The 72,089-nt window shown below is 37.6% G+C and overlaps 3 protein-coding genes across 20 annotated transcripts; 1 reads left to right on the top strand and 2 right to left on the bottom strand.

Annotated features, from left to right (window-relative positions):
* Positions 1-38,902: 38,902 nt before the first annotated feature.
* LOC107791432 (proline-rich receptor-like protein kinase PERK9) lies at positions 38,903-49,198 on the bottom strand. 16 transcript variants are annotated; one of them, XM_075237316.1, is made up of 9 exons: positions 48,910-49,191; positions 47,994-48,225; positions 47,778-47,919; positions 47,567-47,687; positions 47,389-47,470; positions 45,502-46,672; positions 45,251-45,376; positions 40,711-40,784; positions 38,903-39,446 (listed from the first exon to the last, which is right to left on the bottom strand). In XM_075237316.1, exons 1-4 carry the CDS (start codon positions 49,020-49,022, stop codon positions 47,575-47,577), a joined length of 600 nt encoding a protein of 199 aa, XP_075093417.1. In that variant the 5' UTR covers positions 49,023-49,191; the 3' UTR covers positions 38,903-39,446; positions 40,711-40,784; positions 45,251-45,376; positions 45,502-46,672; positions 47,389-47,470; positions 47,567-47,574. The 16 variants fall into 16 exon arrangements, with proteins under 16 accessions (XP_075093417.1, XP_075093418.1, XP_075093427.1 ...); XM_075237317.1 differs by having other exon boundaries at positions 45,251-46,494; positions 46,615-46,672; XM_075237326.1 differs by lacking the exon at positions 45,251-45,376 and having other exon boundaries at positions 46,395-46,494; positions 46,615-46,672.
* On the bottom strand, positions 42,271-44,316 carry LOC142161652 (uncharacterized). Its single transcript, XM_075236391.1, has one exon. It carries the CDS (start codon positions 44,314-44,316, stop codon positions 42,271-42,273), a length of 2,046 nt encoding a protein of 681 aa, XP_075092492.1.
* A 984-nt stretch (positions 49,199-50,182) lies between the features above and the next one.
* On the top strand, positions 50,183-63,913 carry LOC107791433 (DNA repair protein RAD51 homolog 2). 3 transcript variants are annotated; one of them, XR_012702318.1, is made up of 13 exons: positions 50,183-50,378; positions 56,839-56,952; positions 57,037-57,189; positions 57,560-57,663; positions 57,943-58,006; positions 58,505-58,560; positions 59,507-59,587; positions 60,351-60,410; positions 60,528-60,619; positions 61,343-61,445; positions 61,713-61,832; positions 62,745-62,888; positions 63,365-63,913. XR_012702318.1 is itself a non-coding variant. In XM_016613496.2 (12 exons), exons 1-12 carry the CDS (start codon positions 50,295-50,297, stop codon positions 63,406-63,408), a joined length of 1,050 nt encoding a protein of 349 aa, XP_016468982.1. In that variant the 5' UTR covers positions 50,185-50,294; the 3' UTR covers positions 63,409-63,913. The 3 variants fall into 3 exon arrangements, 2 of the variants coding, with proteins under 2 accessions (XP_016468982.1, XP_016468981.1); XM_016613496.2 differs by lacking the exon at positions 61,343-61,445 and having other exon boundaries at positions 50,185-50,378; positions 61,779-61,832; XM_016613495.2 differs by lacking the exon at positions 61,343-61,445 and having other exon boundaries at positions 50,186-50,378.
* The last annotated feature ends 8,176 nt before the right edge of the window (positions 63,914-72,089 follow it).

The raw sequence follows: 72,089 nt of genomic DNA, 5'->3' as shown, positions 1-72,089 counted from the left end.
TTTGTATGGGTGAACTCGTAGCGGAATGGGTATTCGGTTTTTGTAAATTTTGTCGGGTTCTGAGGTGCGGGCCCGGGGAGTTGACTTTTGTTGACTTTTTGCAAATTGTATAAGAATCATAGTTTTGTTAATTGAAATTATTTTCTCTTGCATTGTTTGATGTATTCAATTTGTTTTTGGCTAGACTGAGCCGAGCGTTGATGAATTGGTAAAGGAAAAGCTAAATTGAGTATTGAATTGGCCGGATTGAGGTAAGTATCTTGCCTAACCTTGTGTGGGGGACTTTTCCTAGGATTGGAGTCCTTTATGCTAATTGTAGTCTGTGCACGCGAGGTGACGAGTGTGTGCTCGGACTTATTTGTGGGAAAGTTGCCTTTAGGATTCTTAGGTCCCTTCTGTTCATTAAGTGAGAGGTTGTCCAATATGATTGGGTTTCTTAATTGCTTGTTTTACCTCTATATGCTAAATACGATTGTCACAACCCAGATTTTCCACCCTCGGAAATCGTGATGACGCCTACTAGTGAAAGCTAGGCAAGCCAACCATTTTAATTATTTACCTTTTTCCCATTTTAAATCCTTTAACAATTATGAACTAACATTATATAAACAACGGAATTTAATAAGCGGAAGAACAAAATATAACCATTTAAATATTACCAATACAATTCCTTAAACATAGACTTCCTAGAACTGGTGTCACAATTTCACAGACAGTCTAGGAATACTACAAACAAGGGTCCGAAAAATAAATACAATGCTGTCTCTGAAATACATAAATGAAACATGATGAAAGGATAGAAGGAAACGCCAAGGCCTGCGGACGCCTGTAGGACTATCTTGGATATCCGAATGGACTGAAGGCAACAACCCAAAGCTAAGGTACGAATACTTCAGTACCGGGATCTGCACACAATGCAGAGTGTAGTATCAGCACAACCGACCCCATGTGCTGGTAAGTGCCTAGCCTAACCTCGGCGAAGTAGTGACGAGGCTAGAACTAGACTACCAAATAAACCTATGTAGTTAAATCATATACAGCGGAAAATAAAAGCAAAACTTTACAATTAAAGCTAGGAAGGGGGGATCATGTTGCGGGGGACAACAAGTAGCAACCGAAACCAACAGTTAAATGAAAAGAATACCATAACTCAATTATCAACAGAAATTAGGAAAAAATCAAAGATAAGTGCACGGCATCACCCTTCGTGCTTTTACTCTCGTCATCACTGTAAGAATCAATATATTCGGCACGACATCACCCTTCGTGATTTTACCTCACATAATCATGGCACGAAATGATCTTTCGTGCATTATCACTCATATAAAGGCACAAAATGGTATATCGTGCGGCATGACATCACCCTTCGTGCATTAACACTATCTCACAAATATCATACACGGCATCACCCTTCGTGCTTTAACACTTTCTCACAAAAATCTTACACGGCATCACCCTTCATGCTTTACCACTCTTCCTCACCCAAACAACAATCACAAAGTAATAAGGGCACGTGAATCAATAAAATCACAATAAAATCCCGGCAAGGGAACAATAGTACTACAATCATATCCCGGCAAGGGAACAATATCAAAATAATAACATCCCGGCAAGGGAGATAACATTAAAACAATAACATCCCAGCAAGGGAAACAATATCATAATCCTCTTTTATTTTTCACAATTTACTTCACAACTCAATTCACAATTTGATCCAATGCTCTATAATGTTCAATTGCCAATTATACTTCCACAAATCATTTTACAACTTGAGCCAACACACTCCAATGTTCAAATACCAATATTACTTTCACAAGCCTTGCTCAACAATAGAATCATCACATAAAGCATGAGCAATACAAACGAAGTCACATTAATCATAGTATAAAACTCACGGGCATGCTTGACACCAACATATAGATACTCGTCACCATGCATACACGTCGTACTCAACAACTAACACATAGCAAATAGGACACAACTCCTAATACCTCAAGATAAGGTTAGACCAAACACTTACCTCGATGCCACAAACACAATTCAAGCCTCAACTACCGCTTTACCTCTTGTTTCCACCACCAATTCGCTTGTATCTAGCCACAATTTACTTAACGATATCAATAAATGCTAAATGAATCAATTCTAATGCATGAAAATAGGTTTTCCACTGATTTCCCCAAAAAGTTAAAAATCGACCCCGGGCCCACATGGTCAAAACCCAAGGTTCAAACCAAAACCCGATTACTCATTCACCCACGAACCCAAATATATAATATGCTTGAAATCGCACCTTAAATCGAGGTCCAAATTCCCATAATTTGAAAAACCTAAGTTCTACCCAAAACACCCAATTTCCCCCATGAAAACCCTTGATTTTGAGTTGAAATAATGTGAAAAGATGTTAAAGATTAAAGAAAACAAGTTAGAAATGACTTACAATCGATTTGGAAGAGTAGTTGTCTTTGAAAAATCGCCCAAAGGTGTTTAGGTTTTGAAAAGGTTTGAAAAATGAAAGATTTTCGGCTAATTTATGATTTTGCAGGTTGCAGATGTCGCAATTGTAAAAACCTGCTAACTTCGCAAATACGAAGTATATGTCGCATTTGCGACCATGGGCAATTCCGGTTACCTTCGCAATTGCGAGGGACCTGTCGCATTTGCGACATCTCAATTGCGAGGAAAGGTCGCATTTGCTGCCAGCCTAGTCTTCGCAAATGCGAATGTTTATTCGCAAATGCGAGCCAGGCTTCGAAATTGCGAAGCCTGCAGACCTGCAACACACAACAATTTTTCCAAGTCCAAATTTCACTCAGTGGCCTATCCAATACTCACCCGAGACCTCGGGGCTCCAAATCAAACATGCACGCAAGTTCAAAAACATCATATGGGCTTGCTCGTGCGATCAAATCATCAAAATAACATCAATAACTATGAATTTAGCATCAAAATCAAAAAAAAATCTCATGAACTTTCAAAGTTTCAAATTTTACAACTAAGGTTCTGAATCACGTCATATGACCTCCGTTTCTTACCAAATTTTACAGGCTCAACTTAAATACCATATAAGACCTGTATCGGGCTCCGGAACCAAAATACGGGCCCGATACCATCAAATTACAATACATTCAAATTTCTAAAAAAACTCTTAAAATTTCAGAAAATAATTTTCTTTAAAAATTCATTTCTCGGGCTTGGAACCTCGGAATTCAATTCTGGGTATTCGCCCAAGTCCCATATTTTCCTACGGACCCTCCGGGACCATCGAATCACATGTCCGGGTCTGTTTACCTAAAATATTGACCAAAGTCAACTCAAATCAATTTTAAAAGCAAAATTTACCATTTTCCACAGATTTTCACATAATAGCTTTTCGGATACACGCCCGGACTGTGCATGCAAATCGAGGTGAGACAAAAAGGAGGTTTTAAGGCCTCGAAACACAGAATTTATTTCTAAAACAAGTGAATTTATTTCTAAAAAAAGGTCATCACATTATCCACCTCTAAAACAACCGTTCGTCCTCGAACGGATATAAGAAGGAAATACCTGAATCGGAGAAAAGACTGGGATAACGGCTCCGCATATTGGACTCGGATTCCCAGGTCGATGCCTCAACAAGCTGACTTCTCCACTGAACACGAATAGAAGGAAAACTCTTCGATCTCAACTGATGAACCTGCCGGTCTAGAATAGCTACCGACTCCTCCTCATAGGACAAGTTCTTGTCCAACTGGATAGTGCTGAAATCTTACACGCGGGATGGATCACCGTGATACTTCCAAAGCACGGACACATGAAACACTGGATACACGATTGATAAGCTCGGCAACAATGCAAGTCTGTAAGCCACCTCTCCCACTCGATCAAGAATCTCAAACAGGCCAATGAACCTAGGTCTAAGCTTGCCCTTCTTTCCAAATCTCACTACGCCCTTCATAGGCGACACCCAAAGTAACACTCGCTCGCCGACCATGAATGCCACATCACGAACCTTACGGTCGGCATAACTCTTTTTTCCTAGACTGAGTTGTACGAAGCCTATCCTGAATGATCCTGACCTTGTCCAAGGCATCCTGTACTAGATCCGTACCCAATAACTGAGCCTCTCACGGCTCAAACCATCCAACCGGCGACTGACACCGCCTACCATATAAATCCTTATAAGGATCCATCTAAATGCTCGACTGATAACTGCTGTTGTAGGCAAACTCCACTAGAGGCAAAAATTGATCCCACGAGCCTCCAAAGTCAATAACACAAGCTCGGAGCATATCCTCCAAAATCTGAATAGTGCGCTCGGATTGCCCGTCCGTCTGAGGATGAAATGTTGTGCTCAACTCGACCCGTGTGCCCAACTCATTCTGAACTGCTCTCTAGAAATGTGAGGTAAATTGTGTACCTCGGTCCGAAATGATAGACATGGGCACACCATGAAGACGAACAATCTCCCGGCTATAGATCTCAGCTAACCTCTCGGAAGAATATGAGACTGCTGGAGGAATGAAATGTGTTAACTTGGTCAGCCTATAAATAATAACCCACAATGTATCGAACTTCCTCTGAGTCTGTGGGAGTCCAACAACAAATTCCATAGTGATACGCTCCCACTTCCACTCAGGAATCTCAATCTTCTGAAACATACCACCAGGTCTCTGATGCTCGTTCTTTACCTGCTGGCAATTCAAACATCGAGCCACATATGCAACAATATCCTTCTTCATCCTCATCCACCAATAATGCTGCCGCAAATCTTGATATATCTTAGCAGCGCCTGGATTAATAGAGTACAGGGAATTATGGGCCACTTCTAAAATCAACTCTCGGAGTCCATCCACATTAGGCACACAAACTTGACCCTGCAGCCTCAAAACTCCATCATCTCCTAATGTAACCTGCTTGGCACCACCGTGCTGCACCATGTCTCTAAGGACACACAAATGAAATCATCATATTGTCGATATCTGATACGCTCCAATAAAGAAGAACGAGTGACTGTGCAAGCTAACATACGGGTGGGCTCAGAAACATCCAATCTCACGAATTGATTGGTCAAAGCCTAAACATCCAAAGTAAGCGGCCTCTTACCAACCGGAATATATGCAAGGCTGCCCATACTAGCTGACTTCCTACTCAAAGTATCGGCCACCACATTGTCCTTTCCCGGATGATATAAGATGGTGATATCATAGTCCTTTAATAACTCCAACACCTTCTCTGCCTCAAATTTAGCTCATTCTTCTTGAACAAGTATTGCAAACTATTGTGATCCATGAACACCTCACATGACACACAATACAGATAATGCCTCCAAATCTTCAACGCGTGAACAATGGCTGCTAACTCCAAATCATGAGCCGGATAGTTCTTTTCATGAATCTTCAACTGACACGAAGCATAAGCAATGACCTTGCCATCCTGCATCAACACCGTACCAAGTCCAATACGAGATGCGTCACAATAAACTGTATATGGCCCTGAGCCTATGGGCAAAACCAACACCGACGCCGTAGTCAAAACTGTCTTGAGCTTCTGAAATCTTGCCTCACACTCGTCCAACCACCTAAACTGGGCACCCTTCTGGGTTAACCTGGTCGTCGGGGCTGCAATAGATGAAAACCTCTCCACAAACCGATGATAATAGCCTGCCAAACTCAAGAAACTCCGGATCTCTATAGCTGATGCAGGTCTAGGACAGTTCTTGACCGCCTCTATCTTCTTCGGATCCATCTAAATACCCTCTGCTGAAAAAACATGGCCTAAGAATGCAACTGAACTCAACCAGAACTCATACTTCGAAAACTTGGCATACAACTGACTATCCCTCAAAGTCTGAAGAACAACTCTCAGATGTTGCTCATGCTCCTCCCGGCTGCGGGAATAGATCAAAATATCATGAATGAAGACTATCACAAATGAATCCAAGTAAGGCTTGAACACTCAGTTCATCAAATCCATAAAAGTTGTTGGGGCATTTGTCAACCCAAATGACATCACCAAGAACTCACAATGCCCGTACCGAGTGTAGAAAGCTATCTTAGGGATATCAGATGCCCTAATCCTCAACTGATGGTAGCCAGATCTCAAGTCAATCTTTTAAAATACCTCGGCACCCTGAAGCTGATCAAACAAATCATCAATCCTCGGCAATGGATACTTGTTCTTGATTTTAACCTTGTTCAACTGCCGGTAATCTATACACATTCTCATCAATTCGTCCTTCTTATTAACAAACAACACCGGCGCACCCCATGGAGAGAACTAGGTCTAATAAAGCCCTTATCAAGCAAGTCTTGCAACTAATCCTTCAACTCTTTCAACTCAGGCGGGGCCATACGATATGGAGGGATAAAAATGGGTTGGGTGCTAGAGCCAAATCAATGCAGAAGTCAATATCCCTGTCGGGTGGCATACACGGTAGGTTAGAAGGAAAAACCTCAGGAAACTCACAAACAATAGGCACAGAATCCATAGAAGGAACCTCGGCTCTAGAATCACGAACATATGCCAAATAGGCCAAACACCCCTTCTCGACCATTCGCGGAGCCTTCATATATGAGATAACACTACGGGTAGAATGATGAGGAGTCTCTTTCCACTCTAAACGAGGTAAACCCGGCAAGGCTAAGGTCACAGTCTTGGCATGACAGTCCAAGATAGCGTGGTAAGGTGATAACCAATCCATCCCTAGTATGACATCAAAATCAACCATGTACAGAAGTAATAAGTCTACTCGGGTCTCAAGACCCCCAATCACCATTATACAAGAACGATGGACATGATCTACCACAATAGAATCACCCACTGATGTAGACACATATACTGGAGCACTCAAAGAATCACTAGGCATGACCAGATACGGTGCAAAATAAGATGACATATAGGAGTATGTAGACCCTGGATCAAATAGAACTGAAGCATCTCTACTACAAACCAGAACAGTACCTGTGATAACTGCATCGGAAGCCTCAGTCTTAGGCCTGCCTGAAAGAGCATAACATCGGGGCTGGGCCCCACCACTCCAAACTACATCTCTGGAACGGCCTCCTGCTGGCTGGCCTCCACCTCTAGCGGCCTGACCTCTACCTCTAATACCTCTACCTCTACCTCTAGCACCTCTACCTCCATCTCTAGCTGGCTGAGAGGGCTGTGGATCACTCAAGTGTCTGAACCATGGCACGGGAACCCTGATGCTATGAGAGCTGCTCGGTGCTCGAGGGCAAAATCTAGCAATATGTCCCATATCACCACAAGTATAACAAGCCCATGGCTGCTGGGATTGCTGACCCTGACGACCTGAATGACCACCCCAAAAACTCTGGAGCAGCGGTGCACTAATAGGAGCTGGTGGTGCAGTATAGGACTGTTGATCGGAATACTGCATATGAGAACCACAACCACCTGAAGCACTGTGAGAAACCTGAAGTGCTGACTAAAAAGGCCTAGGAGGATGGCCTCTACTATACGAATCCCTGCCTTTAGACCACTGAATCTGTCTGAATGACGAGGCCTCTTGTTAGACCCCTGACCACCCCCTATGATAGAACCATCTCAACCCTCGGGGCCACATTGGCCGCATCCTGAAAGGAAATCTCGCTCCTTGTCTCCTTGGCCATTTGAAGCCGAATAGGCTGAATGAGTCCCTCAATGAACCTCCTCACTCTATCTCTTTTTTAGTGGGAAGTATAAAAAGATCATGATGGGCCAAAGCAATAAACCTGGTCTCATACTGAGTAACAGTCATAGAACCCTGCTGGAGATGCTCAAACTGCCTCCGATAGCTCTCCCTCTGAGTGATAGGAAGAAACTTCTCCAGAAATAGTTGAGTAAACTAATCCCAAGTCAAAGCTGGTGACCTAACTGGCCTAGCCAAACAATAATCTCTCCACCAAGTCTTGGCGGAACCAGAAAAATGAAAAGAAGCAAAGTCGACCCCATTGGTCTCCACTATCCCCATGTTCCTGAGAACCTCATGACAACTGTCTAAATAATCATGGGGATCCTTAGAAGATGCACCGCTAAAAGTGGTAGTGAAGATCTTGGTAAACTTGTCCAATCTCTACAAGGCATCAGCAGACATAGCTGCTCCATCACCGGTCTGAGCTACCACACCCGGCTAAACTGCTCCAACTGGCTGAGCTGCTGGAGTCTGAAACTGGGGAGCCATCTGCTTCGGAATGCGGGTAGCGGGAGTCTATGCTCCTCCCCCGACCTGAGAGACGGCTGATGCTATCGGAAGTAAGCCTGCCCGGGTGACACTCTCCATAAGGCCCACTAGGCAGACCAGAGCATCCTGGAGTCCTATAGTATCAATGAACCCCTCTGGGACCTGAGATGGGTCTACCGGAACTGCCTGGGCCGGAACCTCATCATCAAACTCAACCTGAGGCTTCGTCACTGGTGCTGCTGCCCTTGGCTGAGCTCTGCCTCTGCCTCAGCCTCTAGCACGGCCTCGCACTTTACCCCTGCCTCGGCCTCTAGCATGGCCTCGCCCTCTACCCCTCGTGGGAGCTGCTGCTAGGGGCTCGGGCTGCCGATCAGTGGATGAGAAATATCTGTGAGCACGTGATTTTTGCCCTATATATGAATTATTCCCAAAATTCAAACAAAATGATTTTTCTTTCATTATTTGGCAATTTTGTGCATTTTTGTGTTATTTTCGGTTAATTGTTGAATTTTATATGTGCATTATAATTCATATGAAAAACACAAAAATATTCATTTGCATTTAGGATTTAATTTCATAGTTTGGTATTAATTAGGAGATTAATTTGTTTTAGAACGAAATATAAAGAAAATAACAAAATCGTCCGTTTTGCATTTTTAGTTTAAATTTGTATTAGTTTGCATTTTTTTAAGGAATTAATTAAGAAATATATTTTTTAATGTAATTTGATTGTGAGTTTTTATTTCAGCATTTTTGATAAAAATCAGAAAAAATATATAAAATGAAAAAAGGAAATAAATACAAAACAAGGAAAAGAGAAAAAGAAAATAAGTCAAAATAAAAGAAATGAAAACAATGAAAGAGGCCAGCCCAAATCCTTTAATTCCCAATCCGGCCCAAGTCACGCCCCATCAGCCCATAACCCGTTCCCACCCGGTCCAATTTTTTAAACTCCAAACGACGTCATTTCAGGGTTCGATCTCAGCCATTGATTCTTAATCCAACGGACGAGATCATCCCAGGATCCCCCTATATAACTGTTCGAAACATCCCCCTACCCCATCACTCATCATCTTCCTCATCCCTCTCAAACCCTAGCCGCGCCGCCCTGAAACCCCTAAATCGCCGGTGGCAGCGCCGTTGTCCAATGGCGCCCAAATTTACACCACAGATTCCCCATGAACTCCCCTTTCCAACCCTACCGTTGGTTTCCCTCGAATCACAACCAAGGCCGTCGAATATTGATTTTAAATTTTTCGGCTAAGTCATTACTTTGTCCAAACTGGCCCAAAATCACACCACACCATCCCCGGACTTCCCTCAACCCAAGTACATGACCATCTTTCTTCGAATCTCGGTGAAGCGGCTCGAATATCAAATCTAAGAGTTTCCGGCCAAAACCCTAACCCCAAATCTTTGTGATTTTTAACCGTAATATCCTTAACCATGTGTTCTCTTGTGAAAAACACATGGTTAGGGATGTTGCGTGTCAAAAATTTTGAAAGATTCGGACGGCAGTGGCTGACCGGAGTTTTCTTTCCATCGGTGAGTTTCTCCCCAACTTTCTAAGCTCGATTTCCATCAGTGTAGCCTAAATTCCGTATTGATTTTAAGTAACATTAATCCATCCTTGCGTTTCGCTTAAATGTTAGAGTAATTCTTTGTTAGTGTTGAGGTCTGTCTCTTTAATTTTGATTCGATTTTTCCGTCTTGGTTTAACTCTTGTTATATTATAATTAGTCGTGATTCAGTTCACAATTATGTTCTCTTTTTAGTCTCAATCTTGTGTTTAATCCGTGTTTACCAGTTCATGATGTTAGTTTTATAATTTCAGTGTTGTTTGTCAATCGTTAGTTCATTTCTTTCATTTAATTGTTGTTTACTTCAGTCTAATGATAGTACTAATTGAAGCATTTAGGTGAGTTAGGATTGGATTTTAGTTGTGTTGATTGGTTATAGTTGGCTTAGACTCATTAGGATTAACTTCAGTTGTTTTTTAACAGGGGTAAGAGGTTGGTGTAGCTAGCATTGGGCTGAAAATTTCAGACTAGTAGAAGGGCATTTTAGGCATAGAAAAGGGTAGTTGCTTTAAGAATAGTAATTTCAAAGTAAAGGTAGGGGTAGTACAGGTATTTGGTGGGTAGAAGAGCATCCTAGGGTCTTCTAGAATGGTACTTTAGTGTAGATGTTGGCATAATAGAGGGACTGGCTTGTTTGGCAAGTCACAAATAAAGGGACTAAACTGAAAATAAGGGAGGGACTAAAAGAGAAACCTAAAATCTGATTTACCCTCTTGTGTCACCTATAAAAGGGCATCAAGGGCCTTGAGGAAGGGGATTCAACTTTCAGCCCAAAAATCCCCACCAAAAGCTCTCCTCCCTGCTTTCAATTTCAGCTAGCATTTCAATTCCAGTACTCAAAAAATAAAACATCAAAAAATGAAAAAATCAAAAACAGTTTTACTATTTCATTACTAGTGTTAGTGATTCTCAGTCCTTCCTTGGGCATTCTTTATTCCAGCTCGAGGTTCTATTTTTAAAAGTGTTCAGAAGTGATTAACGACTTATTCAGGTGAATTTGGGGCCTATTAGTTTGGATTGCAGTTGGGTTTTAGGTCCAGCAGGATTTCAGAGGCATCTAGGTTCAGCTGTGAGGGCTAGGAGTACATTTCAAATGTGTGTTGAATTGATCTGTTGAGTCTGCTTGTATTTCTGGTTTTCAAAATCATTTCCTGGCCTGTTTTGTGATGCTATACTGCTGAGTTGTGTTACTGTTGCTGTTCAAAGTAGCTGACTTCTTTTCTTCTCATATTTTCCCTTATCCAGGTACACAATTGTACCTCTGATGACTACAAGCTGAAAATGTGCAGAAATGAATTTATGTGAAGAATGAATTTGCTTGAAGAATTGAGTTCTGATTTATTTTATTTCCAGATCTATGTATTCAATATTTAGTTCATGGATATTGTTTAAGTTTTGCTTGTTTTTGTGCTAAATGGACTATATAAACTGTTATGTTTCAGATTCATGTGATTACTATAAGGTGAACACTAGTGTTAGTTAGTTACATAATTTCGTAAATAATTTGTGAATCGTTTCATATCCATGGGAGTAGTAGAATACAATTTCCTGTTTCAGTAGTTAATTCCAATAGTCCAGCTTACCTAGCAATGTTGGCTTAAATTAATTCAAAAATAGTTAGTTTGCTTTGTGTTATTAAAATCGTGTCTCCAGCTTGGTTCTCACCTTAATGATATCTAAGAACTCATTGGAATACCAGTAGATAAACTAGTCTGTGCATGGAACTGGAATTCAATTGACTAATATCTCTTTAATTTGAGTAGATGCGTATTGTTTTCCCTTTGCTATAATTATTGAACACTTAGAATAATTTTGGGGTAATTTCAGTGGGCGTTTGGTTGAACTAAATCGAGGCTTCACTTGGTTCAGTGATAAGCCACCTCAGGCAGTTTGGGCCTTGGTACCCTAATGGGCAGCCCAAGTCCTGTCCTCATTATGTACTCGTTTAGACCTGGGCCTAGGCCTATGACTGGCCTGCCCTTCGTGTGTACCCGAGTTAGGATTTTTCTATGCAGGCTGTGTTCAAGACCCAAAATGGATAAGATTCTGGATTTATTTGAGTTCCTGAAGCCAAGTATAATAACTCTTAAATATGCTAATTAATTAGGACTTCTTTTATTTATTAGAGACAAATTAAACAGAAAATTGTAGTTTGCTATTTAGGGTGCTCTTAAAACAAAATGAGATGAGCCTCGCTAAACAAAATACAAAGGCGAGGCCCTCAATAATTGGTTGTTAAAACTGATTAGAACTTGGGAGGGCCGTTTAGTGAACTTCATGGCTCTCCCCAAAATAATATTACATTGGAACCTTTAGGCGCGATTTAATTAAATTATTTCTTTAAACTCGGGTGCGCATTGATGCGACCCAAATCCAAACCTCGACGAAGTCGAAATATGTTGACGACCATGGGTGCATTGATTGCGACATGGTTTGAAACGTGTTTTCACGACATCGCAATTCTTTTAAAATAAATAATGATAAAAAGCGGTTTAGGAATAAAAGGCACATAAGCTAGTATATATTAAAATCAGATAAAATCAAATACAATAGTTGAGCGACCGTGCTAGAACCACGGAACCCGGGAATGCCTAACGCCTTCTCCCGGGTTAACAGAATTCCTTACTCGGATTTTTGGTTCGCAGATTGTAACAGAGTCATATTTTTCTTCGGTTCGGGATTCAACCGGTGACTTGGGACACCATTAATCTCCCAAGTGGCGACTCTGAATAATTAACAATTAAATCCCGTTCCGATTGTCCTTTAATTGGAAAAACTCCTTTACGCCCTTGCAGGGTGTAGTAAAAAAGAGGTGTGACAGCTCTGGAGACTCTGCTGGGGAACCGAACCCAGAATCTCTGGTTCAGGGTTCAGAATTCGAGCTTAGATAAATTGTTGTATTTGGTTGTAGCTGATTTTCCTACATGTTTTGTGCTGAATGTGCTAAATGTTACCGCTTTGATATTATCTGAACTGTAAATAAACTGCGCCGACACCCTTCTCTCTTCACCTCTGGGGATGTGCTTACTGGTTGAGACTCCCTATTTTGTTAGTGTCATACCTTGAAATAAGAAAGAGGCCGGACAAGTTACGAAGCCGGATGGCCTTTTGGTTCCCGGTATGTTGCCCCCTCCTCGACTTGAGTTGTCTGCTCGGGTACACAGTCTAGAACACCGACTCAGGATTTGAACATAGAAGAACATGACTTCATGCCGTATCCCTAGTAGGAACGGTTATTTGCATCATGCTGCATTTGACTTAGGGGACTCAACACAGGGGTTGGGTCCGTCTAGGGCTAGCAACCTGAAATGAAAGGACCATCCTGATGCATCCTACTTACTCTGTACATATAGTTGTTTCGAACCTGCATGTTGACCGGTTTATGAATCTCGGGAAAGTTGAAAAATCGGGAAAAAAAAAAGAAAAAGAGAGAAATAACAGAAAAACCAAGTACTGTCGAAACTCTGCCGAAATTTTGAGAAAACGAAAAAAAGGAAAATAGGAAAAAGAGTGTTTTATTTTCGGACAGTTGTTTGTTGAAAAAGAAAATGGAAAAGAGTCTTTATTTTAGTTTTGAAAAATAGGTCGTTTTATTGTTTGTTGAAAATAAAAAAAAAGGTCGTCGTTATTTTGTCTTGTTTTCAAAAATCGAAAAGGAAAATAGTTTGTCTTGCCATGAAAAATGAAAATAAAAAAGAGTCTTGTTTTAAAATGGTTCGGTTAATTCGCCCGAACTACGCCGGTTTGATTCTCACAGGGTGTGGGATACGTAGGCAACCCTCATCGGGTCCAACCTTTCCTTTGCAAAAATAGCCAAAAAATGTCAAAATTTTTATTTTCGTCGTAAATAAGTTGGGTGATGCCGTTTTGTCAAAAATAGCCAAATGTGCCCAAACGGAACGCCGGAAGGCTGACCTTGCATAAATAGCCACCTTTGGTCATGTTTTCATTTTTTGACCCTTACAGCCTTAAATTTTCGTCCTCGAGGCGTTGAAAGGCCGTGTTGCAATACCGGGTCTTTTATCTTAATTTTAAAAAAAAACAAGTAAAGAGTTGTAAATAAGTCAAGTAGGGCCGTCTTATCATAAATAACCGAATGTCCCCAAAAGGAACGCTGGAACGCTGGAAGGCTGACTTTGCAAAATGGCCATCTTGGTCAATTTTTGATTTTTGACCGGTTGACTTTCGCAGCCTTAAAATCTTTGTTCTCGAAGTGCTGAAAGGCCGCGTTTGAGAATCGAGTTCTTCATTTTTAAAATCTGAAAATATATAGGTAATTTTATTTTGAGTCGAAAATATAGATAGTTTTTTTCTTAAGTCGAATAATAGTTTTTCTTTTGCTTAAACGCCTTAATAAATGTGCAGGATGAGCACGATGCTAAATGAGCCCTTTTCAATAATTACCAAAATCCCTTTTGAGTTGCGATTATGGTGGAATGATTTAGGCAAAGAAGGGCAAGACGAAGTGAAAAAGTATTTGAAAGATCTCCCGGATTTATTAGACATTCAGTCTCGGGGGGATATTATCAAGGCATTGGTCGCTTATTGGGATTCGACACATAATGTATTTCATTTCTCGGACTTTGAGCTCACCCCGACATTGGAAGAAATAGTGGGGTACATCGGAAGTGATCAAGCTCCGTTGAGGTTCAAATAATTAATTGCTCCCAGGGCCGTTACCGTACACCGGTTTTTGGATTCCTTGAAAATACACTGAACAGTTCACCATCTAGATTTTGCAAAGGGTTTTTGCAGTTTCCGCTTCATATATGATAGATATGGCCATGTGGGCGGGTTCAATAATCCAGACTTTAAGCTATGCAGTAGAAGTAACCAAAAAAATGGGAGGAACACAAACGGTTGGCTTTTATGATAGCCTTTTTGGGCCTCATAGTATTCCCAAGGAAAGATGTAAATATTGATTTGAAAGTAGCTGGGGTCGTCAGTACCTTGCAAACCATGGGAAAAAGCAGTTTAGCACCTATGATCGTGGATGACATCTTCCGGGCTCTCACTGCTTGCAAAGTTAGGGGCAATTTTTTTGAGGGATGTAGCTTGTTGTTACAAATGTGGATGACTGAGCATTTATGCCACCGCTCTCAGCTCTTGAGTTATGGTTCGTTTGAGAAAACTTGTATAGGAGAATTTTACACAAGAATCAAAGGGGCTAGTCTACCTGAAGGAGTCGCGGCTTAGACATCATTATTTCGGACCCTCACTGCCAGCCAGATACAGTGGGTGCTCGGATGGTTGCCTGTCGAAGAAGTCATATATATACCAGCAGCCAGGCCGCATTTTCTGTTGATGGGACTCGAAAGCATCCAGCCCTATGCGCCATATCGGGTTCTGAGGCAACTCGGGAGGTATCAAGTAGTACCGAGAGATGAAGATCTGAGTACCCAAGTGGTCGAAATTAGTCCTGACGGTCGGTTCCCCGAAGAAAAAGTTCGCCAAATCTGGAGTGAGAGTCAACATTTGATGGCTAACACTTGTGTGTCAGACAGGGCTAAAGGGGAAGTTGCCCCGGCGTATCATGATTGGTTCAGAGGTGACGTGGCGTGTGGGAGACCGGCTAAAAGACCTCATCTCGAAGATTTCGCCGAGTCGTCCCAAGAGCAGTGGGACTGGTTAGCAAAGGAAGAAGGCTATCGAGCTGAGATTGGTAAGCTGAAGCAGCAAGTTGAGAGTCTGAAATTCGAGAACAGTGTACAGGTTGCCGCGGATCAAGGTGAGAAGAACAGACTGGCTCGAGAAAACGAGACGTTTAGGGCCCAAATCCGGCAATTAAGAATAACCATCGATAAGCAACCAAGGAGCCGATCAGATGAGTAATTGATAAAAAGGCTGCAAAATGAAGTCGGGGAATGTCGGGATGAGTTAGAAAAATCTAGGAATATCATGGTAGAGCTCAAAGCGCAGCGGGCTACAAGAACAGAGGAGCGTCGCCAGTACTTGAATCAGTTGAAAAGGGACCGTGAGAAAATTGTTGCCAATTTAAAGAGAAAAGTGGTTGCCCTTGAGGGTAAAGCGGTTAGGCAGGCTAGAGATTTTGGAATTGAAAGTGGACATTGTTACGACTTGTTGGCCCAAATGGAGGTAGAAGTGCAGCAATTGCAAGATCAACACCTGCAGGACTCTTGAGCTTTAAAGATGTGCAGCGATCAAATAAGATGCTTGCTTATAGAAAAGAAGCAAACAAAAGACAGGATTAGAGCCATTGCTCATGCCATTTTCAGGAGATGCCGGGTTTGTGAAGACATGACCTATACTACTTTTGTCTCAGCAGTAATGATCTATGTGAAGTGAACCATGAATGAATTAGAGCAGCTTGAAAGGAATTTGGATCCTAGGCCCGCGACGAGGCCGAACAACGCCCCGCGGACACCTAAGTTTGAAGCACTAGAGTATGCATAGTCCGTGTCTGTAGTTTTCTACCTTTTGAGTCTGTCTTTTGTCTGTCCGTTATCTTCTCAGGTCAAGTATGATTGCAGTCTTAGAGTTTGTGTTTGCTTTTAATTTACTTCTCTTAGTTTCATTCCGAAAAGTGTTTAGTTTGTAATAGTTTGTTTTAGTAATGAAAATTGAAAATTTCAAAAAAAAAAAATTCTTATTTACACCCTTTATTTTTGCATTTATTTTCACGAACTACGCTTGGTCTGATTCATGCGGGGTCACGATATGTAGGCAATCTCCATAGGATTCGACCGTAATCGTAAAAAAAAAGAGAAAAAACCAAGAAAAAGAGAAAGAAAGAAAAGAGCGGAAAAACAAAAAGAGAAAGAGAAAGCAAGAAATGAGCGGGAACACAAAAGAGAAAGAAATAGAAGAAAGAAAAGAGCACAAGAGAGGGATAAGGTGATGAAATTTGAAATAAAGGTAAAAAAAATAAGGAACGAAATGTCGGGATGACGTATGCAATCGAGCAAACGCATAATAGAAATGATTAATTGTATAAGTGCATTCATGCCAACGTGCAGTTGTCAAATCTGTTAAAACTTAATCGCTAACAAAGTGGTTGTCTAAATGTGTGAGTCCAGGCAGGTGATTAGTTGATTGGCAGTTCTGGCAACTCACCCGTACAACACCCGATCGAAAGATAAAGTAAATATGACAGGACAGGACTCGGATATCAGTCTCGTGGACCCTTCAAATGAAGTTGAGGTAAAAGATGTGGGTGCTATGAAAGAAGAGATGAGAAAACTAAAAACGCAAATGGCCGAAATGCATCGGGCATGGTCTCAGGGACATCCGACACCACTATACCCCACTAATCCATCTTACATCCCACCTCTGGCTCAGGCTCAGGAGCCCACCACTCCCCACGCATCTTTAGCCTTCCCCTATCACACCCAGGGCTATGGTACTACTTCATATGCTTCTCCATCTCCACCACCCAAACAGAACCCTCCCCCACCCATGGTTCCCGTCTTTGTGGCACCTCCCCCAGCCCCATTACATAGATCGTCCAGTGTGCCGCTATTCCAAGCACACGACACTCAAATTTACCCTCCTGAACCCACTTTTAAAACGCCTGAGCCATATACCTATACTCCCCATTTTGAAATCCCGGGAGAAGTTAAGAAACCAGTTAAGAATGTAGAATAGGAGGAAGTGATTCGTAAAGTCAAAATCCTGGAGCAATCCTTCAGGAACATGCATGGTTTAGGCAACCAAGTCAGCGTTGCATACAAAGATTTGTGCCCTTTCCCCGATGTCCAGTTGCCCGCAGGTTTCAAAATGCCCAAGTTTGATTTGTACGAAGGACATGGCGACCCGGTGGCCCACCTCCAGGGTTTTTGCAGTAAAATGAGAGGAGCTGGGGAGAAGGATGAATTGCTGATAGCCTATTTTGGTCAAAGTCTGAGCGGGTCCGCGCTGGAATGGTACACGAGACAGGACCCCGGCCGATGGTATACATGGGATGATTTGGCACAAGCATTCATTGGCCATTTTCAGTATAACCTTGAGATAGTCCCCGATCGCCTGTCATTGTTGAAGCTGGAAAAGAAGCCCGGGGAAAGTTTTTGAGAGTTTGGTTTCCGCTGGAGGGAACAAGCAGCAAGGGTTGATCCTCCGATGAGGGAGAGTGAGATGGTAGATTACTTCTTGCAAACATTGGAGCCTACCTATTTTGGTCATCTAGTGACATCTGTCGGAAAGTCGTTTAATGAAGTGGTAAAGATGGGAGCCATGATTGAAGAGGGATTGAAGTCTAACAAAATCTTGAGCTACTCGGCATTGAAAGCAACCACCTAGGCCATCCAAAGCGGTACTGGTGGTCTGCTCGGAAAGAAGAAGAAGGAAGAAGTTGCTACGGTTGAAACTAGTACTTGGTCCAGGCCCAATAACCCTCCACCCTACTACAACCAACCCAGACCCCACCATCTAAATTATCTATATACCCCGTATAGCCCACCACAACATTACTACCCACCATCAGAACCACACTTTTCTGTTCATCATGTCCAGACGTATACTCAATCCCCGACGCACCCGCAATGGCGTGCACCGGTTCTCCAAAATACATATCCACCTCCACAAAACACCTATCCACCTCCCAGGGCTAGTAGACTAGGAACTGGCTTTCGCCCAAACCAAGCTTTTAGAAATGAGAAGGCCCCGAAACAAAAAACATTTACTCCGTTGGGAGAATCTTACACCTCTCTTTTCCACAGATTGAAATAGTTGGGAATGTTGACCCCAATTGAGCCCAAAGTACCAAATCCCCTTCCCAGAAACCTGGACCATTCTGTTAGCTGTGAGTATTGCTCAGGGATGCCGGGGCATGATACTGAGAAGTGTTGGAAATTGAAGAACGCGGTGCAGGAACTTATTGATAATCGCCGTATTGAGGTACAGGCTCCGGAGGCGCCAAACATTAACCAAAACCCGTTGCCAGCACATCATGAGACTAACATGATTGAACTGATACATAAGGGAGCAGAGCCTAAAAAGTCCTTGCAGACAGTCATGATGATCCATTTTATTGAAGCCAAGGGAAAGGCAGTTGAGGTAAAGCCAGCAATTCAGCCGGAAGATATAAAAGACGAGCCGGTGGTAGTAATGGGGAAAGGGCCATTTGTCGATGCAGAAAAGCCAGAGCCAACCAAGTTAGTGGTAACAGGGGCATCATCTGCGCCCGTGGTTGTTGTAAAAAGGGCCTACATAGAACTAGTTGTCATAAAGCCGGTAGTCCAATTACCCGTGGCTGATAGCAAAGCCGCGCCGTGGAAATATGACAAGGTAGTGGTGACATACAAAGGAAAGAAAATTGAGGAAGAGAGTTGTGAAACACAAGGATTAACTCGGTCGGGATGTTGTTTTGTGACCGAAGAGTTGAGAAAGGCTAGGGGCGCTAAAGACAATCCAGTGCTAGTCAAGAAGGCAGTGACGGAAGAAGAGGCAGAGGAATTTCTGAAAAAAATAAAAGTGCAAGATTATTCCATTGTTGAACAATGGAGAAAAACACCGGCCCAGATCTCGTTGTTGTCATTATTGATCCATTCTGATGAGCATTGCCATGCTTTGATGAAGATATTGAATGAAGCTCATGTGCCCGACAAAATTTTAGTGAACCATATGGAGACAATTGCCAACAAAATCTTTGAGGTAAACAGGGTAACATTTTCTGATGATGAATTGCCTGTGGAAGGCACATAACACAATAAAGCTCTCTACTTGACGGTCAAGTGTGAAGATTCAATGGTTATTCGGGTGTTGATCGATAACGGGTCAAGTGCTAATATTTGTAAGTTGTCCACATTGAACAAGTTGAAGATTTATTATGATAGAATCCGCAAAAATAGTATTGGTGTTCGAGGGTTCGACGGAGGGGGAACAAACACAGTGGGGGATATTATACTGGAATTGACTATTGGCCCAGTCGTGTTCACTATGGAATTTCAGGTGTTGGATGCTGCAGTGTCCTACAATCTTTTGTTGGGTCGACCATGGATCCACGCGTCCAAAGCAGTGCCTTCCACACTGCACCAAATGGTCAAGTTCGAGTGGGACAGATAAGAAATCGTTTTATATGGGGAAGATCCCACATGCGCCATGAATGATGCCATTGTGCCCTTTATAGAAACTGAAGATGATAAGGGACCATGAGTTTATCAGGTCTTTGACACAGTCCTGGTGAACAGAGTGCCCGAGGGTAAAAGCATTCCATGTCCTAGGGTGGCAGCTGCGACCGTCATGGTAGTATCAGAAATGCTGAGTAATGGGTTCGTGCCAGGAAAAGGTTTGGGGGCTGAGCTTCAGGGCATTGTTCAACCTGTTTCTCTGCCCAAAAATCTGGACACCTTCGGACTGGGGTTCAAACCAACAGTGGCAGATGTTAGAAGGGCTCGTAAATTGAAAAAAAAAGCTTGGGTTCTTCCCAAACCGATTCCACGCTTGTCCAGGTCCTTCGTCAGGCCGGGTGGCAAGAAGCAGTCATTAGAAAAGGTGTCGGGTCCACTGATTGGTGCAGAGGGGAACTTGGATAAGGTGTTCGAGAGGGTATTTGCTGAAGTGAACATGGTTGAGGCCGGGGAAGGGTCAAGCAAAGCAGATATACAGTACATCGGACCACATGCTAACATCAACAATTGGGAAGCTACTCCTCTTCCAATTCGGAGGGAGTCGTGGTAGTGGGTTTTGTTTTCCTTTTGTCACCTGGATTATTCCAGGGTTTGTAATTCAGTTGCTATGTTCCGTCCGCTTGGATGAGTTAAAACCCTGTTATCTTTACATTCAATGAAATGCAATTTTCTTCTTTATTCATTCCTAATTTTGTTTCCATTTTTTCTTTTCTTTTTGTACAGTTCTTTTTATGCTGATATCAATGATATGACTTGCATGAGGAATCTTTGGCCCAGTTTTAAAAGCCAATCTAGCTCAGAAATAATAATACAAGAAATCGAGTGTGATGATGGGGTGGATTGTAACGACGACGAGGCTTATGAGGAAATTAGTAAAGAATTAAGCCACTTTGAAGAAAAACCCAAACCTAACCTAAATGACATAGAAGCAGTTAATCTAGGGGACCAAGACAATGTGCGGGAAACTATAGTAAGTGTTCATCTAGAGCCACAACTCAAGGAGGAGATAATTAAAGTATTGCATGAGTACAAAGATGTTTTTGCATGGTCGCATGATGATATGCCAGGACTAAGCACTTAAGCTGATATCATCTACATACATAGCAAGAAAAATAGTACAGTTCTCTGATCGTCTCACAAACAAAGAATAATCATTTAAAGAATAGATATAACCTCTAGAACAAAGTGCTTGGGACAACTTAGTATACCATTGTCTAGAGGCTTGTCGCAAACCATACAATAATTTTTAAATTTGCATACCATATGAGGAATAGAATCAGTAGCTGTAGTAGAGGAAGAGACAACAAACAACCCTTGGGGAAGTTTCATATATACTTTTTCATTCAAATCACCATGTAAAAAGGCATTGTTAGCATCTAGTTGAAAAGGAGACCTTGTTTTGTTTAATTGCATAAGCGATGAGACATCTAAGAGTGCACATTTACTACAGGGGAGAAAGTCTCTTGAAAATCAATGTCTTATACTTGTGTATCTCCCCTTACAACTAGCGTTGCTTTGTATATTTCTACACTCCCATCAACCTTATATTTGATCTTATACACCCACTTGCAATCAATTGTTTTATTCCCCTTGGGTAATTTAGTAATTTTCCAAGTCTTATTTGCTTGTAATGCCTCAAACTCCTTCCTCATGGCTTCCTGCCAAGCTGGACTAGCAGCAGCCTGAGTATATGAGTGGGGCTCAACTGTAGTTGTTGATGTAGCAAAAGTGGAGGCAGCAGAAGAGCAAGAAATAGAAGGAGGAAGTTGAACCACATAATCTTGAAGGTGGGAAGAAAGTTGATGAGATCTAGTGGATCTCCTTAGTTTAGGGAGAGGAACAGCAGGGAAAAGAACTGATTCTGATGGGAAAAAAATGGGGAAGGATGAAGGATCAAATCCAGAATATAACAAGGAAGAATTGGAGGAAGTAGGGGAAACAAGTGGAAGAAGGGAAAAAGTCCATAGGCTCATTGAAAACAGTGGAAGGAATATGAGATGGAGAGGTAAGAAAGGGAGAGGAATTAAGATGAAGAGGGAATACAGACTCATGAAAAATGACATCCCTAGAAATCGTTGAACTTAAGAATAAAAGCAGCACTATTAGACCATGAAACTAAATTTTTTGAGAAATCGAGAAATGGTTCTTGTTTTCCAAATAAAAGATTAACGATATAGATAAACGTTTTCCAGCGAACAATCTAGCAAATAAAGAGCAAAACATATTTTTCCGAAACTAGTCTAAAGGCTTTTTTACACTATTAGTACAGTTCAACTTATTATGGTAACTTATTATAGTATCCTTTTTAGGTCTTTAAGTTTGACTTTCGTATTATTCTAGGGGAATGCCCCGTAGACTTATGTATTCAAACTTATAACTAGAGGTTCATGACTTTGCTAGTGGGTTCAGTTGCCATGCATGTTAATATTAATATTAGATTTCAGTTTTCAGATAATTATTATTTTAACACTTATTTATGAATTTCTTGAATATTATGTACATCGACTTTCAGTTAGTTAAAACAAGGCTTGCTCGAGGGGTAAGGTAGGTTGAGCGCCATCACATCCTACCCCAGTCTGAGAGCGTGACAACATTATCATTATAGAACTTAAATTCTTTTGGAATAGGAAAAATACATAAGTTCCCCTTAAACTTATCCGGAAAAATCGGTTGCTCACTACTTTATGGGGATTTATTCACCCCCTACTCTTGTTCAAAATGAAATAAATGCCACCCCAAGACTATAATACCAGTCTCACAATGTGAGGTGCTTCACACACGCACCACATCATTGCCACATCAGCGCCACATTAGAGCCATATCAGCGCCGCATTAGAGCCACGCCAGAAATTATCTAAATTATGATTTGTTATCCTTTTCGTTTTTTCCATCTGTTCACATTTTTCTTACTCTTCATTTAATACACTAGTAAATCTCTAATTAATTATTAAATTCCTCTTAATTATATTTTTTCATCGAATTCTCATCCGTAGATACACTACAAATTTAAATCCCTTCAATCTCGGTTTACTCTCCTCTTTTCTGTTTCATTATCTTATCATATTAATTATCTTCAATTTTTTTATTTCAATCTTGAGCATGTACTGTGATTTTTTTGTTCAATTAACCGCAACAGAGAAAATACGAAAAGATGCTAGATTAATTTCTCAATTTTCAGAACACCAAAAATTCATTATCATGTTCTTAATATGCTGAAAATGAATGGAAAAAAGAAGATGAGGCAGATGGCGAGAAAGAAAAAAATTAAAAGAAAAAAGGAAGAAGAAAGAAGATGAGGAGCTCATAGTGGGAAAGGAAAGAACTAGAACAAAAAAGAAAAGAAAGAAGATGAGGAGCAGATAGTGGGAAAGGAAAAAATTAGAACAAAAAAGAAAAGAAAAGAAAGAAGATGAGTAGCAGATAGTGAGAAAGTACAAGCTTGAACCAAAAAGAAGAAGAAAGTAGATGAAGAGCATAGGGCGAATGGAGAGGGGGGAGGAGAAAGAAGGCCGGTGGTGGGTTAAAAATATGAAAGGTGTCACCCCTACCGCGCTTACGACTCTATAACCCTACCCAACTTGCTCGGCCCCGAGGGTCACTTTTTTTTAAAATTTTACACGCTTGTATTTAATTTTCTTTTTCTTTCATATCAGCCTTTAGGGTGACATTTATTTCACTTTAAACAAGAACAAGAATAGGGGGGTCGTCCGTTAAGTTGCAATGTTCAATCGAGTTTTTGGGAGTGGTTTAAGGGGAACTCATGTATTTCCCCTACGATGTCCGATTACTTGTTAAGACTAATATTTGTTCATGGGTATTGCTTTGTCAGTCTCTTGATTAAAACAAGTGAACATGTCTCTGTATATGCATCCAATTTTGGGAAATGAACAGCTGATATAAACTTATATTGTCCTTTTCTGAATAATCTTCGAACTTATTATAATAAGAATAACAATAGTATCATCAATTAGGAGAACACTAGATAAATGTTGAAGTTAATTATACTGTAAACATATTATTTTGCTTCCATTTCTTTCGTATCATAATTAACTTCCTGTAGTCTTTTGACGTCAAACTTTACCTTGAGAAAAATCAATAAATGTCATAAACTTCGTAAAAAAAAACACAGGTGCCCATATAATAAATCAAGTATGATAAATATTTTAGCCTTTGTTCAAGTAATAGGTAAATCCAAATATAGATCTCTTCCATATTTGACAGATCCCTTTCTTGGCGGAAAAGATTATGACCTCTATAATTGAGGATCTCTCGTTCATACAAAGAATTTACAATAACATCCATAAAAGAGTCCTCGATGAGTCTTATTTAAGGGGTGAATTTTTATTCTGAATAAGTTTATTTTTATTTTATGTCAGTATATTGATATAGGTCATTTAATCAAACTATATTAAAGTAAATTATATATTTTTAAAATAATTGCCAAGATTCACTTTATTAGCTTCTGAAAAGTCTATCACAAATTAGAGTTGTACTTTATTACTCTCACTCCACTACTTGATCGTAACAAAATCTATGGTCCATGCATCTTTAAGAAATCAAGATGATACCTTTAAAATTAAAGTGCAATGTGAATTGAGGGGAAAAAAAAGTCAAACTGAAAAGTATGTATGCTTTTGGGCAAGTAAGAAGAAGAAGACCAGACCATTTTCCTGCAAATAAATGAAGTCCAAGATTTGGGAATCAATTTTGACTTGACTAGTAGTGTTATAGGTCTAAATATTCTTGCCCTTCTCGTCTTTACACCTCACGAGTTGTGGTTTTACACTAGTGTATATATTGTATAGAGATATGTAAAAGAAAAATTAAAGAACATATTTCCTCATCCATTTCATATGAAAATTAGTCCATTTCATACACGATAAATTGTTGATTCTACTATGTTTGACTACCCTACAAAACTAGTAGAAAAATAATTACTTAGTTCAAGGTTCAATTCATAAGTATAGGAGTATTGAAGTCAGAGTTATAAGTTTTATTATATTTAACTAGGAGTGAGCTCAAAAGTGGAGCGAGATTAAGTTAATTATTTGACAAAGTTTACATCTTTATAGTTGATGAAAAAGTTGGTCTATTGATACTTCCTTAACTGTAAATATTACAAATTTATTCAACAGTGTAGGAAAAACTATCTGCTTAAAAGAAGCGAATACAATTTTGAGACAACCAAAACTAAAATATAAGAGATGGAATTGTCTTTTAATTTGGGAATAGGGGAAATGAAATCGAAGAGGAGTTGCATTTTATCTTGCATTTCTTCTAATGTACTACAAAAGAGAATTGTTTACCCTTAAAATCGGATAACAATAAAACTTATAAGTGGTTTTACGTATATGTGATTTCACTTGGCACAAACTGATAAATATAAGAATTAATGCTATGAATTAACAGTAAAACAAAGCAAACCAATATGATGAACAATTATGGCCCTTGTGCTAATTGCCCTCGGACCAACTGAACAAGTTATTGAAAGTATGAACTGCACAACAGAGCTTGCAAGAGATAAAAGTGTGATTTATTGTTTTGATATGCGAGGATGAGTCCCTTACAAAATGATTAGGACCCTCTTATATAGTAGAGGAATCCTATTTATGGTATAATTATAATTATAGAAGCAAATCCCATGATAGGCTAAATAACCGGTCCTGATTTGATACGTGCCGAGATTTCCACCACGATTCTTACCCAATCACGAATATCTCGGCCTTCTGTTATTCTACCTAGCTGGCTCCCCTCGATCTCTGTCTTATTTGGTCTCGATCTTGGTCGACCTCGAGCTTAGTCGGTCTCAGGGTCTCGATAACTTAACCCCGCGCCATAGTTTGATATAAATGAGAGCCAAACCTCGACCTATCATGCTCTTACCTCGGTCAGTCGAACAAAAAGGGAAAGTCTGATTTTGACCGTATATAGATACTCCCCTCGTTTCTTGGAGAGTAATGACAAGAAACAACTTGAGCCCTCGATCTTCACCTCTATACATCATGACGTAAACTATTGATTTACATTCTAGTTTAGTATGGTTATTTAGTATAGTTCTTTACCTTTACATTCTAGTTTGATTGGTAGTTTTCTTTTGTTAAGTGTAAGAATCCATTTCGTGTTAAAAATAATATATTTTTAATTGAGTCCTTAAATTATTCATCACTTTTTGATTCAATTATCATCAGTATATCTTGGTAAATAATAGAATTCTTAAAGGGCAATTAATTTGATAGTGTTACGTTGAAAATGTGGTCTCCGGAATATGTGTTTAGTAGTGTATGTCTTATATTTAAGAAAAAATCCACAAATAACCGAAAAACCAAAAAATCGACAAAACCCGACATAAACCGAATCGAGAAAAAACCGACTTAATCGGTTTGGTTTGGTTCTAATATTTGAAAAACCGACTTACTTGGTTTGGTTTCTTTTTAGGGAAAAACCGATCCAAACCGATCCATGAACACCCCTAATTATAAGAACCAGAAAATAGATGAAAAACAATAATAATAACCAATAAATAAAGCTCGACACAATGAAAACGGAGAATAGTGTGAACACAACATTAACCACTAGTGTTCGGAGACAAAATCCTATCAGACCAGCCTCACATTGGTATGAAGTAAAAATAAAATAAAAAAAATCTCAACCACCTACCACCTACTAACCTACAACCCTAATGCGCGACCTCCACACCTTCCTATCAAGAGGCATGTCCTCGAAAATCTGAAGTCACGCCATGTTCTATTTGCTCATCTCTCCCTAATACTTCTTAGGCCGCCATCTACTTCTTCTCGTACCCGCCAAAATCAACCGCTCACACCTCCTTACCGGGGCATTCGGGCTTCTCCTTCGTATGTGCCCGAACCATCTAAGCCTCACTTTTCGCATCATGGCATCCATAGGAGCCACGACCACCTTCTCCCGAATATCTTCATTCTGAATCTTATCCATCCTAGCGTGCTCGTACATCCACCTCAACATCCTTGTTTCTGATACTTTCATCTTCTGGGTATGTGAGTTCTCAACTGACCAACACTTAGCCCCATACAACATGGTTGGTCTCACCATTGCTCTATAGAATTTACCTTTGAGTATCAGTGGTACTTTCTTGTCACACAGGACTCCAGATGGTAATAATCTCTATTTCATCCACCCCACCCTATACGGTGTATAACATCCATATCGATCTCCACATCCCCATGGATAACCGATCCAAGGTACTTATGTAAAAACTCGAATTTAAGTGTAGATAAAAGAAAAACAATCTAGGGCTTGAGAGGTTTTGAGAACGTCCTGGAGAAAGACAATTCTTCTATTACACAAAATGACAAAACTGTAAAATGAGCTTCAAGTCTCCTATTTATACAATGGGCCAAAGTGAAAATGAAACTAAACTAACACACCACTTTCAGGCCCAAATACAAAGATACACATAAATAATTTGCACAATCCCAATACTAATTGTGTTCACTATGTAACTCTGATATCCCCTCAAGTTGGAGGGTGAGCAAACGCCCAACTTGTCAGCTAAAGAATGATGAGGAGCCCCTGTCAAACACTTGGTAAAGATGTCCGCTAATTGCAAAGCAATAGGAAAGTGACTCAAAAATATTAAACCATAAGCTATCTTAGTCTCTATGTGCTTCGTTCTTTCATGAAAAACTGGATTGTGTGCTATATGAATAGCAGCTTGATTGTCACAAAAAATTGGAATAGGTGCAGAGAATGCCAAACCCAAATCTGATAGCAAACGAACCAACCAAGACAATTCAGCAACAACCTTACTTATGGCACGATATTCAGCCTCCGCGGATGATAAGTAAACTATATATTATTTTTCGGACCTCCAACTAGTCAGACTACAAACCAAGGTGACACAAAAACCACTAACCGAACATCATGAATCTGGGCAGGTAGCCCAATCGCCGTCACAATAACCAACTAAAGAAAAATTAACAGAGTTATTCAAGAAAAGTCCAGCCTCAGAAGTCCCTTTTAGGTATCGCAGAACATGTAGAGTTGCAGTCATATGGGGGACTTTAGGAGATTGAAAGAATTGTCTAAGATGTTGAACAACAAAGCAAAGGTCTGGACGAGTGTGTGTAAGAAAATTAAGTTTCCCAATAAGACTCATATACGTATCAGGCCTAGGTAAAGGCTCTCTAACATCATAGTTCAATTTGACTGTTAAATCCAAAGGACATATAATAAAAGAAGCTTCAAAATAACTAAATTCAGCCAAAAGGTCATAAATGAACTTCTTTTTGTGCAGCAGAACACCAGACTGATGATAATGAACCCGTATTCCCAAAAAAATAGTTAAGAAGCCCTAGATCCTTTATTCTGAATTTCTCATCCAGAAAGTCTTTTAATGCAGAAATTTTGGTCAAGTCATTACCAGTTAAGCTGATATCATCTACATACATAGCAAGAAAAATAGTACAGTTCTCTGATCGTCTCACAAACAAAGAATAATCATTTAAAGAATAGATATAACCTCTAGAACAAAGTGCTTGGGACAACTTAGTATACCATTGTCTAGAGGCTTGTCGCAAACCATACAATAATTTTTAAATTTGCATACCATATGAGGAATAGAATCAGTAGCTGTAGTAGAGGAAGAGACAACAAACAACCCTTGGGGAAGTTTCATATATACTTTTTCATTCAAATCACCATGTAAAAAGGCATTGTTAGCATCTAGTTGAAAAGGAGACCTTGTTTTGTTTAATTGCATAAGCGATGAGACATCTAAGAGTGCACATTTACTACAGGGGAGAAGGTCTCTTGAAAATCAATGTCTTATACTTGTGTATCTCCCCTTACAACTAGCGTTGCTTTGTATATTTCTACACTCCCATCAACCTTATATTTGATCTTATACACCCACTTGCAATCAATTGTTTTCTTCCCCTTGGGTAATTTAGTAATTTTCCAAGTCTTATTTGTTAGTAATGCCTCAAACTCCTTCCTCATGGCTTCCTGCCAAGCTGGACTAGCAGCAGCCTGAGTATATGAGTGGGGCTCAACTGTAGCTGTTGATGTAGCAAAAGTGGAGGCAGCAGAAGAGCAAGAAATAGAAGGAGGAAGTTGAACCACATAATCTTGAAGGTGGGAAGAAAGTTGATGAGATCTAGTGGATCTCCTTAGTTCAGGGAGAGGAACAGCAGGGAAAAGAACTGATTCTGATGGGAAAAAAATGGGGAAGGATGAAGGATCAAATCCAGAATATAACAAGGAAGAATTGGAGGAAGTAGGGGAAACAAGTGGAAGAAGGGAAAAAGTCCATAGGCTCATTGAAAACAGTGGAAGGAATATGAGATGGAGAGGTAAGAAAGGGAGAGGAATTAAGATGAAGAGGGAATACAGACTCATGAAAAATGACATCCCTAGAAATCGTTGAACTTAAGAATAAAAGCAGCACTATTAGACCATGAAACTAAATTTTTTGAGAAATCGAGAAATGGTTCTTGTTTTCCAAATAAAAGATTAACGATATAGATAAACGTTTTCCAGCGAACAATCTAGCAAATAAAGAGCAAAACATATTTTTCCGAAACTAGTCTAAAGGCTTTTTTACACTATTAGTACAGTTCAACTTATTATGGTAACTTATTATAGTATCCTTTTTAGGTCTTTAAGTTTGACTTTCGTATTATTCTAGGGGAATGCCCCGTAGACTTATGTATTCAAACTTATAACTAGAGGTTCATGACTTTGCTAGTGGGTTCAGTTGCCATGCATGTTAATATTAATATTAGATTTCAGTTTTCAGATAATTATTATTTTAACACTTATTTATGAATTTCTTGAATATTATGTACATCGACTTTCAGTTAGTTAAAACAAGGCTTGCTCGAGGGGTAAGGTAGGTTGAGCGCCATCACATCCTACCCCAGTCTGAGAGCGTGACAACATTATCATTATAGAACTTAAATTCTTTTGGAATAGGAAAAATACATAAGTTCCCCTTAAACTTATCCGGAAAAATCGGTTGCTCACTACTTTATGGGGATTTATTCACCCCCTACTCTTGTTCAAAATAAAATAAATGTCACCCCAAGACTATAATACCAGTCTCACAATGTGAGGTGCTTCACACACGCACCACATCATTGCCACATCAGCGCCACATTAGAGCCATATCAGCGCCGCATTAGAGCCACGCCAGAAATTATCTAAATTATGATTTGTTATCCTTTTCGTTTTTTCCATCTGTTCACATTTTTCTTACTCTTCATTTAATACACTAGTAAATCTCTAATTAATTATTAAATTCCTCTTAATTATATTTTTTCATCGAATTCTCATCCGTAGATACACTACAAATTTAAATCCCTTCAATCTCGGTTTACTCTCCTCTTTTCTGTTTCATTATCTTATCATATTAATTATCTTCAATTTTTTTATTTCAATCTTGAGCATGTACTATGATTTTTTTGTTCAATTAACCGCAACAGAGAAAATACGAAAAGATGCTAGATTAATTTCTCAATTTTCAGACCACCAAAAATTCATTATCATGTTCTTAATATGCTGAAAATGAATGGAAAAAAGAAGATGAGGCAGATGGCGAGAAAGAAAAAAATTAAAAGAAAAAAGGAAGAAGAAAGAAGATGAGGAGCTCATAGTGGGAAAGGAAAGAACTAGAACAAAAAAGAAAAGAAAGAAGATGAGGAGCAGATAGTGGGAAAGGAAAAAATTAGAACAAAAAAGAAAAGAAAAGAAAGAAGATGAGTAGCAGATAGTGAGAAAGTACAAGCTTGAACCAAAAAGAAGAAGAAAGTAGATGAAGAGCATAGGGCGAATGGAGAGGGGGGAGGAGAAAGAAGGCCGGTGGTGGGTTAAAAATATGAAAGGTGTCACCCCTACCGCGCTTACGACTCTATAACCCTACCCAACTTGCTCGGCCTCGAGGGTCACTTTTTTTTAAAATTTTACACGCTTGTATTTAATTTTCTTTTTCTTTCATATCAGCCTTTAGGGTGACATTTATTTCACTTTAAACAAGAACAAGAATATGGGGGTCGTCCGTTAAGTTGCAATGTTCAATCGAGTTTTTGGGAGTGGTTTAAGGGGAACTCATGTATTTCCCCTACGATGTCCGATTACTTGTTAAGACTAATATTTGTTCATGGGTATTGCTTTGTCAGTCTCTTGACTAAAACAAGTGAACATGTCTCTGTATATGCATCCAATTTTGGGAAATGAACAGCTGATATAAACTTATATTGTCCTTTTCTGAATAATCTTCGAACTTATTATAATAAGAATAACAATAGTATCATCAATTAGGAGAACACTAGATAAATGTTGAAGTTAATTATACTGTAAACATATTATTTTGCTTCCATTTCTTTCGTATCATAATTAACTTCCTGTAATCTTTTGACGTCAAACTTTACCTTGAGAAAAATCAATAAATGTCATAAACTTCGTAAAAAAAAAACACAGGTGCCCATATAATAAATCAAGTATGATAAATATTTTAGCCTTTGTTCAAGTAATAGGTAAATCCAAATATAGATCTCTTCCATATTTGACAGATCCCTTTCTTGGCGGAAAAGATTATGACCTCTATAATTGAGGATCTCTCGTTCATACAAAGAATTTACAATAGCATCCATAAAAGAGTCCTCGATGAGTCTTATTTAAGGGGTGAATTTTTATTCTGGATAAGTTTATTTTTATTTTATGTCAGTATATTGATATAGGTCATTTAATCAAACTATATTAAAGTAAATTATATATTTTTAAAATAATTGCCAAGATTCACTTTATTAGCTTCTGAAAAGTCTCTATCACAAATTAGAGTTGTACTTTATTACTCTCACTCCACTACTTGATCGTAACAAAATCTATGGTCCATGCATCTTTAAGAAATCAAGATGATACCTTTAAAATTAAAGTGCAATGTGAATTGAGGGGAAAAAAAAGTCAAACTGAAAAGTATGTATGCTTTTGGGCAAGTAAGAAGAAGAAGACCAGACCATTTTCCTGCAAATAAATGAAGTCCAAGATTTGGGAATCAATTTTGACTTGACTAGTAGTGTTATAGGTCTAAATATTCTTGCCCTTCTCGTCTTTACACCTCACGAGTTGTGGTTTTACACTAGTGTATATATTGTATAGAGATATGTAAAAGAAAAATTAAAGAACATATTTCCTCATCCATTTCATATGAAAATTAGTCCATTTCATACACGATAAATTGTTGATTCTACTATGTTTGACTACCCTACAAAACTAGTAGAAAAATAATTACTTAGTTCAAGGTTCAATTCATAAGTATAGGAGTATTGAAGTCAGAGTTATAAGTTTTATTATATTTAACTAGGAGTGAGCTCAAAAGTGGAGCGAGATTAAGTTAATTATTTGACAAAGTTTACATCTTTATAGTTGATGAAAAAGTTGATCTATTGATACTTCCTTAACTGTAAATATTACAAATTTATTCAACAGTGTAGGAAAAACTATCTGCTTAAAATAAGCGAATACAATTTTGAGACAACCAAAACTAAAATATAAGAGATGGAATTGTCTTTTAATTTGGGAATAGGGGAAATGAAACCGAAGAGGAGTTGCATTTTATCTTGCATTTCTTCTAATGTACTACAAAAGAGAATTGTTTACCCTTAAAATCGGATAACAATAAAACTTATAAGTGGTTTTACGTATATGTGATTTCACTTGGCACAAACTGATAAATATAAGAATTAATGCTATGAATTAACAGTAAAACAAAGCAAACCAATATGATGAACAATTATGGCCCTTGTGCTAATTGCCCTCGGACCAACTGAACAAGTTATTGAAAGTATGAACTGCACAACAGAGCTTGCAAGAGATAAAAGTGTGATTTATTGCTTTGATATGCGAGGATGAGTCCCTTACAAAATGATTAGGACCCTCTTATATAGTAGAGGAATCCTATTTATGGTATAATTATAATTATAGAAGCAAATCCCATGATAGGCTAAATAACCGGTCCTGATTTGATACGTGCCGAGATTTCCACCACGATTCTTACCCAATCACGAATATCTCGGCCTTCTGTTATTCTACCTAGCTGGCTCCCCTCGATCTCTGTCTTATTTGGTCTCGATCTTGGTCGACCTCGAGCTTAGTCGGTCTCAGGGTCTCGATAACTTAACCCCGCGCCATAGTTTGATATAAATGAGAGCCAAACCTCGACCTATCATGCTCTTACCTCGGTCAGTCGAACAAAAAGGGAAAGTCTGATTTTGACCGTATATAGATACTCCCCTCGTTTCTTGGAGAGTAATGACAAGAAACAACTTGAGCCCTCGATCTTCACCTCTATACATCATGACGTAAACTATTGATTTAACCCAAACGTCTTGTTGGTACAGTTTCCCAGGCATTTAATGCATACCAGTCGTCGGTCGGCCATTACCGGCAACGAACCATCGCTGAAAAATTATAAATACCCCCTCCTTCTATGGCTTCTGAACTTGTTTCCTTTTTGTTAATCTACGTAAGGGTCAAAGAGCCATAGTATAAAATTATGAAGTTGTATTCGAAGGTCCAAGGTTCGAGATGGTGAGGACCGATAGAAAATACTGTCCTTGACCGTTTCTGATCGGTAATCCTTAAGTGAATGTTCGAACTTGAATTAGAGTAGCCCTTAGGCTTTATGGTCGAGTGAGGACTTGCTCGAACTCGAAGTAAAAGTAGCCCTTAGGCTTTATGGTCGAGTGAGGACTTACTCGAACTCAAAGTAAAAGTAGCCCTTAGGCTTTATGGTCGAGTAAGGACTTGCTCTAACTCGAGATAAGGTAGCCCTTGGGCTTGATAGGTTGTCCCCGAATGAGAATTTGCTTGAACTCGGGTTAAGCTAGCCCCTGACTTTTTAGTCAAGTGAGGACTTGCTCGAACTCGAAGTGAAGTTAGCCCTTAGGCCTTTGTATTTGGCCGATCTGGCCTTTGTAGAACGATCGTTTTAACATATATATGGCTCTCTACTCTTTTCGGTTTTTAAGAATTTTTTCCTTTGCTTTGTCATTCATGTTCGCAAAGGTTGTAATGTCTTAGCATGAAATAGGGAACCATTCGAGAGTTCGAACAATTTGGTACTCTTTAGAGTTTTTCGAGTCTTGATATTATCGAAATAGTTTATGATTTCGCTGAAAGGTAGCCCCTTTAACCGTTTTATGAAAGAATTCGAAGGCCTATTTTATTACGGAATTCGAACGTCTCCGAGCCGTGTTAATTTGGTCGTAGCCTTTTTGGTTAGGGATTTTCCCCTTGGGCTTATGTTCTCGTTTTACTCCGAGCTTCCGAAGTGTCAGTCCTCGAGTGGAGCGGCCATGGCCTACAAAAATTGAGAGTTGCCTAAAAGGTCTTGTGATCTCGAAGTTTAAATGATTCGATCTCGTTTATTTTTCGGACGACAGTCCCCGAGCATGGGGGTAATTATCTGAACTCTGTTTATGATCGGCCCTTGATCCTATTTACATAATATATCAAAAGTATGAAATTATAAAGTAGAAATTGTTTTTCTAAGACATGAGATAATTACAAGGAAAAATACTTCTATTTATTTTTGAGAAAAATGATTACACATGCATACATGTTTTGAGCCAGGGCTCGAACACCCTATGTGGGCATGGCTCGTTCGACCGTTTGTCCCTATCGAGACTCAGTCATTATGAAGTAATTTTCTCACAACAAAGTTGACATCCAAAGGTAATGCCTCCCAGTAATCGGGGTTTGTTGTAGGGAACCTCGAATGCTGTCTTTCACACCAATTCGTGGTCGGCCTTCGATTCTAAGTTAGCACGATCCGTTGTTGCCTCATTAAAAACCTTACCGAAAAACCCAATTGGGATAAAAATGGTTCAGGAGTAAAAGAGTGCAACGCGTGCTTTAAGATCCAAAGCTTCATGTCGCTCCTTGTCGACAACCTGTAAGTGTTAGTCGAAAAATAGAAAGAATTGAAATGGGGTCGTACCTTCATTTGGATTTTGGATGTTTAATGTGACCTTCCTCAGTACCAAGTCCCCGTGAACTTTGACCTCGATCATTTATCCTCTCATTCCATGCAGAATCTCGCCCAGATCCACTGTCTCTACGGTCTTCGTTATACGGTTGATATCAATCTCTATTTAACCTCAGTTCTCGGTCGATATCTCTCTTGATTCTATCTACGTGCCTGATAGGATAAATGGACCCTATAGGGCCCCGAAATTGATCATCCTCGATCCTGACCTTTAACTAATACCGATTATGTACATCGACCCAAGTGACAGCTGGATACTCAATCAAACTTTGCTTCAATTGTTGTGAAGGTATGAAACTCCGAATGTTGAGACCTTGAGTAAAAGCTTGGACAACCCAATCATCGGTGACCGGTGGCAAATCCATTCGCTCCATTTGGAATCGAGATACGAATTCCCTAAGCATCTCGTCATATTTTTGTCTTACTTTGAAGAGGTCCAACTTTTTGGTAGCGACCTTAATGGCTCCGGTGTGTGCCTTTACAAAAGAATCTGCAAGCATAGCAAATGAATCAATAGAGTTAGGTGGTAAATTATGGTACCATATCATAATACCCTTCGATAGATTCCTCCGAATTTCTTTAGCAATACAGATTCAATTTTGTCATCTTCCAAGTCATTTCCCTTAATGGCGCACGTGTACGAGGTAGCGTGCTCATTCGGATCAGTCATCCCGTTATACCTAGGAATCTTGGGCATACAGAACTTTTTGGGAATTGGCTTCGGATCTGCACTTGGGGGGAAAGGTTTTTGTACAAACTTTTTAGAATCTAGTCCTTTCAATATTGGGGGTGCCCCCGAGATTTGGTCGACCTTGGAGTTATAGGTTTCCACCTTCTTATCATTTTCTCGATCTTCCTTTCCCCTGCCTCAATTCGCTTCGTCAACTCTTCGAGCATTTTTAGGATAGCAGGATTTGTCTCTAATTCCTTCTCATTCATTTTTCTTGAAGCTGACTCGACCCCGTGCACGACTACTTGGAATGGCTCGAGTTCGACTATGCTCGGTGCACGATTCTGATTTTGGAGTTGCACTATTGCAGCTTGTTGAGTCTGCAACATTTTGAATATCATTCGAAGGCTAATCCTGCCTTCTTTACCGCTCTGTTCGTTCTGATCGGCTGTTCGAGCATCTCTACGAATGTTATTTTCAGGACTGATGGTAGCTGACGTAGATTGGGTCCACGACCGGATCTCCATCGGGGTTGACCGGAGGTACTCAATTTCCTAGGGCGGCTATATTTTCGTTCTCGCCATGAAGATCAAGGCCATTGTCTGTGTATGTGGGTACTACTTGGGAGTTTGACATGTTGATCCTGGAATCGAGACACTTCAAAGAAAAAGCGTAAAATAGTGTGTTATGAAAATTGTACCAGGCAATCACTATTATCCTTAGCTCCACGGTGGACGCCAAACTGTTTACCCTTAAAATCGGATAACAATTAAACTTATAAGTATTTTTAAGGATATGTGATTCACTTGGCACAAACTGATAAATATAAGAATTAATGCTAGGAATTAACAGTAAAACAAAGCAAATTAAACCAATATGATGAACAATTATGGTCATTGAGCTAATTTCCCTCGAACCAACTAAACAAACTATTGAAAGTATGAACCGGGCAACAGAGTTTGCAAGAGATAAAAGTGTGACTTATTGCTTTGATATGCGAGGATGAGTCCCTTACAAAATGATTAAGGCCCTCTTTATATAGTAGAGGAATCCTATTTATGGTATAATCATAATTATAGAAGCAAATCCCATGATAGGCTAAATAACCGGTCCTGACTTGATACGTGTCGAGATTCCCACCACGATCCTTGCCCAATCACGGATATCTCATCCTTCTGTTAATCGACCTAGCCGGCTCCCCTCGATCTCCGTTTTATTTGGTCTCGATCTTGGTCGACCTCGAGCTTAGTCGGTTTCATGCTTTCGATAACTTGACCCGCGCCATAGTTTGATATATATCGTAGCCAAACCTCGACCTATCATGCTCCAGCCTCGGTCAGTCGAACAAAAAGAGCCCGATTTTGACGGTTTACAAGAATACTCTACTAATTTGTATTTTCTTATGTCTTATTATTGTTGTAAAACAATTTTCATAGTCAAGATTTTGATATCATGGCCATCATATTATTTACACAGAGTTTAGTCTCTTTCCAACTAGAATTTAATTATAGTTGATAATAATTCAAATAGATTACCAACGGGTAAAAAATGAAAAAAATAGAAAATGGAATTGCGAAAAAGAAGGAAAAATAACTAAGACAATGAGGAAAATAGGGAACCTTAAGCATAAGGAGAAATTCAAAAATAGCCATATTTACACTCAATTAAAAATAGTCATTGTTTCAAAAGTAATCGAAATTTAACCACTTTTTATGTAAAGATAAATTTGAACAAAAAAACTGTTCAAAATCCGGAAAATACTCAAGTATAATATACTGGAACTCCAGTATAATATACTGGACTTCCAGCATATTATACTGGAGTTCCAGTATAATATACCGGTCCAGCATAATAGGCTGAAAGTTCATACACAGGTGCTCCAATCTCCAGTATATTGTGCTGGAACTTTCCGCGTGTTAGAGTTCTAGCATAATATGCTGGAAGTTCATACATAGGTGCACAGATCTCCAATTTATTATGCTGGAACTTTCCGTGTTGAAGCAACATAGCGGCTATTTTTCAATGACTTTGCAAATGCTGGCTATTTTTGAATGACCAGTCCGAAAACTGGCTAGCCCGTGCTATTTTTACTTAAGCATAACAACGAAAATGGTCTCTTTGTTGGAGGGGGCATTTGCATTTATACCCCTTTTTTGTGTCACATTTTAACTTGTGCCCGCTTTGCAAAAAAAAATTGCAAGCGTACTCGCTTTTTCGCATAACTTCAGCACACAAGGCTGAAGTAGCAAAGGCAATCACGCAAAACTTCAGCTAGAGCTGAAGTTTTTGTGTTGTAACTGGAAAACTTCAGCTCTATCTAGAGCTGAAGTTTTTGTCTTTGTAACTAGGGAATCCCATTATCAAGATGTTCTAGTTTTTGATAACTCATCCAACTTTAGTTTACCGTTATTCGATTTTATGTAATCGGATCCATCGTTCAGTTCCATCTACTGTGTACTCTGTTAACTTTCGTGTTTTAAATATATCAAGAGCTACGTTTCATAGCCAAAAAAAAAGAACTCATAAGAGAAAAGAAAGAAGAACAAACTCCATGTGCATGTGAAAGAATGAATTTGAAACTTACTGTTAAAGGCTGGGTTCCTTGTGCAGAAACATTCACGGTATGAAGTAAATTTCCAGCAATGGATGACGGAGTTGTGTTTCCAGACAATGAGGAAACTGGTTTTTAATGTTATAATAATCCAAATGGAAGTTCTCAGTATATTTGTTTTAGCTTCATTAATCAAAGAGAGCAATGTTGAAGTCATCGTTGTAGAAGAAGAAAAAAGAAAATGAAGGAGGAGAAGGGGGAGGAGAAAGGGAGCTGAAGTTGTTTAAAAAATGGGTACAAGTTAAAAGTTTTTTAAAAAATGGATATAAGTTAAATGGGGGCGGGCGCCCCGTGCAATTTTTACTTGTTGGAGTATGTTTAAACCAAGATCCCTTTGTTTATTTTGTTTCATTCTAAGTAAACAAAAAAATAAAGATAACCTCAATGGATAAAAGAGAGAATATAGCGCTATATAAATCAGATCAAGCATTTGTTTCAGCTGCATATATATATATATATAGTGAGAAAGAAATTAATGGCCAAAACAATAGTTTTACTGATAAGGTCGTTATTATTTGTTTGGCACATATCCATTAGTCTTAGTGTATCACTCTAGTTGTAAAATTTCGTTGTCCTATAATTCTTTGTTCGCCACAAGGAGAAAGTAAAGGATTTCAATACATTATGCAAAACCAAAAGGTAAAATATCCTAGAACCAATTACGACAGATTAAGCTTTTTATTAATTAGCCACCTCGTTTATCTAGTCTAAGCAGGGGCAAATACATAGATAGCCATTCTCACGGATACTATTTAGAGATTAGCCAGTACTTATTTTGTCCTTAAATTTTACATTAAAAATCTTAAGTTCAGACAATTCATGACATTTTTGCCCAAAAAAATTAAACTAAAACTGAAATTCAGGACACATTGACTAATTCTTAAATAGCAGCCCTTTAGAGTGGCTACCTGGTGTCATTTCTACATCTAAGCATCATGGCCATCAGCTATACAATTGACATAAGCGATTGAGAGTAGTTGTTGAGAAGTTTTACATTAGTAAAGTAGAGGGAATCAATCCATGGATATGAATCTGACACAGTGGGACTATACCCAGCTATGCTTACCAATGCATCAAAGACAGTGTCTATATGTGGACGTTCATCAGCGGCAGGACGCACACATGATTGTATAAGTTGTGTCATTCTAGTGCCAGTGTCTATCTATTTCAAAGCTTTCATGAACAATGGATCTTCGATTCAACTTTGCAATATAATAACCTGGATGATACTTATCCTTCCACTTGCGCTCCTTTTTGGTTATCAACTCGAGAAGAAGAACGCCAAGTTCAAACACAGTTGGGAAGCCTGATCTGCAAAATACCAATAAAATTGGTCTCGTTTCACTCTAATGATTGGAATGACTCTATACGTACATCTACACAGTGGTTGTGAACCTTACACATCAAACAATAATTGGAGTGTACATCTAAAGATATTCAATGCCTCTAAAGTTTACACTAGAGATTCAAAGCTAGTAGAAACAAATACTATATGATTTTATTATGACAAGATTGCATTTTCAGTGTCCAGCTGGCAAAAATGGTTATCTTATGCTTAAGGTATAGAAATTTCAAACACAAATTGTGGTGGTGAAAAAAGTTAAACAATAGAAGATGGAAAAATCTATAAAGAGCACAAGAGAATGACAACAAAAGCTAAAAAGACGACTAACTAAGTGCGGGGTAAATCCTTAACCAACCAGTACCAGAAGTTAAGGAACCAAGAAAAGGGAAGAAATGTATAAGCTAGCGAGACCACACCAGAAGATGGATTAAGACCTGAACCAAGTTAAACGTATTAAAGACGAGCTCCTACAAATTTTGAGGGAGAGAGCGAGAGGAAAGAGAACGAATATGATATTTCAATCAATTGCTTATCAGAATTCACGAGAATAACTTTGCTGGTCTTCATACATTCTTGAGAAACAGAATCAACAACATCAACATACCCAGTGTAATTCTACATAATAGGATCTGGAGAGGGTAGAGTGCACACGGACCTAACCCCTACCTTTGTGGAGGTAGAAGGGTTATTTTTAACAAACCCTCGACTCACGGAAAGCATAAGCACAACAATAACGAAAAAGGAATACGGTAATGTAGAAGCCATGAAAAGAAACAGTAACAACAACAAATCCATGAAAGAAGCTGTAACAACTAACAACAGCAAAGTAATAAGACTACCGAAGAGAGAGAAACAACATGTAGTACTAGAAATCTAAAAATAGGAAAATACGAGACTACGTACTAATACTAATGGTATGGAAAAGAAGAACGCTCGATTACCACTACGCTCCTACCCTAATACTCGATCTCCCCACCTTTCTATTAAGGGTAATGTCCTCGCCTCCTCGGTAAGCTAAAGATGTGATATGTCCTGCCTAAACTTAACCATTATCATAGAATTAGATATATTGAAGCAGATGTCTGAAAAAGTGTGGGTTAGAGAAGCATTTGATTCAGATCATGTCCTCATAGGTATGGAAGTGCCTTCGGGAGGTTAGAGTATTATGACTAATTTAAAGTATTCAATTATTTTTAAGGAGAGAAAATATGCAAATGAGTTCAGAAGTACCTTTGTTTTGATATGCAAGGATAAAGATAATTGAGGTTGCACAAACCATCGTCTTCTCAAATTTATGAGTCATACTGTGAAATTTCAAAAAAGAGTAATAAAGCATAGATTAAAAAATTATTACAAGGACGATAGAAAATCAGTCCAATTTTATGCCTGAGATCTACAGTAAAAGCTATAAATTTGTAAAACAAATAGACCAAAACAATAGCGAGAAGAAAAGGGATATGACAAGATTTTATTGACTTAGAAAAAGCATATGATTAGAGTGCCAAGAAAAGTCCTTTAAGGTGGTGCTTGACTAGAAAAGAAATCATCTTAAATATATTATATACCTTAAAAGATACATTTTCTTTTATCAGATACCTGAAAATATTTGTATAAAGAAGCTGAAACAAAAGAAAGAGTCCTTCACCAGCACAAAAAAGAGCCCAAAATAGAGAAGGTTCCTAGTTGGTTGGAAGTCGTTTAACGTCATGAAGAAGTGAAAATCTTAAGATGATACAGGTGGGTAGAAAGACAAGGAAATGTAGGCACTGACTAACAGTCAGTAGAAGGGGCTTCTTGGTTTGTCAATCACTGATGTTGCCTTCGAACAGTAAAGCGATACAGGAGGCGGATAAGGAGTAGCAACTCTACAGCTACAGAGTCACAGGTCACTCATAGCTTCAGCGTTCATCAGAGAACCAGTTCGCTGTAGTTCTCTAAAATGGATGGCAACGGGGCAGAGTAGGGCATGCAGGCGGGGTAAGCTAGACTCTTCTGAAAAACGCTATCGGAAATGTCCGACCACCCTAAGTTGAAAGAGAGCTTGAAAAACATGATGTTTCTTCTTCTATAATGACATTGAGTAACAAACCCAATGCATCTCCAAATATGTTAAAGTTTTGGAAAATAGAAATCTGAACTTATTTTTACTTCAAAATCCAACAACTGATGGACCTTATCCTATCTTTCCGAGGCAAGCGCCAAAATATAGCAAGTCCAACATAATTTGAAATAACAGGTAACCTCGATTACGTGCTAGCAAAAAAGCTAAAAGGGTTGAAAAGCAAACTTAGGGAATGAAACAAGAGCTCTTTCAAAGATCTTGAGAGGAGAAAGGATGAGGTGAATGCAGGCAAGTTTTCAGATGCAGTTGGAAGATGTGGCAAAGAGAGATTTCTTTGAGAAAAAATCAAGGTTTCTATAGCTGACTTGCGGAGAGAATAACACAATTCTTTCAATCGAGAAGCTAGCTGTTGATGATAGCATTTCAGAAAATGCATAAGTCACCAAACAAGAGACAGAACATTTCAGAAAACCTAGAGGACAAGAATTTATATTTAGGGACCGAGATGCGGAGACCAAGTTTAGTTTGGAAGATAAGCCAAGAATCTCATAGGAGGAAAGAAACTGGTCACAGACACAACATGTGCAACCAGTGGCGGACCCAGGATTTTTATCAAACGGTTTCAAAATGCAAAGAAGCAAATATACAAAGAGGTCAACAAAAACTATATATTAATAAAATATATTATTACAATTGTCCTCTACAAGTTTTCATTTTCTGAAACGTATTCATAATAGTCTCATCAGAAATGGTGTAAATATTTTTCTTTCTACATAAGGTACCAAACAACCGCTCATGAATTCGTCATTCATTCGGTTTCGCAATTCACTTTTGATCAACTTCATCGCCGAGAAAGTTCTTTCAACTGTAGCAGTGGCAACTGGTAGAAGCAAAGCAAATTTCACAAGGCGAAACACAAATGAATAATTCAAATGCTTCTTTGTCTTAACTAGTGTTTTAGAAAGATCAACAAGTCCATGTAGATTTGAGAACCTTTCGTCAAAATCACGAACATCAACAATATAAGTTTCAAGTTGATTCTTGAGCGTAACCATTATATTCTCATCAAAATCGCCAGGATACAATTCAGCCATCATCAATATCTTGTTTATGTCAAAACTGGAAAATGAATCAACTGGATTTAAGCACGCTACTCCAACAAGCAAGTTCGTTGTCACCTCATTAAAACAAGCATTGAGTTCTTGAACTTGCCAATCAATAATCTTAAAAATTATATCAACACGATAGTAATGTAAAATAGTATAATCAACAACTTTACGTCGAGATCTTCCGGAGTTAACATAGAAGTCATCAAAGTTTGGTATCAAAATATTATACTTGACACAAAATGCAGACACCTTATCAATAAGTAAACCCCATTCTTCTTCTCTTAGCTTTTGCAACCGTTTCTTTGCCGCTTCAACAAGTAGAATAGCATTTGCAATATCTTGCTCCTTTTTTTGTAAGGATGTATTAAGCTCATTTGTGATCTCCAAAACATCTCTCATTAGGTGCAACATGAAAGCAACCTCAAATGTTTGACAAGTGCTAAGATATCCCTTTACCTTAGCTCTTTCTTCTAAAGTCCAGGCATCAACAACGATAGTATCAAGAACATCAATAATTGAGCCAAACATAGAAATAAAGTTCTTAAAAGATTTGTAGTGCGAACCCCAACGAGTATCGGCAACTCTGGCAAGACCAAGTTCTTGATTCAAACCCCGACCAGTTTCAAGTTCACCCATGTCTAATGCCTCTTGAACTTTTTCTGCTTGAGATTCTCGAAGATCATCCATACGTTTGTAAGAACCTCCCACTATATTCAATACATTAGAAACCAACAATACAAGTTCTCCCACTTCAAGACACTTTTTGGATACCGCAACAAGAGTCAATTGAAGTTGGTGTGCAAAACAATGAATGGAATAAGCGGATTTACTTTCTTGTTGAATCAAAGTTTTGAGGCCACCTAAATCCCCTTGCATGTTGCTTGCTCCATCATAGCACTGTCCACGCACATAAGATAAACTCAAAGAATGTTGAGCAAGGTAATCAGCAATTGCTTCCTTTAAACATAAACCACTAGTATTACGAACATGAACAATCCCAATAAAATGCTCCACCACAGATCCACATCTATTAACATATCGCAAGACAACAGCTAATTGCTCCTTGCGTGATACATCACATGATTCATCAACTAGCAATGCAAAAAAGTCTCCATTTAGATTGTCCATGATTGCTTTAACTGTTTCAATTTTACATGCAATGATAATGTCTTTTTGAATTTTATGAGAGGTCAACTGATCATTCTTTGGAGCCTTTTTCAACACAAGATCACGAATTTTATCGCACCTCTCTGCATTGCATGAAAGAATCTCAAGAAAGTTTCCCTTATTTAATGATGATTCATCTTCACGATGTCCACGGAATGCCAATCCTTGATTCAATAGGAGTCTTACAACCTCAATTGAAGCCTTCAAGCGAATTTTGTATTCGAGCTTTGTTTGACTGGATTGCCTATCAAATGAAGTTTGAATTGACTGTTTTTGTTTTAATAGATCTTCACATTTCCTTTTTGCATGATTATGACTACTGCTCGACTTACCAACATGCATATCGAATCTCTTCGAATCTCTTCTTTTTTGCCAACTCTTAAATCCTAAACTTGAAAATACATCGCCTCCACCTTGATGAATTTCTTCATCTTGAAACAAGTAACAACACAAACAATAAGCTGCATCTTCTATCACTATACTCCAACCAATTACCATATTCATCAAACTATTTATGATTGAAACGACGCTTTAAGCCCGAAAAATCTCTTTGAGGAAACTTATGATGTCGGGGTTGGCAAGGACCTCTTCGAAGATATTCTCTTCTAATCTCATCACGCTCATTTGGATGATAATCTCTAATGGGTATTCTCTCCTTTGGATCAGTTGGTAAAGAATCAAGACTATTCCTTGTCTTTGTCTTTTAGAGGATTGAGGTTGCTCTTCTAATTGGTTCAAATTTTGTTCTATGGGAGCAGCAATTGGAGAAGATGAACTTGGTTGTGGCAACTTGGGAGATGCTGGAGGGTAAAATCTCCTCATTGTAACACAAACTGGATTACCAAATTAGAATTAGAATTAGAAGAATAATTTTGTATATGTTTAACCTTAAATTTAAACTAGAAGAATTAATGTGGCCGAAGACAACACAAGTAACTATCACTCATCAGATTACGGAACTTTGCGATGAAACTTTCATTCATGGATAATAGCAAAGGTGAAACCCGATAGTGAGAATTTGTTATATCATATTCATCACCTTGGACATACAATAATAGGCAAAATTTTAAATAGTAATCCTAATTTGACAGTCTAATAAAATGCAATCAAAAGAGAAAAAGTGAAAAGACTTTTTCTAATAATCTGTTTCAACATTTCAACATAGTCTAATAATCTGAAAAAGGATTTCTCAAACTAGACTTTTTATACTTTCATTATACTCAAACTGAAAAAGGATTTCTCACTCAAAAGTCAAAACCAACAACAACAATCTAAAATTTTCCATAACTAAAGAGAAAAAGTGCTAACTTCTCAATATAAGCAAATTTATTACTCTCAATTTCTTAGCCAAAACCCATTAAAATAATCTGAATTTTTTTCCAAAGCATAAATTACAAAAATCAGCAAAATAAGCAAGTGAGAACTGAGAAACCTGATAGTGACAATTGACGGGGTAGGGCTGACGGCGACAGACGGAGAGAGGCGACCCAACGAGAAGCGGCAGTGGCTTATGGCTAATGGAGGAGACAACTATGAAGCAATGTTCTTTGAAATTGAACTACAACAGTCAACAAAGAGAAGGAAGCACATAAAGGTGAAGGAAATTTATTGGGATTAAATCTTTATGCAAAAGAGGAATAAATACTACAAATTGGAAAACTAGAATTGGTTCTTATTGATCACCTGATACCAAGATTACGCCCTTTGTCTTTGAGGGAGATGACCTTCTCAGCAGGGGCTAACGGAGGAGGCAATTCTCTTTGAAATTGAAGAGAGAGAGAGAATGAGAGAGAGAGAGGCATCGAGGGCTTAAGATTAGAGATTTTGATCTCTAATCTCAAAGATCATATGTGACTAGAGGGCAGAGGGGCTAACGACGTCGTTTTTATGGGAAAAGTAACCTATTTTAAAAAAACAAAAATAGAGGCCATATGTGACTAGCTGGTTTCGAACTCAGGACCATGTGGAAAATTTGAACCCTCTTTACCAGCAGGCTAGGCGATTTACTTGTTTGAAGCGGGTTCAAAATTATATTTATACCTTTACTTTTTTGAAGACAGAAAAAATATACCTATATACACAGTGTTACTTTTCGACGAAGCGGGTTCGTATGAACCCTCTTAACTCCATATGGGTCCGCCCCTGTGTGCAACTGGTGCTATCTATGCATAAGAGAAATGCAAAGTAACTACCACATAATTTTTGTATTGCAAGGTGACAGTTAACCTCTGGGTTATGTTCCTGAACATGTTCAAGTTGAAACAGGTATTGCCAAAATCTCCAAAAGAGCTATTTATTTGCTGGAATAGAAAAGGTATCACCAGGAAGAAAAGAAGGCTGTGGAACAAAATACCTACATGCATCTGGTAGATAATTTGGAAGGAGAGGAGCCTCAAGTGTTTGGAAAGTAGACACAAACCTATCTATAAAATCAAGTTTGAATGCATATGTCTGCCGTCATTTTGGTGTAAAATGTTCTAATAGAGGACAAAGAAGAACTCATAGAGTTCATTACTGTTATACAAGACTAGGAAGTTTTCCTTTTGTGCTCATGTAAATACCCACGCACACAGTACCTCGCAGTCTAAGTAGGTTAGTATATGAGGTAGTCAGGTGCAACCTTTTGTTGTATAGCACCTTCTTGGTGCTGCTTATCCATAAAAGCTTTACTTTTACCTGATTAAAAGAAAGAGATGTGTATAACGAAGCTTTCGCAAGTGCGAACCGTAGAAAAAAAGACAAATTGATTTTCTTATGATAGCAAATTTACAGCAGAAATCATCGTTAAACTCGTACCTGTTTACCTAGCTATGGACGAACTAACCAAAAGTATACAGGATGATGTACCTTGTTGCTTGCAGATGAAATAACATAAGAGTCAACAAAAATTTACTCCAAAGTCCAAACTGTAAGAGTTTTAGGGCAAGTAGAAGAAAGACAAAATATATGCACTATAATCTCAGCCCAAAAACATTATAAGGGAGTGATATTGAAACTCCAAACCACAATATCCACAAGATCAAACATCATAAAAATGTGGAAGTTAAGATGAAAGTACGATAAGACAACAATGAACACGATTACAAAGGATCATATTTTGTATAGCGTGAAAGAAAGACAAGACAAAATAAGAGAAGGTGGCCTGGGTAGACCTCCATATCCATCGAGTTGTAGGTCCAAAAAATATGATGATTGAAGATAATAAAAGGGACAAGACAGACCTAAAATCACATGAAAGTAGGTCTTGAAAGAACCATAATCGGCCTAAATCGATATAACTTAAATAAAAAAAGAACGCAATGAAAGCAAATGGATTCATATAGGCGAAAAAACTAGTTGGGATTAACATTAGCTCTTGTTTTTTGGTCAAAAGACAGAATTCTCGCTAGATGCATGTATGTTTGCGTATGATAAGTATAATCTAGTGTTCCATTTCCCCAAAAAAAGGCACTTAATCTTTGAATAAAATACATATGGGCAAATAGAATAGACACGCACTCAAAGGTGTGGTGTACGGACAATAACAGGAGCAGTAATACAACTTATGGAGTAATAAAGATGTACAGATACCTGAGGCAGTGGCAGAATTGTAAACCCCAAGTGTCTGCGGGAATGCATTGACTCTAAAGTCCAACAGCTTAATGTTATATTCCTGCATCGAAAAAATAAATAAACAACATGTAGAAGATATTCTCAAGGGGGGAATCAGGGGATATGACACTGAGAGACACGGAATAGCATTTCAGACCTCATCCATCATCTATCAGTACAACCATTACACCAAACATCAAACTGCTTCCGGCTTAATGTTATCAGGAGCAGTGCATAATCAGTTGCCACCTTCATTCGCTCCTTCCACCCAAATTCAGCTAAAAGTGTGTAACAGAGTGTTAGCAAGTGCAAGAAACAACTAATTATTCAGACTCCCCTTAGTCAACAAAGTTCAAGTAAGTCAACACCAGAACGAACTGCATCGCACAAGGGTGTCTTGAACTTCATATCATAAACTACAGCGAGCTTCTTGTCAAAACAAAAGCCAATCAACTTCATCAAGCAAGGATGAGACTCAAATTCTGACCTTTCAAGTAATACAATTTCATCCTGTTGCAAAGTCACAAAATTAGTGAAATGACAACACAGACAGAATCAATCAGTGAAATATAGCATTTACTCACCCAGAATTTTCGTGGATACAAATCATAGCTTATCACCCCAGGAAAGATAAAATCCCATGTTTTGACAGTAACCTCCCGCATTCCTTCACCGTCATCTATAAACCCCCGGAACAATCTGCCATATCCAATGTGCTGGATAAAATTCTCTTGACAGAACCCATTAGTGATCTTCTCCAACTCATCATGGCTCAAATTTTTTGCATCGCCCACGTTGAAACCTTGAGAAGGACCCCTGCATATTGTGTTCATGTTAGCTTAGCCGCTAACAGGAAAGATGTGGAATGATCTACAAAACTAATGTCCAGTAAGGACTGTTATAATGGTGAGTAAAATTAAACAAGGATCGTTATATGGTGATTAAAACAACAGAAAGATTGTTTAATTCAAGGTCATTTTTTGTCTTGGAACACTCTTTGCAGATCGCAAAATGCAAAGTTTTAATAGTAAAGGGCAAATGATGCAATAAGTTCTGAAGAGTTTTATACCACACATGACACAACACATCAAAGGGATTAAAAAGTAATTCGAGCATAAAACCTTATGTTTGCAACATAATTTAAGCTGTACATTACTAATTTGACAACTCCTAAAGACACATCACAGTTATGAGCATTAGCATTCAAGATTCCAGTGTTCCACGAAGGACCACTAGGCTCCCCGTTCACACAATCATCTGGAATTTCCAACACCTCCAATGGGCATCCGTTCATTAAAAACAGTACAGTTTACTAGTAAAAAAAAATTCTGGAAGCACGTGTATACTTAAAGACTCCTGATTATACCTAGGATTTAAAAAGAGATTAAATCAAGTAAATAAATAAATAAGGAAGAGTGCGTGCTGTGATATAAATTGAAGAACAAGAGAAGTAGGTGTCCTAAATAATCGTACAAAATAATAGAGGGGAAGAAAGATTACTCCTTTGCAATCGCATCGTAGTCTTCTAGAGCACGTTTATAGTTTTGAATGAAATCATCTGGATCAAGCCGGCCACATCTAGCCATAGGCGAGCTTCGAATATTCTCTTTCATAGAGAAATATGTAGCTGTCTAGGTTTCCCAATTCGAGCAAGAAAGCCTCTACGTCTATGTCGTCCGCCATTTTTGCATGTATCTGAGCGATTGGGCCGAGAAGACTCTTTTGAGTCTCCAATATAATCACGCGTTTGCTTTTTCTTTCTCCATTTTTTTACTACACAATTTTAATTAAGAAAATATAAACACCTTTGAGAGTGTCTTTTTCTTTGTGTGTGTGAAGGTTTTACTATTTTTAGGACCAGTCCGGTCATGCATTTTATCAAAATAAATTTGAATTTTATTTGGCAAACATATATTTGGTCATAGATTTTGCCATAAATTTTGCCTATATTTTGGTCAAATTCCAAAAGCAGCTCAATAGTTGATTTTGGGCCAAAATATTACTATTATATTTTTTTTAAATTGCTCATATTTTATAAAAAAGCCCACCATTTATTATTTTGTAACAATATCGCTTCGTCTTCTAGGTCATCTGATTATCATGTAGTTCATTATAAAAATGATAATTTTGTATCAAATTTATTTATGTTCAAGACTATGGTTTGCGATAATATAGTGAATATTATTGATAATGATACTATTGGGTATTTGTGATAGTTTTTAGAACTTGTAGGTATAAGTCATATTTCATATTTTTCCAAAATAAATTTAGGAAATATGCTTTGAAAACTAATGTCCAAACACATTTTCATCTTCAAACCAAACTTCACTCGAATCAGATTTTTCAAAACAAATTTGGGAATCTAAGGCCAAACGCTAGCTTAGACTATTTATATATATTTTTTTTAAAAAAATTTCAGGAAATAACATGCTTACTATGCAATAGCTTGCAAATTATATGTAAATTGTACTAGATATGTCCGATGCGACGAGCTCTTGATTAGAGGGACTGCCGGTAAGGAAAATCGATCCCAAAATCCCCTTATAAAAATGACGCATCCAACTAACTCAGTCAAACCCTTGTATACTTGTGGTGCAATTTTTAAAAGTGCATTTTCTACTTCTTTTATTTTTTTTAATTTTTTTTTTTGGTATTTGATAGGAATTCTGGTGACTCTGGTTAGAACTTTTTCTTGGTCACAATTCGGTTGAATTTAACAGTCGAAATTTGATAAATATCTAACCAAAAATATGGTAAATTTAAAGGATTGAAACTGCTAAAAATATATTTAAGGAACCATTTTAAACGTACCCAAAATATGAATAATGACATAACTTTGAAATTGAAAGATAAAAGAGAGAAAGAAGTGGGAGAGGAAGAAAGCTATGGCGAACAAGCTGCTTAGCGAAATGGGTCTTCCCAAATCTATTGCCAACATTTTTACTGCTCGTAACCTTATTACTGCTAAGGTCTCCTTTTAACCCTTTCTTTCTTTGTTAATTTTACTTATGCTAAATATATTTACACTTTTTTTTTCAAGTGTAAGAATCTTTGCTGCCTCTGAATTCTTCATTCATTAGCATTGTGAGCCTGTTTTAGTTCTTTGTGTTCTTCAAATTTACGTATGGAATGTACAGTTTCATCCCTAAGTTTGATCCTATTCAGAAGGGCAATTATGTTCAAAGATTGATATATCTAAGTGTAACAATGTCTATTAACACATGTTGAGGTGCAAATTTTAACACCCAATGACTAGTTTTTGGCTTTTTAAACTAAATTTAGTGTCTACTTCTAATGTTTTATGATTAAAAGAGCTCATTTTTGTTAAATTCATCATTTTGGTGTTTTCTTGAAATTCATTGGTTGAGGGAAGATGTTGTGTGTGTAGGGGGGGGGGGGGTTGTTATGGTGATGAGTAGTGAAATATAGGAAGTGGGAACACTGTATTAGATGAATGTGCAAAGGAATTTGGTATTTGATATGAATGGACCTTGGGCCTAACTCAACCCCAAAAACTAGCTTGTGAGGCGAGGATTGCCCAAGACCATATAAGGAGACCAAGATACCCATAACCCACCGATGTGGGACACAACTCAACACCCTCCTCACGCCTAGGCCTGCAACTGGAGCGTGGACAATATAAATGGGGGCCCAACATAGGTAACAATAAATTGGGATGGGCCTGGCTCTGGAAGGAAGAAGAGAGTAATTGAGCAAAGCTTGGAAAATATCGAATCCATTTCTTCATGTACTGTACATGTGTATATATATACATTACTTAACCACTAACTACCTAATAATATATTAGTTGTTGGCTGTACATGTGGCCCACTAACTAACTTCTAACATCCTAACTAACTTCTACACTATGCATTATTCTCAACACTCCCCCTCAAGCTGAGTGATGGAAGAAGTCCTTCATTCCCAGCTTGCTAATCAAATACTCATGTTGTGGTTTGCATAGACTCTTGGTAAGCAGATCAGCAGGTTGTTCTTTAGTCCCTATATGTTGAGTCTGAATTTGACCACTCTGAATTTTCTCCCTTACAAAGTGACAATCAATTTCAAAGTGTTTTGTTCTTTCATGGAATATGGGATGTGCTGCAATCTGTATAGCAGCTTTGCTATCACAGAACAACTGTGCAGGGTTGTTCACTGCAACTCCAAGCTTTCTAAACAAACCAACTAGCCAAGTGACTTCAGCAACAGTAGCTGCCATACTCCTGAATTCTGATTCTGTAGAGCTCCTGAAAACTGTGCTTTGTTTCTTGGACTTCCAAGAGATTATAGCTTCACCAAACTTAACTATATAACTAGTAATAGACTTTCTTGTTTCCACACATGAACCCCAGTCTGAATCACAATAGGCAACTAGTTCCTTGTTACCTTTTGCTGGCATAAACAGTCCCAAATTTGCAGTTCCCTTGATATACTTGACTACTCTTATAGCTGCTTCCATATGTGACTGCTTAGGAGCATGCATATGTTGACTCAATACTTGAACAACAAGGCAATGTCTGGCCTTGTCATTGTCAAGTACAGCAATCTGCCAACCAGTCTTTGATAGCTTCCTGGGTCCTCAAGTTGTGCATCTGTAGAGGCTTCCCCTTTGTTCATATATTCATCAAATGCTACTGAATTGAGTTTATGATTAAACTCAAGAGGTGTAGCAACAGGCTTACCACCAGCCAATCCCTGCTCAGACACTAGCTCAAGAGCATATTTCCTTTGATCCATAAGAATTCCTTCTTTAGATCTAGAGAACTCAATTCCCAGAAAGAACTTTAATTCTCCTAAGTCCTTCATGTTGTACTTAGCTTGCAAGTCTGTCCTCACTTGATGAATAAGCTCCACATTGTTCCCAATGACCAACAGGTCATCAACATACACTAAGATTACTATCAGATCACCACCTACCCTTTGTGTGATAAGAGAGTAATTATAATGAGATTGAACAAATCCCATGTCCTTGAGAGCGGAAGTCAGCTTCAGGTTCCACTGTCTAGGATCCTGCTTGAGACCATACAAGGACTTATGCAATCTGCATGCTTTCTTCTGATGACACTCCCCCTGGCTGGCAAAGCCATCTGGAATTCCGTATATAGACCTCCTCAAGAAGGTTTTCTTAGAGAAATGCATTGTGCACATCCATTTGAAAAATGAACCAACCAGATGCTGCAGCCAAAGCCACCACAGACTTTACTGTCACCATTTTGGCCACAGGAGAGAAAGTCTCTTTGTAATCCAACCCTTCAAACTGACTATACCCCTTAGCAACCAGTCAAGCCTTATACCTCTCCACCTTCCCAGTGGACTTATATTTGACTTTGAACACGCACTTACAGCCAATAGGAGTCTTGCCAGGAGGCAGATCAACAATGGACCATGTCTAATTTCCTCAAGAGCAGCAATTTCAGCCTGCATGGCTTCTATCCACTTAGGATCAGTGCTGGCCTCAACATTGGAAGTAGGTTCAGACACAACAGAGTATGCAGCAATACAAGCCTGATAGGCAGGAGACAACTTGTCATAACAGATATACTGGGAAATGGGATAATTGCAGACTGCTCCTTTGGAGGGTACAACATAGTCTTTTAACCATATAGGAGGAATAGAGGTCCTAGATGATTTCCTAATAGGAGGAGGAGCAGCAATGGGAGAAGGACTGGATAATGGAAGGTAAGAAGGTGGCTGAGGAGAATTAACTGATGGACTTGGAACAAAAGAAGGAGACTCAAGTGTAGGAGTTCTAGAAGAAGGGATGTACTGAGGAGAAGAACAATCAGCTTCTAACAAATCCAAAATAGGAAATAGAGGGGAAGAGCCAGATATGTCATACTTAAAAGGAAAGACATCCTCTTGAAAAACAGTGTCCCTGCTTACAAAGAATAGTTTTGAGTGAAGACCATATAGAATGTATCCCTTTTGCACAGGAGAATAGCCAAAATGGACAGCAGGAATAGCTCTGGGGCTAAATTTATCAAATTTGCTAGTAGAGGTGGCATAGCATAGACTGCCAAAGACTCTCAAGTGCTGGAGAGATGGGACCTTGCTATAGAGTTTCTCAAATGGGGAAGTTCCTTTCAACAAGACAGTAGGCAATCTATTCAAAAGATAGACTGCTGTAGAAACACACTCACCCCAGAACTAGAGTGGAACAAAGGCTTGAAACCTCAACTCTTCAAGGCTCTTGCCATGTTAAGAATAGACCTCTGTTTTCTCTCAATTGTACCATTCTGCTGAGGTGTATAGACACAGGAACTCTGATGAATAATTCCATGCAACAACAAGAGACTAGTTACCTGCTCATTGAAGAACTCAGTACCATTGTCAGGCCTAAGACACTTAACCTTGTTATCAAATTGAGTCTGAACTAGTGCTAAAAACATTTTCAGCACAACAACAGATTCTGCTTTTGTGTTCATTAAGAAGATCCATGTGTACTTAGAGAAATCATCTACCAATGTCATAAAGTATCTTTTACCATCATGAGTTGGAACCCTGTATGGACCCCAGACATCAGCATGCACAAGTTCAAAAGGAAGAGTAGAACAAAAAATGCTCTGAGGAAATGGAAGTCTAGATTGCTTAGTAATAGGACACATTGTACAATGATGATCTTGCATAGGAATGTAAGGTAAACTACTAATTTTTTGTAGAACTTTCAGAGGTGCATGTCCTAATCTCTTGTGCCACAAAGACGCATTACAATTCTTAGTAGGCTTAGGAGGAACTGCCTTATTGAAACTAGAGATATTATTTAGAGAATATGCTAGATTGTTACTGTGCTTGCATTCAGCTGTTTCAGGAATATCTGGCTTCAAGATGTAGAGTCCACATTCTTCCTTACCAATCTCCATTACCTTCCCACTCAAGAAATCCTGAAAAAGACATAAGTAAGGAAAGAATGCAACAAGACATCTTAACTCCTTTGTAAGTTTTGAGACTGAAAGCAAGTTGTATTTGAAGTTTGGAATGTATAATACATTCTGTAATGATTTAGTTTTGAAGATTGTGGAAACTCCAGTGTGACTGATAGCAATCTGCTCACCATTAGGAAGATGAACCTTGTTATGGTCTATACTAGTCAGATCTTTGATTTCACTTAGTAGCTTGGAATTATGTACCATATGGTTGGAGGCCGCTGTGTCTACTATCCAGTTACCATTAACTAGATGAGACATGATGGTTCTTATAGTACTTGTGTTATTCATAATTGCTGCATTTGCCACTGATTTTACCTGCTTTCCTTTGTTCAGCATATGCAAAATCTGATCATATTGTTCTTGAGTAAACACTGGAGCAAGGGAAAATTGAGGAGTAGGTTGTGGAGTTGGCTGAGGAAGGTTAGAAGGTTGAAATCCTCGGGCAGTAAATGCATTGTTCACCTAAGGGCCTGAATAACCTCTTCTCTTGGCCTTGAAATCAGTAGGGTATCCATGGAGTTTATAGCAGGTGTCCTTGGTATGACCTTTCAAGTGACAGTAGTCACATTGTAGTGTAGGTCTCCCAAGACTATTTCTAGGTTTGAAGTTGCTATTTCCATTTCCTGCATTAGCTTTACTCATCAGTGTTGTTGAATCACTAATGCCAACACTTAGAGCTGCACTGTTTTTTCCTTTGACTCTCAACATTAACTACCATAGCATAGGCCTGGTTGACATTTGGAAGTGGTCGAATCATAAGAATCTGATCTTTAGCATTGCCAAAAGAATCATTTAAACCAGTCAAAAACTGATACGATTTCTGTTGTTGGAAATGTTCTGCATGTTGCTTGGATTTAGGACATCCACATGAAGGAGGAGGAGCTAAGGCTTCATACTCATCCCATAACTCTCTAAGTTTTGAGAAATATTCAAACACTGTTAGCAGATTTTGAGTCAATTTTGCAATTTCCTTGTGAAGATAAAATGATCTAGCAGCATTCACCTTATCAAATCTTTCACGAAGATCTTCCCAAACCTTGTGAGCATTAGATGCATAGATCACAGTGCTCAGTAAATTTGGAGCTACAATGTTCATTATTCATGCTAAAACAATAGCATTACATCGACCCCAAAGTTCATGAAGACTTGGATCATAAAGCTCCTTCCTACAGGTTCCTAGCACAAAACCTAACTTATTTTTGTCATGCAACACAATTTTCATAGATCTACTCCAAAGAGAGTAGTTTTCAGATCCTCGAAGCTGAATCGAGATGAGGACAACACCTTGAGTATCAGAAAGATGAATATACAAAGGATGATTGCGATGAACTAAGTCAGTATTCTGAGTATCATATGTAGGTGATGTAACTGTAGTCGAAGTAGACTCATTTTCATTAATCGCCATACTAATTTTGTAGACTTGTAGATTGAAGAGAGTTACTTAGTTGGTGAATTTGCTCAAAATCAGCAAACCCTAACTAGAAGAGGAGATCGTATCTTCAGCTGCACCTTGAACCAGATGAAACTGATTCTGGATTCGACTAGCTCAATTGTATCTTCTCCTTACTCGTCTGCCATTGTTGAACCCACCGGAATTAAGCCGAAGCTCTGAGGTGAGGATTGCCCAAGACCATATAAGGAGACCAAGATACCCATAACCCACCGATGTGGGACACAACTCAACACCCCCCTCACGCCTAGGCCTGCAACTGGAGCGTGGACAATATAAATGGGGGCCCAACATCGGTAACAATAAATTGGGATGGGTCTGGCTCTGATACCATGATAAGAATGGACCTTGGGCCTAACTCAACCCCAAAAGCTAGCTTGTGAGGTGAGGATTGCCCAAGACCATATAAGAAGACCAAGATACCCATAACCCACCGATATGGGACACAACTCAACAGTATTGAGTATTGGTGTAGCTAATTGAAGTGAAAAACTAGTGATGCTTTTATTTTGGATGTTTATTGATTTGATATTCTGAGGTGTTCAAGATGTTAATAAGAAGACATTTTATGTAGTTTTAAGTCAATCAAAAACTTTCAAACAAGAAAAATACTTTCATAGTTTTTTACACTAAACCAGATGAAGTATTTATGAATCTGTTCATTGCTCTGATAAGCACTAATGACTTATCCCAAGCACGTGTCTTACTGCCTATGCTGAGTGCGAAAATGAGATCACACAAGGAAAAAGTCTTTTTTATATGGAGCACCTTTAGTTTCTTATTTTCCCGCAGGTACTTGTTTCCTTATATCAACAAGACACTGGTGTGCATGTGTGTTTCATTAGATTCTGATTGTTGCTTTCATATTTCAAGTGTGCATGTGTGTTTCATTTTTCCTTATAATTTTGTACCTTGGTTTAAATGCAGTATATATTTTCACCTAGAACACGGTGAGAGGATCAATTTTATGTATCCTGTTTTGAACCTTATTAACTTCCTGACAAATTGCTTTCAATTTGTTTCCATTAATTTATGTTTGTTCTATGGTCCCAGGACGTATTGTCATTGACAGAATTCGAGTTGATGGAATTGTTAGATGTGGATTTAGCTGTAGTAGCATCAGCAGTGGCACACATCAGTGAAATTACATGTCCTCCTTACCAAACTGTAAGCTTATAAAGGCAAAATCCATTGTTCATTTCTTCAAGAGGAGATGCAATCTCACTTTTCCCCCTCCTCTTCCTGTGACAGGCACTTTCATTGCTGGAACAGAGGGTTCAAAATGAGAGAATGGCTGGCCATCTTCCAACTTGTCTAAAAGGACTCGATAATGCTTTGTGTGGTGGAATTCCTTTTGGTGTTGTGACAGAGTTAGTGGGTCCAGCAGGCATTGGTAAAACTCAGGCACGATTGTCTACTTCGAACTTCAAACAAGCTTGCTTTCCGAACTTCTACATTACTTTTTAATTTCCTTTTTAGTGGTTGGTTGGGCCTTTTGGGGTTGCTTGAAGTTTCTTCGCTTCTATCTAATGTGATTGCCTGCTGAAAAGAAATGCTAAGTGGAGTACATCGAGAGACATTTCATATTCTTTAATCTGATATCTTCCCATAATAGTGCCCCTTCCCCGGACCCTACGTGAACGCGGGATGCTTTGTGCACCGGGCTGCCCTTTTTTCTATCTTCCCACAATAGTGCTATGGTGTTTCCTTGCTTTTAAACCATTTGTTGCCTTTGGTAAACTTTTGATTGAGCTTCTTCTGTCTTAAATTGCAGTTCTGTTTGAAGCTTTCGTTATTAGCTTCTCTTCCATCAAGTTATGGCGGCTTAGATGGTTCAGTAATTTATATCGATACAGAATCCAAGTTTAGCTCAAGGAGGTATTTTCACTTTTCAGGCTTGAAGGGGAGCCTTGGCCTAACCGATAAATTTGATGTCATGTGACCAGGAGGTCACGGGTTCGAGCCGTGGAAACAGCCTCTTGCAGAAATGCAGGGTAAGGTTGCGTACGATAGACCCTTGTGGCACGGCTCTTCCCCGGACCCCGCGCATAGCGAGAGCTTAGTGCACCGGGCTGCCCTTTTTTAGGCTTTTGGTACTGAGGTTGCTGTGTTATAATTGGAAGTACTGACAATTCTGTTTCTCAAGTGTCTTCCCAGGATGATAGAAATAGGATATAATAGCTTCCCCGAAGCATTTCACGCTGAAGGGATGGCACAGGAGGTATGCAGCATTTTGTCTAGTGCTTTCTGCCATAATTTTTGAATAATTTAGGACTTTGAAATGACAACCGTGAACAAGGGAGCGAAAGGTTTTAAGTCAGTTTCTAATTTGAGTCTATAAATTGCTTGCGAGCCATGAAACGGTCATGGTAGGATGCAAGGTCTAGATCTCCAGTCTTTTCTATAACTTGGTGCATAGATAATCATGATGACCATTTCTAAGTTGACTTTTCTCCTTTAATGATTGACTTGAAGATGTCTATAAACACGTCTCTTCCATGCTCAACTATATCGGTGTGTCTTTGCTAAAATGATGGTGAAAGGGAAAAATAAAATAAAGAGTCGGACATCTTTTAATTTTGCAAGTCAACTATGCCAGAGCATGTAGTATAGCAGACCCTTTGACATATGTTGATGCTGATGCACCCTTTAATGTTTTTCTGTGCAATACATTGAGTTGAAGAGTTTAGTGAGGATGTTCCCCCTTTTGATGTTGCAGATGGCTGGAAGGATCCTAGTTTTAAGACCGACATCCCTTTCTGAATTCACTGATAGGTTTGTTGCAGCTTTACCTATGTGCTGTTATTCTGAGTTTTGATGCAATAGTACAACAACAACAACAACAACAACCCAGTATAATCCCACTTAGTGGGGTCTGGGGAGGGTAGTGTGTACGCAGACCTTACCCCTACCCTGGGGTAGAGAGGTTGTTTCCAAATAGACCCCCGACATCCTTCCCTCCAAGAACTTCCCACCTTGCTCTTGGGGAGACTCGAACTCACAACCTCTTGATTGGGAGTGGAGGTTGCTTACCATCAGAGCAACAGTGAACTTGCCAATATTTAGATTCTGGATTATAAAGTTGGAAGGAGTATGAGTCCGTTAATGAAATTGACTGTCTTTGTGTTCATCTTCTCTTCTCTGAAGGGTGGACTTAGGAGTTATATAGGTTAATACAGTTGGTTAGATGGTTCGGAGGAAAGCGGCTTTATTAGAAAATTAATTGTTTGGTGAATGATGGTCATGAACATGTTAAAGAGTAAATCCAATGGGAAGTCATATACAATATTGTGTTAAAGCCCGTATATCTCCGATTTTATAACAACCACGTGACTAACAAAACATCCATGCAGCATTTATATGTTGTGTTCACAATGCATGTATTTTATTTAGTTCCTGTACTATAATTTCTTTTTCCCTCTGTTTGATCGTACTGTTGTCCAAAACAACCCGTTCTTGGATAAAGTAATAATTCGTAATTTTTTTTAGAAAATCCCGGTATAGAAATAGTAGAAAATATACTTAAAAATAAGGTTCTTTAAAGTGACGCCCAGATTCTAGCTTTCATAACACTCATCCTCAATTGTGGCCGGCATTGACTGCTGTCCAAAGCAGCCTCTTAACTTTGCCATTCAGATTCTAGCTTTCGTAACACTCGTCCAAATTGTGCAAGTATTGGAAGATTTCTTTTTTTACTAATTATAGTCTGTGTTTCTGTCAGCTTGCAGAAAATTAGAGTTTCACTATTTCAACATGGTGTGAAATTGCTGATCATCGACAGCATGGCTGCTCTTCTTGCAGGGTAATTCCTTTTTCACTTTTCCTGCGTAATTTCTCAACATGTACTTCCTTTGAAGTACAACTTCTACTGGAGTTATAAACTTTTCCCCTAATATCCACTTGAAAAAATTGTGAATATCTTGGTAGTCCAGATAACATCTGTCTGAGTGCTTTTAGCTCCCGTTTGACCATAGATTTTGGTTAATTTTTTGCAAAAAAAAAATTGAAAATATTGTTTGTTCATGCAATTTCATCAGTTTTTGAAAGAAAATTGAATTTTACCAGTTTTTGGGTGAAAATTTTCTTCCGCTCACAAAGCTTCAACTTTTTTCCAAATAAAATGCATGTCCAAACACAACTTCAACTTCCAAAAATTATTTTTTCTCTTTTCAAGTTTCAACCAAATCTATGTCCTAAAGCTAGCTTAGATTTGTGCTCTTAGGTTCTTTACAAGAATAATGTGTTATGCAGTATCAGATTCTATTGCTTTTCTAGGAAAATTTATGCAATCATTCTCAATGTGAAAATTTGGTCTCAATACATACTGTGTCTGTGGAATTCATGGTAACCTGGTTTTGTTGGGAGTTTATTCTATAATATCTTTGATTATGCGAAAACAGAGATTTGACACGTGGTGCTCAGAATCCTCTTCTTGCAGTTGGTGTGATTTCATGTTATGTGGCAATGCTGGTTTAATAAATCTCTGAAAACTCAATAGCATTATACTGTTTTTCACATTGTCCTTTTCGCCATAGTGATACTCATGAACTTTTCACTCTCTTCAGTGAAGGTGTCCAAGGACCTCAGAGGCAACATTCATTGGGTTGGCATATATCATTTATTAAGTGAGAATATTGTCTTTCTGAATGAATATCGAGAATGTATCTCTTTCTTTTTACGCCAATCCAAGCAGGTGATCAATGTTCTATTCTAATCTGGTGTTGCTTCTTTGCCATTTTCAGATCAGTTGCAGAATTTTCACGAATTCCTATAGTAGTAACCAACCAAGTGAGATCTCAAAGTCGTGATGAAATTTCCCACTATTCTTTCCAAGGTATCGTGGTGCTCTAAAGTCGTTTGATACTTTTTCCTATAAAATAATGATGGGAGCTTTTCTTTGTTTTTCTTAAATAAAGAAATATATTTTGAGCGACAGTAGGATCATTGCCATAAATTGTGCTTGGTTCCATGTCACCATAGCATGTTTGGTTGCACATTCTTCCCTGAAATTAATGGGTAAAATGTGTTCATGTGCTAAACTTATGAAAATTTATTCATTTAAGAAGTAAATTAGAGGTTTCTGTTGAGATTATTATAAGATTCCGAGTTTGGTGTTTTACTGGAAGTGCAGAACTGATTCCTCTCTCTTGTTTGTCCGCATATATGGACTAAGCTGAACTATCTGGGCCCTCAACTCGATTCATCCCAGCCACATATATCTTCCGCCAGCTCAAGTCACCCCTACTATTATTCTGCAACGTTAAAAGTGAAGTTACCCTTTGCTTAGCTAAACACTGCCATCTCAAAACATCCCAATTGAAATTTAGTTTTACCCTAATTTAGAAAGTCTACTCCAGCTCATTACATTCCTTCTACCCTTGGAGTCATACTCGACCTCGAGCAAGCTGTTGTTAGATAAACTTTGGAAACTAAGCTTGATTACCTTCCTATCTTCTTGTGTTGCTTCTTTTGGAGGTAAATTTTCCTATTGTACAAGTATTTTCGCTGAAATTCCATTTGTTTTCTTTCACCAGTTTCCTTTGTAGTATTGCTATAGGTCGAGTCAAAATCTGTCCATCTGCTTCGGTGGACAGGAGAAGCTGTTGTAGAGATACACCCGGTCCAATCTTCATTTCAACGATCAAGCATGAAAATACAAGGTGTAGCTGAGAACTTTTGGGAAATTGTAGTGCATAAGCAACAGGTCCTACCTTTTGTGTTACTTCACACGACCCATAAAACTTTGGACACTGTTAAGAGTCTCCCATGTTGGTTGAGAAAATGGGTTGTGGTGTCTTTATAATAATTTGGGCAATCCTCAGTTATGAGCTAGCTTATGTGGGTTGAGTTAAACCCAGTGTCCTTTTTTAACATGGTACCAGAGGCATACACGTCCTTATTTTTTAACACGTAAAACTTCCTTTCAGAGCTGAGCAGAGTCGATTGTTCAGAAGCTTCCACAAATCTTGATTCTCGTCTTGTTGCTGCTTTAGGGATCCACTGGGCTCATGCTGTTAGTATTCGTCTTGTATTTGAATCAAGATCAGGTTTGATCTTCTTTTCTCAGAATTGATGATCCTGGACTTTTGTTTTGCTGTTAATTCTTCTGTCTTTATTCCGTGGATAGGAAATTTGTGTTTTTGTGGTCTTCAAACTCGCCGTGGTGCTCACCTTTGGTTCTGATGTGTCAGCACTCTGCTTACGTTGCAACCCATAAAATTAGCTCGAGTAAATAAGTGCTGTTACTATATTTTTGTTTGTTGGTCTTTAACCGACTACATGCTCTTCTGGATTCTGTTATCTGAAAAATCACTGCAGACAGATTATGCGAGGGAGAGGAGTTGATTGGTGTACAATTGGATGGTGGTCGGAAGTGGTCTCTTCAATAAAATTTATATCTTTGTATTCTCCAGGACATTTTTACTCCAAGCTTACGCCAAAAACCAGCACCTGATAATTAGCGGAATTTATTTATAATTCGGATAACAACCCACGGATATATAACTAAAAAAATCTTCTTTATCTGCTACAATGTACAATTATGTGACAAGCATTTCCTATCCTTAGAACTTTTGGAGAATAAAATGAAAGATTTGGAAGCAAAGAAATTCGCAAAAGTTATTATTTGTCTTGCGATAGGTCCTATTTTGCGCGGCATGCTTGGACACTACTGCAGAAGTAACTTCATGCTCATTTATGCTCTCAATATTTGTATTTCTTTCTTAGCATATCCTGAAGATGGAAGTTGGTTAGAGGGTTTCGATCCTTAGTATAGGGTCTTACAACTTGAATGGACAAATTATTGGCGGTGGTTCATAACTTCTAAGAAATGATACATTGAAGTCTCTAAATAAAGCTTACATTTATTTTTTCTGACTTAAGCTTTCTGATTCACGAGTAGACAGCAGATTATTAACATAGATAAATGGGAGTTGCTGATGTTCTCTTCCATCTTTCAGGTCAAAGGTTCATAAAATTAGCAAAATCTTCACTTTCTCCACCTCTTGCATTCCCTTTCAACATAACTTCTTCTGGGATTTCATTGCTTAATGATGATGGAGTGGAAATGCCAGGGCCAGATATACATACAATACATTGTCAAGGTCTGATTTAAAGTATACTACTTGCCTTTTTGTTTGTGGGTGGGGGGTGTTTTGGTAGTGGCGTTATTCCAATTTGTTGAAGCTTTTCAAGCGTACATCCATGACATAGAAAAGAAGACAATTTCATCAATAAACAAAAGGAAGAAACAAATCATTGATTAGAGAACAGTTCCAGGCTTCCTGAACTATATGGATTCAATTTTAGTTCACATGAGAAAAAACTTTTATGAATGCCATCATTTTTATGACAAATAACAACAGCCTTATGTTTGGCCTATTGCTTGGAAGTTGGAATCTCTATAGTTTCTGTCTAGTACATTTTGTCCGTTTCTCCCTGTAAGAGTTATAGTATCATCCAATAACGTAAATTCACGTGTTTCAAGTAAGTGTAAAATTTCAAAAATGTTATTTGATCGTATGTTGCTTCCTAGTTACTAGTATTGATAATCCTCATCAAATCTCTATACATAATGCAGGTCACAGCAGCATTATTACTGTTGGAAGCGAAATGATGCATTGAGCTCCAGAAGCAAAGCTCCCTGGCACATTCTTCCTTTTCTCTAAGTCCTCGGACTTTCACTTGGTTGAATCTTAAATCCCTTGATCATATATTTTTTAGGTGTAAATTCCATCATTTGACAAACAACAAATGATTAACTTTTACGTGAAAGATTCTGTTGGTAGTATGTGGACTCCTTCAAGTTAACGATTCACAATTCCTTCAGATCCATTCTGCTGATAGTACAGGCCACGGGAAGTAGTAACATAACTTGATGGCGCTTGCCCGTCTCACCTCCATTACATAGCTCATATTGTGTGGGTTTTCCTCTCTGCCCCCTTGAACAACTTGACCATATACTTACTGTTACAGTTATTCATTCCTTAATTTTGTTTATTCGGACACAAATCATGCTCTCTTTTTAACTGCCATACTGATGTGTATAAACTGTAATTCTTATTTGTGACCGAAGGGATGTTGATGTGCTTGTAGTTAATTATCTATATGGCTTTTCTAGTCCCAGAAATTGGTGTATTTCTCAACTTCCCTATATGACTGCAGTAGGAACTGCTCTGGCTTGCTTCTGTGTAACATGTTAGGATAACTAAACATTAGCAAATGTAGATTTATCGACGAAGCTTGTTATGGGGTTTGAATCCGGCCGCAAACAAAAGCTTTGTATTTATGTGGAGAAGAATAAAGGGACGACCCCTCATCCACCGAGTTTAGGATCGTGTGCCACCAACTCTCGAGGATTTCTCGGTTATCAGAAAAAGGATTATATCGATGAAACTTTTGCACTTTTCTTATATGTTTAACGGACTTAAAGCTCAGTATAATGAATTTTGCATTGTCAGTGTACAATAACTAGATATAGCAAGTTATCTGAAGATTTTCTAAGTAACTAACTCATGTTTAAGATTTACAACTACTTGTAGCTGGCTTTAAAGAATTACACAAACATTCATTTTTAGAACTGTTATTTAGGGATTAGCCAGTACTTATTTCGATTTAAAAATTTAAACTAAAAATCTTAACTCAAATTAAAATAGAAAACTAAATTCAGGACAAAGTGACTAATTTCTAAATAGCATCCTTCTAGAATGGCTACCTGGTGTCACTTCTACCTAAATAATCTAATGCTTGTTCAGAAGTTAAATCTATGTTAAACTCAACTTTGAAGCCTGATGGGCTGGGTCTATCTTGTAACGGGGCTAAAGACAACTTTTGTTTTTGGGATTTTTTCATATATATACACTATTGGAAACTTTATTACCCTAAATGTTCATATTTAGTTAATAACCTGGCATAAACAAGTTTTGTTTACAAAATATATACAATCGACCTTAAAAGGCTCTCAATCCATTATTTGTGCCTTCAATCAAGGGATTTAGTTACACCATTTTCCTTTTTTCTAACCCCTCCTCTTCTCTCCAAAATCTGAAGCATATCTGCATATGATTTGGTGATAGGAATACTCTGTTCATTTCTGAAGAAATTCGTTGGATCCACTGCTGATTTCACTTTCACCAATCTATCAAAATTGTTCTTGAAATACATGGTCCCATATACCCTTCCTTCATCCAAGCTGGAGGCATAAACTGGTGAATTAATAATTTTACATACAGATAATTGAGCACCAAAAAAAGTCTGAATTTTGATAGAAATGAATGGTGTTCGTTTAGTCCCATCAAAAGCAAAAAAGTTTACTAATTAGCAAACCTGGACAAAAATGCGATTGGGTTGAGACTTGAGAGACAGTCTTCAGAAGATAATCAGTGGACCAACGGATAGCGACTAAAGCATTCCTTAATTCAAAGGGAGGCATAAAATGCCCAAACTTAATTTAGCGGGACTAAAAATTCAATCACCACGTAATAGTTAAGTACCATAAATATAAATTTTATATAAAATTTATACAATATGTCTATAAATTTCATACAACTAATTATATATTATACAACTCATCTACAACTTATTTACAATTTTCATACATTATTTCTACTCAGTTATATACAACTACATATCTTAAAACTTAAATACATTTTTTACACAATATTGTTCAACTTTCATACAATAATTATATATATAAACAAAATATAATTTTTCTATAATTTTACTACAATTTCGTAAATATAATGTATGTCATGTCTTCTTCGAGTTTCAATCTGAAATTCAGCCAAAATCAAGTCTAATCTTCACCAAAACACCCTTAAAATTGAGATATAAACTCCAAACCATATTCCCAATTATTTGCAACGACACCCAATCCAAACAAATAATGGTTTTTGAAAACCCAAATTTGAATTCAAAGCTTCAAAGCTTTTTAATGGTTGTCAATGGTGGAATTGTTGATCTCTTTTCCTTTGTTTTATATTACTGAAATTAGGGATTGAGAGATAGAGAGACACATAGATAGAATTCTCAATTCTTTGCAACAACACTCAATTCAAACAGATAATATTTTTTGAAAATCCAAATTTGAATTCAAAGCTTCAAAACTTTTTAATGGTTGTCAATACGTGGGAAGGGGGCGTGGGATGTGGAGAGAGAAACGTGGAGGAGTGGAAGATATGTTAGAGTAATTTTAGGACACTAATTATTATCATTAATTCCCTTAAAATGTACATAAATGGTAATTGAGTATATAAAATGTAATTATAGTAAAACTTGAGTAGGGAGGGTAATATAATTTGATATAGTGTATAAGAATGTAAAAATTTCTTTAATAAAAATGATCTTAACCTTTTTTGAGTGGTTGGGAAAAAGTAAGATAAAAAATTAGAATTTAAATAGAGATCAAGATGATAAATGAAAGTCAAGGCTGAGTTACTGAATAGTGCTAAAAGATGAGAATCTATTAGTCTATTATTTTTGGTAGCGGCTAAAAGCATAATTTTTGTTTCTTTCCTTTGGGTGCAAATATGTCATATATTTCCATACGATTACTTAGTGGGCTTATTTGGGCTATCAGAAAGTTTGCAACTTGGCGCAATTGAACTTTCCTTTTTGAGTGACCAATTAAATGAGAAAACACTAAGCGGGTGGATTGGCACTATTTTCTGCAAGTTTCTCTTTTACTTCTAATTCTAACAACCAGACAAGATACAAATTGCTAATTTAAATTATTCTCAAGCCCACTCTCAATAAAATAAAAATGAATCATCCCAGGGCTTAGTGTATCAATAGTTTTATCCAAATTGCAGTAAAAGCTTTTTTGCGATCAGACAACCAAAAATCAAACAATAACAGATTGACCTGTGATTGACAAACTAGACTAGCGAAGATCGAGTTTTGAAAGAAAAAAAAAAAAAAAATCGAGTTTCGCACCTCCATAATGCAATGTAGCTGGTCTACCATTGAATTACCTTTTAATTCTCGATTGTTAATAACATTATGTTTCTTTGTCCATTAATAAGAGACAACTGTTGGATCTTAGGTTATCAACTGCATAAGACAATAAACCTAGTCTTAAGGCGTACTTTTCTGTATTTTTATAGATGATTAATTCAACACCCTTTTAGGCAAATTTATAATCGTTGGTATCCGAACCCCACCTCACCACTCTTAAATAAAGAATTATTAGCCAGAACCTTGGAACAATAATACCTTAACATGCACTCTGTCTTTAAAGAATCAAAGAGATTCCTTCTTTTTGTTTTTGTGAAACTAAAGAAATAGCTTTTGAATTTAATACTCCATATAATAGAAAGATAAAGAAAAAAAACTGTCAACTGTTTTCTTTTTTCCTCATCTACAGGAGACGTACGCGTACAGTTACAGCTTGTTTGAGTGGTTTTTATGTATCGTTTCATATAGTATTATATTATATCGTCTTGATATATACAATTTGGATAGACTGTATTATTTTCCATTGTTTCATTATTTCATGCACCAATAATATGAAGAATAAACTTACAATATTATAAAAAAAAAGTAAAGTACTAGATAGAATTATTATATGAAAAGGTAGGGTAAATGATAAATATAATTATTTAATACTAATATGGAAAGGCAAGATGAGAGAAAAATAAGGGAACGATACGACCACACCAAATCGATTGTTCCATAAAGTAACACTTTTTGTCATTACGTAACGACGAATTTAATAATACAATACAATAAAAATTAAAATAATAATAATAAAATATTATATTTAAAATAACCATGCAATACAATAGTATCAACATGTAACAACCATCCAAACAAGCAAGAACATTAAAACTGAAACAAAAAGTGGACTCTTTTTTTTAAGGTTTCTTTTTCTATTTGCCGTGTCCAAATTCATAGTCATAGGTGCAGGTGTTGGCAAGTGGTTTGTACGAGGAGCCAAGTTGCCTGACTTTTGCATGTGATTAAACTATGAAATATGGATATAATTTAAGGTTATGATTAAACTAATATTTTGATGCCTATGTTTCTGATTCAACTATGATATAAGTTGACGGAGATCTCTAATCTGCTCGAAGTTTTTTCAACTTTCTATAAAATATTCAATTTTTAAGTACAAAAGAATACGGTAATCAGCCGTCCTACTTTATGATTATCATGCAAGTGACATTGTAAACTGTTGCCATTAAGTTCAACTTGTGATTAGTTTAAGGTTGTTTGTAGTTAATTAACACTTTCCTTAATCCCACGTACCATGTTTGGTGCATTTTTCCTGTAGTAGCAAGTAAATATTATCTAGGTTTCACCGAACTTTGACGTAATTGGTTACGTCACTCGCAGCTAATTAATTACTTCATCCGTTTCGTATTAGATGAGATACTTTTAGTCTGTTCTAAAACAAATGATACATTTTTAAATTTGGAAATAATTTAACTTTAAACTCTTTATTTTACTCATTTACCCTTAATGAGAAGCTTTTATAGCCACACAAATGTCATGGCCTCACAAACCTTTACCCCTTAAGCTTTTAAGACCACAAGTTTCAAAAGTTTTTTTCTTTTTTCTTAAACTCCGTACCGAGTCAAACTAACTCATCTAATATAAGCGGAGGGAGTAACTTATATTTTCCTTCGAAAAATGTACAAAACACACACTGCATAGATATATAAAAGAGAGAGATACATGTATTAGACAGAGTAAGTGTTAAACTAATCAGGTCAGAAAAAAATATGAAGATTTTCTTTTAGAGGTGTAATACTATAAAGTCATTGGATAAGCTAAACTAAGGTCTTATTAATGTAGATGAAAGAAAAGTAGACTGCCTTATAAAAAGCAATAAATGACTTCTTAATTTAGCACTTCCCTCTATTACCTTCCGTTTCAACTTGTTTGTATTAGTTTGACTTTAAAACAACTCTATCTATATCTATCTATTTAGCTATATTCATCTGTCTATCTATCTATATTATTATAAAAGTGGGAAGCTTTTAACTAAAAAGTTGAATTACTTAAATACCCTTTTAAATAACCTAAATACTCAACTTATACCAAGAATTTGAATAAAATATCAAATTTTAAATAAGACACCAAATTTATTTGAAAAGACATGATCCTTCATATTAGTGAAGCTAGCGACTCTTCACAACCTAGAAGTCTAAAGGCAAACGTTTCATTTTTGGGCAGCCATATCAATTTAAAATACAAAGTACGAAATTAACAGAAAGCCTAAATCGAGAGGCTACTGAAATTAAGAATAAAAAAGTTCATGATTTTGATTCATACCACTTTTGATAAGGCAGCTTCTAGCAAGGTAGGTTTTCATGCACTTATTTCTCCTTTTTATACTCCTTGGAGATAATGGAGAAACTTTATAAGATTTTGAAATTACCTACCCCAAATATTGGCTTAATAATCTGTGATTATTTGTTTAATGATAGCAATACTATTTTTTAATTCTTAGTTTATGCAAGCAAAGTAAAATAATATAACGTGCCTGTAGTGCACTATTGATTCATGATTCATAAAAATAAGCCAAATCCAATAATTCTCCACGTTGCCTAATTTATTTTGTTTTAAAAATTTACTGACAATTAAACTATCATATAAAGTTATTTAAGTAACTTTATATATATAACCAATTATATATATATATATATATATATATATATATATATATATATAATTATATCGATGTGTATTTATTTAAGTATGTGACATTATATTTGTATAAGTATGTGCACTTGCATAAAAATTATTTAATAATTTATATTTTATTACAAATTTAATATTATATCCAATGTAAGTTTGTTTGTTCTCTTTTAACAGGTTATTTGGATTACTCGATCACGCAGTTGGTAATATTTTTTTTTTTACTGGTTATAATTATTTTAAAATATTAACTAAAATAATAATAGCTACTTCCCGTGCAAGATGTTAATTTAATGACAAGACTATATTTGGTAATTCTTTATATGAATTTTTGAATTTTCTTCGCACATCATAATTACTTGATAATTATTACTAATTCTAATCTCATACTTTTCATATGCAATTTGCACTAATAACGGTAAAACCACTTAGTGGAGAAGAACGAAGCAAGATAATAGAGATAATAGTTACAAATAAAAAGTAAGTTAAAATCAAATAAATTTTAATAAAAAATTACTATTGACGTACTAGGATAAGTTAATGAATTTTATGAAATTTGTAATCTTAAAATATTAATGTGATCAATAAAAATGTTACTTTATCGTGAGAAATTTTTTGCCGAAAAGATGGTGAAATTTTAAAAAAATGAAAGATGCTAAACCAACCAATGACATGTAAAAGTTATAATGGGTCAATCTGCTGCCAAGTATACTTTTTTCCTAAGAATTCAAATGTCTTCCTCCCCTCACCCCCCCCCCCCAACCCCTTCCAAAAAAAAATGAAAGATATTCTTTCAAATTTGTTCGAAAATAATTTAGCATATATTTATGTTTTGCGATGATGATAAATAAACACTTGGTCAAACTATTTCTAATTGGATCGTATCTGCTTCTCACATGAATAGTTTTTTGTTGCATTTCCAAGAGGGATATCAATGTCAATGAAGAGTTCGGGTCATGAAAGAACAATCAAAATAGATAAAGTGAATGTGTGTCATGAATATCGTCTATAAAGAAGTATTATGTAAGATACACTTCACTACATTTTGTATCTTATAAAATTAAAATAAGTAAAACAAGTCGTATTTATCTAATTAAACTTTGATTGTTTTATCTTCTTCTGTTTAGAGGATATCCAATCATCTTGATATCAACAAACAAGCTACTATACAATGATCCACATTTATTATTTGCAAAAATTTGTCTGACGATACTATCTTTGGTAATTCTTTATATATGAATTTATTAATTATGTTTGTATATGTTTACTCACTTATTTTAATATCATACTTTTCAGATGTAGTTTTTATTTTAGTAATAATAAAATTATATATTGTAAAAGGACGAAGTAGAATAAGAGAGATAATAGTTACAAATAAAAGATTAAATTATTATTACACATGTTCATGACAGGTGTTCATTTTATATCCTATATAAATGAAATATAATATAATATATGCAACTTGTAAAATATAAGTATGATTGTTGATTGTTCATCTTTGTAAGTTTAGGCGATTAAATTATTTTGTCCTCGATAAATAAATCATCATTCCACATTGATCATTCACATATATACTTAATTCTTTCATGTACTTATTATATACTCAAAAGCTTTATTTCAATAGTAATGATGATATTATTATATAAAATCAAGTACCACAAGACTCAAGCATACACGTGCAACACACGTGCCGAGAGTACTCCTAACACTTTGATAAATTAAATATTTTTGGTTTGTGCGACATATCTTAGTATTTCCAACACACATTTTCATTTTGACAATATCCAATCATCTTGATCTCGACGATCGTTAATTCACATTCATCATTCATTAAAACTGTACTTATTCTTCATCTGTAAATATTTAATCCAAATTTCTGTTTCAATCCTTTATTTATTTTATTTTACAAATCGCATATTATATGAATGGGCATACACGTGAAACACACGTGATGAGAAACTAGTTTTAATAAAGAAATGAAGACTTTTAAAATGTGTAGTCTTAAATAAATCATATAATTGGTGTGACTATAAAGTTTATAAAACTTGTATTCTGTGACGACCCAAAGGGGTCATCACTTATTTTCTTATCCATTATGTGCTTCCGAGGCCTTGAAAACCTCATTTAGAGTCGCCTTGATTTGCGTGCGCAATACGGGCGCGTAGCCGGAAAGTTTAAATATAAAATTCTGTGAAAAATGATGAAATTTGAGTTTCAAATGAATAAATTTGACTTCGGTCAACATTTTGGGTAAACGGACTCGGACACGTGATTTGACGGTCCCGAAGGGTCCATAGGAAAATATGGGACTTGGGTGTATGCCCGGAATCGAATTTCGAGGTCCTAAGCCCGAGGAATGAATTTTTTAGTAAAATTATTTTCTGAAAATGTTTAAGGAATTTTGAAATGAAATCTGATTAGAAAGCGATGGCATCGGGCCCGTATTTTGGTTCCAGCATCCAATACAGGTCTTATATATGGTTTAAGTCATTTCTGTAAAATTTGGTTGAAAACGGAGTCCGTTTGACGTGATTCAAACCTAAATTGCTAAAGTTGATGTTTTATGAAGTTTGAGAAAAATACTTTGATTTTGAGGTTTAATTCATTATTTTTGAGGTTATTTTGGCAATTTGATTGCACGGATAAGTTCGTATGAAGTTGTT

This window comes from Nicotiana tabacum, chromosome 18 (genome assembly GCF_000715075.1).
Source record: "Nicotiana tabacum cultivar K326 chromosome 18, ASM71507v2, whole genome shotgun sequence".
In the NCBI taxonomy this organism is placed as follows: domain Eukaryota; kingdom Viridiplantae; phylum Streptophyta; class Magnoliopsida; order Solanales; family Solanaceae; genus Nicotiana; species Nicotiana tabacum.
The sequence above is the reverse complement of the archived record's forward strand: the minus strand, read 5'-3'. Positions and strand labels throughout refer to the sequence as shown.

Excerpts from the sequence above, each read along its gene's own strand:
- LOC142161652 (XM_075236391.1), bottom strand. The coding sequence starts at position 44,316 with ATGGTAATTGGTTGGAGTATAGTGATAGAAGATGCAGCTTATTGTTTG.
- LOC107791432 (XM_075237329.1), bottom strand. The coding sequence starts at position 49,022 with ATGAAAGAGAATATTCGAAGCTCGCCTATGGCTAGATGTGGCCGGCTT. Across the intron at positions 48,226-48,909 it reads TACGATGCGATTGCAAAGGA|GGGTCCTTCTCAAGGTTTCA; the intron begins GTAATCTTTCTT and ends CACAATATGCAG. Across the intron at positions 47,920-47,993 it reads TGTATCCACGAAAATTCTGG|GATGAAATTGTATTACTTGA; the intron begins GTGAGTAAATGC and ends ACTTTGCAACAG.
- LOC107791433 (XM_016613495.2), top strand. The coding sequence starts at position 50,295 with ATGGCGAACAAGCTGCTTAGCGAAATGGGTCTTCCCAAATCTATTGCC. Across the intron at positions 57,664-57,942 it reads TCCAAGTTTAGCTCAAGGAG|GATGATAGAAATAGGATATA; the intron begins GTATTTTCACTT and ends GTGTCTTCCCAG. Across the intron at positions 60,411-60,527 it reads TGGCATATATCATTTATTAA|ATCAGTTGCAGAATTTTCAC; the intron begins GTGAGAATATTG and ends TGCCATTTTCAG.